Here is a 72089-nt window from a genome sequence, read left to right as displayed (position 1 = left end):
TCTCTTGCTTTTTCGATGATCCAGTGGATGTTGGCAATTTGATCTCTAGTTCCTCTGCCTTTTCTAAAACCAGCTTGAACATCTGGAAGTTCACAGTTCACATGTTGCTGAAGCCTGGCTTGGAGAATTTTGAGCATTACTTTACTAGCGTGTGAGATGAGTGCGGTAGTTAATTTTTGCTGAATAACAAGGTGAATCAGCTGCATGTACACATACAGCCCTTCCCTCTTGAGCCTCCCTCCCACCACACCCCTTATCCCACCCCTCAAGGTCATCACAGAGCACCGAGCTGAGCTTCCTGTGCTATGCAGCAGCTTCCCACTAGCTGTATTTTTTTTTTTTTTTAACACATGGTAGCGTATATATGATAATGTTACTCAGTTAATCCCACCTTCTCCCTCTGGCCATGTCCACAAGTGTGTTTTCTACATCTGCGTCTCTATTCCTGCCTGGCAAATAGGTTCATTGGCATCATTTTCTATATTCCATATATATGCATTAATATACAATATTTGTTTTTTTCTTTCTGACTTACTTTACTCTGTACTCAGCAGGAAGTTTTAGATCTAGCACTGTATTATCTGTGTTACTGGTGGTCCAGGCAGCCTCAGGATCACACAATAAAGGGACCCCCTGGCTTGCCTACTGTGCCCTGGACTTCCTCCTTCCTCCTGATCTCCTTCCCGGGGATCATAATCAGCCTGGGCTCCAGCAGCTTGCTTCCCCTCCTCTCAGGCTCTGGGGCTCAGAGGCCCCACCAGGTTTTCTGTTTATACTCCTATCTTTCTCTATCCAATCCAACCAGTACCTGTTGGATACCTACTCTATGTAGACCCTGGATGGTGGGGAAGGGGAGACACATTATGAAAGATACAGTCCTGGCTGCAGGTTGTTTTCAGTTCAGTTCAGTTCAGTCGCTCAGTTGTGATCAACTCTTTGCAGCCCCATGGACTGCAGCACGCCAGGCCTCCCTCTCCATCACCAACTCTGGAGTCTACTCAAACTCATGTCCATTGAGTCAGTGATGCCATCCAACCACCTCATCCTCTGTCGTCCCCTTTTCCACCCACCCTCAATCTTTCCCAGCATCACGGTCTTTTCAAATGAGTCAGTTCTTTGCATCAGGTGGCCAAAGTATTGGAGTTTCAGCTTCAACATCAGTCCTTCCAAGGAATATTCAGGACTGATTTCCTTTAGGATGGACTGGTTGGATCTCCTTGCAGTCCAAGGGATTCTCAAGAGTCTTCTCCAACACCACAGTTCAAAAGCATCAATTCTTCGGTGCTCAGCTTTCCTTACAGTCCAACTCTCACATCCATACATGACCACTGGAAAAACTGTAGCCTTGACTAGACGGACATTTGTTGGCAAAGTAATGTCTCTGCTTTTTAATATGCTGTCTAGGTTGGTCATAACTTTTCTTCCAAGGAGCAAGTGTCTTTTAATTTCATGATTGCAGTCACCATCTGCAGTGATTTTGGAACCCCGCCCCCTCCCCACCTCCAAATAGTCTGCCACTGTTTCCCTATCTATTTGCAGGTTGTTTATAAAGTCTTAAAAGGGATCTTTTATCTAATTTTTAATTTAAATCTAATCCGCAATTACTGCTATTATAAATTAGTCCCTGGTACTGTGAATACTCAGGCTGGCACTGCAGGGAAATCTCAGAATGCTGACCGTGACATCAGTATTCAACAAGAATGGATATCTTGATTTAACTCTAATGGAGAGCCTCCAGAAAGGAACACAGTCCTGCCACCATCCCAACTTTTAACATATTTTTGGTAAAATACAGATTACATAAAATTTACCATTTTAACCGGTTTAGTGTACAACTCAGTGGCATAACATATACTTACATTGTGGTGCAACCATCACCTCTATCCATCTCTAGAAATTTTTCATCATCCCAAATTGAAACTCTGGACTTACTAAACAATAACTCCCCATACTCCCCTGCCCCAAGCCCCTGGTAATGTCTATTCTATTTTCTGTCCATAAGAATTTGACTCTTTTGGGTACCTTGTATAAAAAAATGGAATTGTACATTATTTGTTCTTTCATATCTGGCTTTTTTCATTGTATACTGTTTCAGGTTCATTCATGTTGTAACATGTACTGAAATTTTTCTCTTTTGTGTTTTTAAAGTTAAAAATTCCTTCATTTTTTAATTCCTGGTACCACTACCACAGTTTACAGGGCAATATACCTGATATAATGAAAAGAAAAAGAAAAAGACAAAGCTACAACAAATAAAAGACCTCAGGAATGTACGTCTAGTGGACACTACATTGCATTAATCAATAGCTGCACTTTTTGCAAACTGTTGCCATGGCAGTCCCGAACAAGAAGTGTTTCCTGTTTAAGCTGCAGTAACTTTTCTGACTATGGTTCCTTCTGTGGCAGATTTTTAAAGTTCCTCTAACACATTTGGGATGACTGTCTCAAACTAACCTGCAGTTTTCCTGACAACTCCTTGCTCTCTCTCCAGCTAAGAACTGTAGCCCTTTTCTTCTGAGTATTTAGAACCTTCTGCTACCATATCCACCACTTCCACCACCAGATCCGTAACCACCACCATAGGGACTGGATGAGCTTCTTCCACCAAAACTTCCCCCTTTCATGGGTCCATACTTTCATTGCTGTTGTCCATGATAATTTTCAAAATCATTATAGTTTCCACCACCACATAATTACCTTCAAACTTTCCTCGTTCATTGTAATCAGCATATCCTCCACCACCGCCACCATACCCCCCACCTTGGTTACCATATTCTGGCCCAATACCACCACAGCCTTCTCCACTACTTTAACCAGGACCACTGCCATTGTTGCCACCATCACCTCCGAGTTCTTTTAAAGAGCGAATAAGGATTTCATTTTATATATCTAAACCTTTTTGTTTGTTTGTTCATCCACCAATGATATTTTGTGTCATTCTCACTTTTGGTTGTGACTAATGCTGCTATGAACATTGGTGAACATATGTCTTCTGTTCAAGTCCCTGCTTTCCAGTGTGTGTGTGTGTGTGTGTGTATACCTAGATGTGGAATTACTGGGTCATACAGGACTTCTCTGGTGGCTCAGAAGGTAAAGTGTCTGTCTACAATGTGAGAGGCCTGGGTTTGATCCCTGCGTTGGGAAGATTCCTTGGAGAAGGAAATGGCAACCCACTCCAGTAGTCTTGCCTTGAAAATCCCATGGATGGAGGAGCTTGGTGCAGGCTACTGTCCATGGGGTTGCAAAGAGTCAGGCATGACTGAGCGACTTCACTTCACTTCTCAGTAATTCTATACTTAATTGAGAAAACCCAAGACTCTTTTCCACGGTAGCTGCACCATTTAATATTCCCAGAAACAATGTGCAAAGATTCCAATTTCTCCCCAATACTCATTTTCTGTTTTTTTTTTTAAGTTGTAGAACTTCATTATAAATTCTTGACATTAATCACTTATTAGATATATGATTGGTGAAAATATCATTCTCCCATTCTGTGGGTTTCCTTTTCATTCTTTTCCTTTTCTCTTTTTAAAGATTTATTTACTTAATGGCTGCACTGTTTTTTTTCTTAATTTATTTTTCAATTGGGGAAAAATTACAATATTGTGTTGGTTTCTGCCATACAACAACGCATATCAGCCATATTTATACATATATCACCTTTCTCTTGAATGTCCCTTTGTTGCGGTCCTTTAATGGACCGGATTTCTCAAGAGGCAGGGCAGGTGGTCTTGTATTCCCATCTCTTGAAGAATTTTCCACAGTTCATTGTGATTCACACAGTCAAAGGCTTTGGCATAGTCAATAAAGCAGAAATAGATGTTTTTCTGGAACTCTCTTGCTTTTTCGATGATCCAGCGGATGTTGGCAATTTGATCTCTGGTTCCTCTGACTTTTCTAAAACCAGCTTGAACATCAGGAAGTTCACGGTTCACGTATTGCTGAAGCCTGGCTTGGAGAATTTTGAGCATTACTTTACTAGCATGTGAGATGAGTGCAATTGTGCGGTAGTTTGAGCATTCTTTGGCATTGCCTTTCTTTGGGATTGGAATGAAAACTGACCTTTTCCAGTCCTGTGGCCACTGCTGAGTTTTCCAAATTTGCTGGCATATTGAGTGCAGCACTTTCACAGCATCATCTTTCAGGATTTGGAATAGCTCAACTGGAATTACCATCACCTCCACTAGCTTTGTTTGTAGTGATGCTTTCTAAGGCCCACTTGAATACCAGACCACCTGACCTGCCTCTTAAGAAATCTGTATGCAGATCAGGAAGCAACAGTTAGAACTGGACATGGAACAACAGACTGGTTCCAAATAGGAAAAGGAGTACATCAAGGCTGTATATTGTCACCCTGCTTATTTAACTTATATGCAGAGTACATCATGAGAAATGCTGGACTGGAAGAAACACAAGCTGGAATCAAGATTGCCGGGAGAAATATCAATAACCTCAGATATGCAGATGACACCACCCTTATGGCAGAAAGTGAAGAGGAACTAAAGAGCCTCTTGATGAAAGTGAAAGAGGAGAGTGAAGAAGTTGGCTTCAAGCTCAACATTCAGAAAATGAAGATCATGGCATCTGGTCCCATCACTTCATGGGAAATAGATGGGGAAACAGTGGAAACAGTGTCAGACTTTATTTTTTTGGGCTCCAAAATCACTGCAGATGGTGATTGCATCCATGAAATTAAAAGACGCTTACTCCTTGGAAGGAAAGTTATGACCAACCTAAATAGCGTATTCAAAAGCAGAGACATTACTTTGCCAACAAAAGTCCGTCTAGTCAAGGCTATGGTTTTTCCTGTGGTCATGTATGGATGTGAGAGTTGGACTGTGAAGAAGGCTGAGTGCCGAAGAATTGATGCTTTTGAACTGTGGTGTTGGAGAAGACTCTTGAGAGTCCCTTGGACTGCAAGGAGATCCAACCAGTCCATTCTGAAGGAGATCAGCCCTGGGCTTTCTTTGGAAGGAATGATGCTAAAGCTGAAACTCCAGTACTTTGGCCACCTCATGGGAAGAGTTGTCTCATTGGAAAAGACTCTGATGCTAGGAGGGATTGGGGGCAGGAGGAGAAGGGGACAACAGAGGATGAGATGGCTGGATGGCGTCACAGACTCAATGGACGTGAGTCTGAGTGAACTCCGGGAGTTGGTGATGGACAGGGAGGCCTGGCGTGCTGTGATTCACGGGGTCACAAAGAGTCGGACACAACTGAGCGACTGAACTGAACTGAATAGACCAGAATCTGGTGGTTCGGAGTCAGTGATAGGAAAGTAATAGAGAGAGCCAGAGGGAGGGAGGGAGGGAGGGAGAGAGAGACAGAAAGAAAGAAAGACATGGGGACCCAAGCTCTTATGGATCAAAGGTGCTTTAATGATCTTTCTGTGAGTATATATAGGCTGGTATACAAGAAATTTCTTTTGACAATGATAAAGATCAGAAAACCAAACATACAGCAACCGTTACCAAGGGAACAAGGGATTAATAATGGTCACAAGGTCAGGAGACAATCCATATCTCAAAAAAGAGGATCGAGACTAAGCCGTTTTGTCGTAAGGAGAATGTTTACTGAAGGAGATTCGAGCCTCTTTCATCCTATGACCTCAGTCCTGGGAGCGGCATGCCATTCCACAGGTTTCTGGTAACAGAAACTGATAAGGAACAGAGGATTTATGAGAAACAGCACGTAGGAATCCTCCTGTTAAACATTCCCTGACATCCCTCCCCTCCTCCGACCCTACCCCTCTAGGTCATCACAGAGTGCCAAGCTGGGCTTCCTGTGTTATATAGCAACTTCTCACCAGCTATCTATTTAATACAAAGTAATGTATGTATGTCAGTGCTACTTTCTTCCTTCTTCCCACTCTTTCTTTCTCCTACTGTGTCCACAAGTCTATTTTCTATATCTGTACTTCCATTCTTTTCTGCAACTGCTGCTGCTAAGTCGCTTCAGTCGTGTCCGACTCTGTGCGACCCCATAGACGGCAGCCCACCAGGCTCCCCCGTCCCTGGGATTCTCCAGGCAAGAACACCGGAGTGGGTTGCCATTTCCTTTTCCAATGCATGAAAGTGAAAAGTGAAAGTGAAGTCGCTCAGTCGTGTCCGACTCTTAGCGACCCCATGGACTGCAGCCCACCAGGCTCCTCTATCCATGGGGTTTTCCAGGCAAAAGTACTAGAGTGGGGTGCCATTGCCTTCTCCTCTTTTCTGAAAATAGGTTCATTAATACCATTTTTTCTAGATTTCATAAATATGTGTTAATATATGATAATTATTTTTCTCTTGTTGACTTACTTTGCTCTATAAAACAGGTTCTAGGTTCATCCACTTCACTAGAACTGACTCAGATTCGTTCTGTTTTATGGCTGATTGCTCTGGGTCTTTGTTGCTGCACATGAGCTTTCTCTACTTTTGGTGAGTGGGGGCTCCTCTCTAGGTTTGGAGCAAGGGCTTCTCATTGCAGTGGCTTCAGTACTTGCTGAGCACAGGCTCTAGAGCATGGGCTCAGTAGTTGCGGTGCATGGACTTAGTTACTCTGAGGCATGAGGAATCTTCCGTTGTAGTTCAGTCACTAAGTCATGTCCAACTCTTTGCAATCTCATGAACTGCAGCACACTAGGCTTCCCTACCCTTCACTATTTCCTGGAGTTTGCTCAAACTCATGTCCATCGAGTCAGTGATGTATCAGGATCAAATCCATGTTCCCTGCATTGGCAGGCAGATTCTTAACCACTGGGTCAGCAAGGAAATCTCTCTTTATTTTTAATTTTTGTAAAGTTCATTTTACCTACTTTTTCTTTTGCTATTTGTGCTTTTCGTGTCATCGCCGAGAAATCATTGCCAAATCCAATGTCATGAAGGTTTTCTCTTTATGTTTTCTTCTAAGAGTTTTATTGATTTAGTTCTTATGTTTAGGTCTATGATCCATTTTGCAAAAGACATCACTGGAATTTTGATACAGAGTGCATTGAATCTGTGGGTTACTTTGGGCAATAATATCTTTGTAACAAGATTAAATCTTCCAATCCGTAAATGTGGAATGTCTTTCCTGTTACATTGTTGTTGCTGTTCAGTTGCTAAGCCATGTCTGACTCTTTGTGACCCCATGGACTGAGCACCCCAGGCCTCCCTGTCCTTCATTATCTCCTGGAGTTTGCTCAGACTCACGTCCATTGAGTTGGTGATGCCATCCAACCATCTTATCCTCTGTTGTCCCCTTCTCCTCAATCTTTCCCAGAATTAGGGTCTTTTCCAAAGAATCGGCTCTTCTCATCAGGTGGCAAAATAATGGAGCTTCAGTTTCTGCATCAGTCCTTACCACGAATATTCAGGATTGATTCCCTTTGGGATTGACTGGTTTGATCTCCGTGCTGTCCAGGGTACTCTCAAGAGTCTTCTTCAGCACCACAATTTGAAAGCGTCAACTGTTCATCATTCAGTCTTCTTTACCATTTAACTCTCACATCCAAATGACTATAAATGATTTTATAGTCATTTTTCATGACTACTGGAAAAACCATAACTTTGACTATAGGGACCTTTGTCAGCAAAGTGATGTCTCTGCTTTTTTTTTTTCTTCATTAAAAAAATAAATTAATTTATTTTAATTGGAGGCTAATTACTTTACAATATTGTGGTGGTTTTTGCAATACATTGACATGAATCAGTCATGGGTGTACATGTGTCTCACCATCCTGAACCCCCCTCTTACCTCCCTCCCCAACCCATCCCTCTGGGTTGTCCCAGAGCACTAGCTTTGGGTGCCCTGCTTCATGCATCAAATTTGCACTGGTCATCTATTTTACTTATGTTTACATATGTAAACATGTAAAATTTACATATATTACATTACATAATATACATGTTTCAATGCTATTCTCTCATATCGTCCCATCCTCACCTTCTCCCACATACTCTAAAAGTCTGTTCTTTACATCTGTGTCTCTTTTGCTGTCTTGCATATAGGGTCATCATTACTGTCTTTCTAAATTCCATATATATGTGTTAATATACTGTATTGGTATTTCTTTTTCTGGCTTACTTCACTCAGTATAATAGGCTCCAGTTTCATCCACCTCATTAGAACTGACTCAAATGTATTCTTTTTTTTTTTTATAGCTGAGTAATATTCCATTGTGTATATGTACCACAACTTCCTTACCTATTTGACTGCTGATGGACATCTAGGTTGCTTCCATGTCATAGTTATTGTAAACAGTGCTGCAATGAACATTGGGGTACACTTGTCTCTTTCAATTCTGGTTTCCTTGGTGTGTGTGCCCAGCAGTGGGATTGCTGGGTCATATGGCAGTTCTATCTCCAGTTTTTAAAGGAATCTCCACACTGTTCTCCATAGTGGCTGTACTAGTTTGCATTCCCACCAACAATGTAAGAGGGTTCCCTTTACTTCACACCCTCTTCAGCATTTATTACTTGTAGACTTTTTGATGGCAGCCATTCTGACTGGCGTGAGATGGTACCTCATTGTGGTTTTGATTTGCATTTCTCTGATAATGAGTGATGTTGAGCATCTTTCATGCATTTGTTAGCCATCTGTATGTCTTCTTTAGAAATGTCTGTTTAGTTCTTTGGCCCATTTTTTGATTGGGTCATTTATTTTTCTGGCATTGAGCTGCGTGAGTTGCTTGTATATTTTGGAGGTTAATTCTTTGTCAGTTGCTTCATTTGCTATTATTTTCTCTCATTCTGAAGGCTGACTTTTCATCTTGCTTATAGTTTCCTTCATTGTGCAAAAGGATGTCTCTGCTTATTAATACACTGTCTAGGTTTGTCATAGCTTTTCTTCCAAGGACCTAGCATCTTTTAACTTCATGGCTGCAGTCACCATCCATAATGATTTTGGAGCCCAAGAAAATAAGATCTGCCACTGTTTCCACTTTTCCCCCAGAAGTGATGGGACTTGATGCCATGATCTTAATTTTTTGAATGTTGAGTTTTAAGCCAGCTTTTTCACTTTCCTCTTTCATCCTCATCAAGAGGCTCTTTAGTTCCTCTTTGCTTTCTGCTATTAGAGTGGTGTCATCTGTATATCTGAAGTTAGACATTTCTGCCAGTAATCTTGATTCCAGTTTTTGATTAATCCAGTCTGGCATTTTCCATGATATACTATGCATATAAATTAAATAAGCAGGGTGACAATATGTGGCTTTGACATACTCCTTTCCCAATTTTAAACCAGTTCATTGTCCCACGTCTGGTTCTAACTGTTGCTTCTTGGAAAGTCTTCTTTCATTTCTTTTGGCAATGTTTTGCAGTTTTCAGTGTATAAGTCTTTTGCCTCCTTGGTTATGCTTATTCCTAAGTATTTTATTCCTTTTGATGCTATTGGAAATATAATTTTCTCCCTAATTTCTTTTTCAAATTGCTTATTGCTAGCATTTAGAAATGAAACTCCATACCTTGATTTTAGACCCATGTCAGAATTCTGATTTATAGAACTTTACAATAACACATTGTATTGTTTTAAGTCACTAGATTTGAGGTCATTTGTGACAGCAGGTATACGAAAAAAATATAGCTTGCATCTATTGAATATCAACTACAAGTTAGGTAAAATACTAGGAACTTAATTAATCTTTATAAGTGCTGCAAATTAAATTCATTGTACAGATGAGGAAACTGAGCCTTAGAAATACGCTCCAAATCACAGTTAGTCATTAGCAATTATGGGATTTGAACCAAGTTCTGTCTATAGATATCCATAAGATACTATGGATACTATAAGGATACTTATAGTATATACTTATATCCATAAGATACTATGGAGAATAATTTAAAAATTGGAGCAGATTGACACATCCAGGTCAGTGTGTGCTCAGTCATGTGTGACTCTTTCTGACCCCATGAACTGTAGCCTGTCAGTCTCCTCTGTCCATGGAATTTTCCAGGCAAGAATACTGGAGTGGGTTGCCACTTCCTACTCCAGGGGATCTTCCTGACCCAAGGATTGAACCAGCATCTCTTGCATCCCCTGTATTGGCAGGAGGGTTCTTTACCACTGCACCATCCAAGTCACTGACATGTTTCAAAGTTGTCTTCTACACACAAATTCCAACTTTAGAATTCTCAACTTGATTGTGCTTTGGAATAACCTAGAACACTTAAAAATAAGCTGAGGCTTGAGTCTGCCCTCAGAGAATCTGATTTAATTGGTCTGGGATGTAGCCTGGTCACTGGGAATTTTTGAAGCTATGTATATAGTTCTAATGAGTCAGTTTGCCAGGTTACCAGAATCCGGGTTTTAGTTCTAATTTTTGGCAAATCTATTTAGGAAATGGCATTCCAGTCAATTATGAGCCTCAGTCATATAGAAAAAAATTTTTATTATCTAATTTCATTGTCTATCTGATTCACAAGATTTCTTTTCGAATGAATTTCAAAAAATCAAACCCATTAATAAATTACAAAGGTTTGCATAAAAAAAAAACAACTGGGTATTAGAAGGATATGTGAAAGTGAAAATGTTAGTTGCTCAGTTGTCTCTTTATGACCACATGGGGTGTAGCTCGCCAAGCTCCTCTGTCCATGGAGTTCTCCAGGCAGGAATACTGGAGTGGGTAGCCATTCCCTTCTCCAGGGGATCTTCCTGACCCAGAAATCAAACCTGTGTCTCCTGCATTGCAGGCAGATTGTCTGAGGCACCAGGGAAGCCCCTTAGAAGGACATAGACATTGTCAAAACAGAAAGGTCTAAACATGCTCTGAGCAGAGAGTATCAACAGAATAAAGGATAAATTCTGGCCAGAGACAAAGCTTTTTGGATCTGTAAACTCTGCCTTTTTTTTTTTTTTTTTAAATCTCTGTCTTTGTAGCTACTCCTTAATTTTATAAATAAATGTCCTACAGTCGCTTAAATACTCCCACGTGGCTTTTAAATTGCTTATAGGTGCTCATCACTAAACACACACACCAGGATGTGGTTCTCAACTTGATTGTGCTTTGGAATAACCTAGAACACTTAAAAATAAGCTGAGGCTTGAGTCTGCCCTCAGAGAATCTGATTCAATTGGTCTGGGATGTAGCCTGGCCACTGGGAATTTTTGAAGCTATGTATATAGTTCTAATGAGTCAGTTTGCCAGGTTACCAGAATCCGGGTTTTAGTTCTAATTTATCTTGTCATCAGCTCTGTGTCCTTGGACAAATATGTAGTCTCTCTGAGCCTCAGTTTTTCCAAAGGTAGAGTGGAGGTAACACTCTCCTCTCTATCGGCTTTGTATATCTACCAAGATGATCATGGAAGACCATGTTTATGGAAAGACTTTGCAAACCAGATATTTTTATTATGATTATTAATCATTTTGATTATTGCTGACTTAACACATAGCTAAGATTCTTAAGAATAAAAAACAATGGTCTTCTTTTTTCTTTCATGCCCAACGTTAGAACTTTTATATCATCCTGTTCTTTTATGCCACTGTTTCTTTCTTCAAATCCCCCACCCAGCTCTGCAGCAGGAGTATATGCTCTACTAAGCATTAACCTGATACTCTGACTCCAGATCCACCTTCTGCTGGGGCCCAGTTCCTTCTCAGTTGTACATCAGTGCTCTTGATGACCTGTTTTACTGGCTCCTGGTTGTCCTGGTCTGAACTCCTAGCCAAATGGACATACCATTCTCGCACTTTGATTTTTCCCCAGGCTTACATTCTGGATATCTTTGCTGATTCTTTTTATTTCTGTTTCCCTCTTATTTTATATTTGCTTTGGGATAGAGGTAAGGCACTTTCCCCCATCTTCATATCTGATGTTAAAGCCATGGTTTCAGTTCTCTTTGGGGTCGGAGGCTGCTGTCAGGAAGATCAGGGCTGTCTAGGAGTGCTCAGCAGTTTCCTGTATACAAGCCCATCACATCACTTCCAGGATTCGTGCCTCATCGCAAGCTTGTAGGACTGTCACTTTTTGACCCCTAGTTTACTGAGGAGCAAAGCAGCGTGCAGTAAGTCTAGGTATGTCTTCCTGTCTGTACTCAGAACTGGCCTCAGAATTCATGATCTTGTTTCTGTGTTTTCTCCTAGTTCTTGTGCTTTGACACATTTTGATCTCTAAACAGTGTCTCATCTCTAATTTACAATGAGGTACATTGGGCTGGGCAAACTTGAGTCTACACACTTGTGTCATTTGCACAAGTTAAATCTATCCCTAATATCTTAGAATCTTCATCTCTGTTAATCAATGACAGTAACAGAATCCAAACACCCAGTGTTTTGGGTGAGGACGGAATACTACGTGTGAAGTGTCCTAGAAGACCATCGGACTAGAAAGATATCCATTGCTATTCATTTCCAGCCTACATCACTATCTGGTCCTCAGTTTTCTCCTTCATAAGTTCAGGTCTTTCTGGCTTCAGATTCTTTGATTCTAGAAAACAGAACTTACTTCTGAGGTGAACATTTACAGGGTAAGGCAGGTAGACTTTCTCCCAGATTCTAAATTGCCTAGGTCATGCCATTGTGCAGTTTCATTTGCTTAGATGTTAAGAAAAGGCAATCTGATTTTCAATCTGGACAGATCAATCAATTGTGCAAAAGGATAGTAATTTCTCTTGGGAAAAAGTAAATGAGTGTAACTTGGTAATTTACCAAGTTCAGGAAGGTACTATGGTGCGTAGCGGGGTATAAGGACTGCTTGAGCAGAGAGGCCTTTGGAGGACTGACGAGGTAAGGGGAGTGGGGAAGAAGGCCCCAGCGGGGACCAGAAACAAAAACTATAAAGAGAGGGACGATAAGCGGAAATGAATCTAAGGTTTCTTTCCTCTCACAAAACCAGAGAAGCTTCTGTGCCAAATGTTCACACTGTGTTTAGGTATCCAGGCTCAGGAGTTAGACATCTGAATAGTTCAAATCCCTGCTCTGCTACTTATAGGCTTTGAAAATTCTGAGCCTTTCTCGTTCTGTTCCCTTATCTGTAAAATAGGAATAATTTTATAGGTCAATCTTACTGGGTTGTTGGGATGATGAAATGAGAAATGTGCCATAGCACTTAGCACCAGTTTGGCACATAATAAGTAAATTCGTGTGTGTGTGTGTGTGTGTGCTCAGTTGTGTCTGACTCTTTGCAACTCCATGGACTGTAGCCCGCCAGGCTCCTCTGTCTATGGAATTTTCCAGGCACGAATGCTGGAGTGGGTTGCCATTTCCTACTCCAGGGGATCTTCTGACCTGGGGATTGAACCTGCAACTCCTGCATTGGCAAGTGGATTCTTTACTACTGCATCACCTGGGAAGCTCTAAGTATTCATGAAATGGTGGCATCATCGTCGCCATCGTCATCATCAGGGGCAGCAGTAACACTATCATTATTTTATGAATGTTCACAGACAGCTGTAAGGCTGGAGGATTCCCAGAGGATGAGAAGAGCCTGTTTCAATGCAAGCACCAGAAAGGAGGCTTGTTGGCAATATCACCCCATGCGGAGAACTCTTCCTCCTCAAGAATCACCCCAAGTGAGGTAAACAAACCTAGAAGATGAGGAAGTTAGCAGAGAAAGTAGGGACAATAGACCATCTGTCAACTTCCTAATCTAGCCACTAAATTAATGTTCATATTTGCATTTTTGTTGATTAACTCATGAATATAGTCCGGTGCCTCTACTATTCATGAGATGAGTAAGGTTTGATCACCACTGGGTTGGCTTGGACAACCTGCCCAGGTGTCTGCTCAACAAAATTGAATGTTCACAAAATTCTTCACCTGAGTCATTTGAGCCAACAGTAGGAAGGAGGAAGGTTACAGAAGTAACTATCATCACCCCCACTCATATTCACATACAATGTCTTAGTTACCTTTCACAATGAACCCATGAGGTGGGCAGCATTATCATTACTTCAAATTAAGAGATCAAGAAAACAAGAGTCAAAAAAGGGATCCACTTCTCTGAGCTCATACTGTCAGGAAGGATGTGCACCCAGGTCATTTAGATTCAAATGTGGTCCTTTCTGCTCTTCAACACTGCTTTTAAAATCTGGACACATTCTTGTAAAGTGACTTATATTGTGTTCCCTGGTGGCTCAGAGGTTAAAGCGTCTGCCTCCAATGCGGGAGACCTGGGTTCAATCCCTGGGTCGGGAAGATCCCCTGGAGAAGGAAATGGTAACCCACTCCAGTATTCTTGCCTGGAGAATCCCATGGACGGAGAAGCCTGGTAGGCTACAGTCCGCGGGGTCACAAAGAGATGGACATGACTGAGCGACTTCACTTTCACTTTTCATATTGTGTTCCACGAATAATCTTTTGGGACTTCTTTCTGAACCATGATTTTGTTCCTTTATGGAACAAAGGACAGCTGGAGAGGGACAGGGAATAGAAGGTGATCTGGGGAAGGCTAATTTATTAATATTTGTTACTTGGCAATAAGGGAGACTCCCTAGGGCTGGGAAGGGGTCAAAGGGTATCTGAACCCAGAGCTGATGGAGAGCTGTGTACTTATCAGGGTGGTGCCCTCTTCTTAGGGATGAGAATCAACTGCATTCTCATGGGCTCTGACTGTCTGAGAGCATCTCAGGCTGGAAAAGTCATATCTCTAGGGGTATTCAGTGCTCTCAAAGGAGTAAGTCTAATAGCAAGGAAGAGAAATTTCTAGAGGCTTTGAGATAAGGTTGCTATGGATACAAAGATCCCTCTGAGTGCCTGATTCTGGTTTTACTTTCTTGTTGAGTCTGAAGTAGTCTGCTTTGTATTTAGGCTTCGACACTGACCCTTGAACTCTCACTCTGTGGAATATTTCCGTCATAATTTTTCTTCTAGGTATTTCTTCCCATTCTCACTTTTAGGGAGATTATGGCTTCAGTGCAGGTTGGTTGACGTTTTTTTGTAAAGAGCCAGATAGTAAATATTTTAGGTTTTGCAGTCTAAATGGTATTTGTTGCAACTACTCAACTTTCATGTAGCACAAAGGCAGCCATAGACAACACCTAAATGAAAAGGCCTGGCTGTGTCCCAACAAAACTTGATTTACAAAAAAGAGGCTGCCGGCTGACCTGTGGGCTGTAGTCTGCAGCTTCAGTGCCATTCCCATCTGTCCAGAGGTTTCATTTTCTAACCATGAACACTCAGTTATTTTCTTTATTTAAAATAATTTTATTTATTTATTTTTGGCTGTGCTGGGTGTTTGTTGCTGCGCGTGAGCTTTCTCTACTTGTGGCGGAGCACAGGCTGCAGGCGCACGGGCTTTGGTAGTTGTTGCGGTACACAGACTCAGTAGTTGTGGTACACGGGTTTAGTTGCTGCAGGACATGTGGGATCTTCCCTGACCAGGAATGAAATCCATGCCTCCTGCATTGGCAGGAGGATTCTTAACAACTGGACCACCAGGGAAGTCCCCTATTTCTTTCTTTTTAAAAAAATTTTATTGAAGTACAGTTGATGTACAATATTGTGTTAGTTTCAGGTGTATAGCCGAGTGATTCAGTTACGCATATACATATATGTATTCTTTCTCAGTAGCTCAAACGGTAAAGAATCCCGGTAATGCAGGAGACCTGGGTTTGATCCCTGGGTCAGGAAGATCCCCTGGTGAGGGGAATGGCATCCTACTCCAGTGTTCTTCCCTGGAGAACTCCATGGACAGAGGAGCCTGGGGGGCTGCAGTCCGTGGGGTCACAAAGAGTTGGACGTGATTGAGCGACTTAGCACAATACACAGCACATTCTGTTTCTGTTTCTTTTCCTGTATAGGTTATTATGGAGTACTGAGTAGAGTCCTCTGTGCTTTACAGGAGGTCCTTCTTGGTTATCTATGTTACATATAATGCTCAATTATTTTCAGTCTCTTCGGGTATTGACAAATTCCCTAAGCCCCAATAAATACTCTCCCTGAGTAAGGCTCAGAATCCTCATAGTTAATACAGAAAAAGCTTCTGCTCTAAGGATGGGTTGAACTGAACAGTGAAGCATGGGAAGACTTGAGAGAAGCTGGCTGGCCATTGAAAAGACTATTCACTCCACACTCTCTTTCCAAGGAGTCCAATGGCAGAAATTCATGGGCGAGGAGTTCCTGATTCTTAAGCAACTCCACCCCATGTCCCTGGCTGTCCTCCCCTCTGAGTAATGGGGAGAGCCACTTGGGGCCATGATGATTCTACCTCCTTTGAAGCCATCTGATGAAACTCTGATATCACCAGCCATGAGCACCCTGGAGGAGCCTGTTATGACATAAGCTGAATGGAATAATTTTATGAGTTGAGGGGGGACTCTTGGGAGGCACCTAAGTAGCGTATTTTGGAGAGAAAAATTAGCCAAAGCATTAGGAAAGGAAACTATGTGGAGTGCCAAGACCCCACCCACCATTATGGGTATAAAAGGACCATGGAGAAAGGAGAGACTCAAACCTCATCCACTTCCACCTCCATCAGTTCACCTGCCCTTCCATCACCTCTCCCAGCACCATGCCTTACAGCTGCTGCCTGCCCACCTTGAGCTACCGTTCCAGCTGCTCCTCCCGGCCCTGTGTGCCCCACAGCTGCCGTGGTACCACCCTGCCCGGGGCCTGCAACATCCCTGCCAATGTGGGCAGCTGTAACTGGTTCTGCGAGGGCTCCTTCAATGGCAACGAGAAGGAGACCATGCAGTTTCTGAACGATCGCCTGGCTAGCTACCTGGAGAAGGTGCGGCAGCTGGAGCGGGACAATGCAGAGCTGGAGAGCCGCATCCTGGAGCGGAGCCAGCAGCAGGAGCCCCTCTTGTGCCCCAACTACCAGTCTTACTTCCGGACCATCGAGGAGCTCCAGCAGAAGGTGAGGGGCTGGGCTGCGAGGGTGCACAGCAGCAGCTTCCTGTCTTTGAGCAATAAAATGTTCTCAAGTTCAAATGGTCCTCACCATGGAATCTTGTTTTCAGATCCTATGTGCCAAGTCTGAGAACTCCAGGCTGGTGATACAGATCGACAATGCCAAGCTGGCTGCTGATGACTTCAGGACCAAGTACGTTGAGATTTTGGGGCCAGGTGACCTCCAAGGCCCCTGTGTGGGCCTAACATTGCCTGGAAGAGAAGAGAAAGCCATTTCTCCCTTTTTATTTCTCCTGGCATTTTTTTTTTTTTTTAAGGCTGGCTAGGTAAAACCATTGGCAAACAGAGATCTGGACTCATGCGCTATTTGAGCTTCAGTTTATATCACTCTTTCTGAAAGGCCTTCAACCCCACAAATTCAGAGACTGTAGTGAATTGTTCTTGGTGGAGTTGATTGATTGGGTGATATATCAACCAAAATTGACAGGAGAGAGAGTCCACCTCATGAGTCCCCTGAGTGCTTTCTGGTGTTAGGGTAAGTCCAAGGCTTCTCCATCCTGTTTATGTAGATCTTGAAGAAAGCATGGATGCAAAGAGGCAGAAAACTGTCAGTGCAAAGAGAGCTAGGCCAATCCCATGAACACAAGACATGGGGCAGGGAGCAGGGCTTCTGCCTGGCTCATTCTCCCACTCTGGTCTGTGCGTGCAGGTATGAGACAGGAGCGTTCCTTGCGGCAGCTGGTGGAATCAGACATAAACAGCCTGCGTAGGATCCTGGACGAGCTGACCCTGTGCAAGGCCGACCTGGAGGCTCAGGTGGAGTCCCTGAAGGAGGAGCTGCTTTGCCTCAAGAAGAACCATGAGGAGGTGAGAGGAAAAGAAACCATAGGCTTCAGGGATAAGCCTTTAGCATTGGGAGTCAGGAGGCAACTGCTGTCAGACCTCCTGGCCTGGGACTCTTCCCTAAGGAACTCAAGGTCAGCTCCAGGAACGGCGATGCTATCTCCATAGAGAGCAGGGGTGAGGTGAGCTCTGAGTAGTGGATGGTGTTGGAGATGCTGGGAAAGGACTTATATTCATTGAGGTCTCCTCTCTGCTGGTCCTGAATTTGGTGGTAGAGATAGAGGGGGAGAGAAAAAGGAAAAACACGCTCTCTAGTCTTAAGGCTGTGGAAGTGATCATGTCAAAACAGTGCATCATACAGGTAGAAGGAAATAAGTATTATATGAAGTATAAATATACAATAGCTGCTATCATGACATCATTATTTCCTTGCTATTACTCGCCCTACTAGAAAACAAAATCACTTAATTCCACAATTGTGTGTTCCTAGCTAGGTACTCCAAATGGAGAAAATAACACATTTCCTTTTCCTGGTGTGCCTCTGTGTTTGCAGTAGAAAGCTCTGTCACATTTCATCCTTAGTGGATGTCACCGTTGTTCCTTGTGGGTTCAATGTCTTACAAAGCGCTTGTCACATGACTTTGACATTTTGCTGTTGCACTGATATTCTCTCCTATCACTGCTCCATGGGAACACATGTTGGTCAGGTGAAATTCTGGGAAGGAATTGGAAATACCCATTTGGGGGGAGTGTGTCCCACCTGCAATGAGGTTGACTGTGATCCTGGGTGGGCATCTTGGATGGTCAGGGAGATAGTTGGACCTCAAGGAAGTTTTAAATTCTGATTCTGATCTTATTCTACCATTTTAAGCGGAAGCCCTTAGTGATGACTCACTGCTTTTAAACAGTAAAAACACATTTTTGCTACATGTCTTCCATGGCATGTAGGCATGTAGAATGGGAAGTTTAGATTTATCTTTTGCTTGTCAAACTTGCCCAATGGGTATTTTATTATAGAAGCTTTTGTTATATAGAGACAATCTTTATATGTACATGTTGTATGAGCCTCAGGCTCTGGGAACAATTTGATCTGCCTGAAGGGAGATTGGGAAGTCTTCTCAGAGGCAAATCAGAGGAAAGAGGAGGATTTCAGCACTTTGGTCTAAGGGAAGAGACTGAGCAAAGACACAGATGTGGCAGAGCGTGGCATACTTGGGGAGTATGGCTGGGAAAGCAGTATCTACGGGGATGTAATGGGAAAGAGGTAGGAAGGACCTGCATGTGTGAACGAGTTTGGACTTAGGCTTATGGGAAAGGTGAGCTTGTTTCAGTGTTGGGGGAAGGGAATGGATGTGATGCCTGTTTGGGTTTATTCCTACACCTTATCTGTGTCAGTTTGGGGGAATGATCAGAATATTCCTTTCAGTGCATTTTGGGCAGCGTTGTGCTCACTTCCCTGCAGCAGGAAGATTGCAGATCCATTTCTGTGGGTTCACTTCTTCTCCTCCCTCCCTCAGGAAGCCAATTCACTGCGGAGCCAGCTGGGAGACCGCCTCAACGTGGAGGTGGACGCCGCCCCCACTGTGGACCTCAACCGTGTGCTCAACGAGACCAGGGCTCAGTACGAGGCCCTGGTGGAGACCAACCGCAGGGACGTGGAGGAATGGTACATCAGGCAGGTGAGCATCTCGGCACGTGGTCTCTCAGGACCCTCAGCCCCTTGGGGCCCTTCAGGTGGGGTCTGATTGTCTCTTCTGCCCTTTGGTGTTTCAGACTGAGGAGCTGAACAAGCAGGTGGTGTCCAGCTCAGAGCAGCTGCAGTCCTACCAGGCAGAGATCATCGAGCTGAGACGCACGGTCAACGCCCTGGAGGTGGAGCTTCAGGCCCAGCACAACCTGGTGGGTATTGATGAGACTCCTGGTGAGGAGGTGAGGTTGGGGAGTCAGGGGCACTGGGATGCCCTCCGGACCACCCTCTCCTGAACTCTTGGAGCTGGTGACTTGTTTGGAAGCGATGGAGAAGCCCCTGAAGGAGCAGCTCTGTGACTTTCCTCCCCTTCCCTCTGACAGAGAGACTCCCTGGAGAACACCCTGACGGAGACGGAGGCCCGCTACAGCTGCCAGCTGGCCCAGGTGCAGGGCCTGATCGGCAACGTGGAGTCACAGCTGGCGGAGATCAGGAGTGACCTGGAGCGGCAGAACCAGGAGTACCAGGTGCTGCTGGATGTGCGGGCCCGGCTGGAGTGTGAGATCAACACGTACCGTGGGCTGCTGGACAGCGAGGACTCCAAGTGAGTAGGGAGAGAAGGGATCCTGGGAAAATGTGTGGTGGGTCTACAAGACACTGGGCATGCCCATGTTGGCCATGTTTTCAGTTCATCAAAGAGCACACATTCATGGAGTGTCTCCTTTGTGATGGTTAGGCAAATGTGAAAGCTCAAAGGTGAAAGGCAGTCATTCCCTGCCTCGGGGAGCTAACAGTGGAGGGGTGGTGGTAGAAACTGTTACAGTAGCAGCTGTTGGGTAAGGGAGACTGTTGAGTTCTGTGAGATCTCAAGAGCATTAGATAACAATTGTCCCCCTCTGCACATGGCAGAGAGGGAGAGAGGTTTGGTAACAATCAAAGTTGATTGCAACGAACTTCAACCACTGAGAAATCAGATGTATCTCGTAAAGTACCTCAGCACTCTTGCCAGTCTTCTCCCCAACCCATTCTAAACCTCTGTGTTCTTCCAGGCTCCCCTGCAACCCATGTGCCACCACCAATGCTAGTAGCATCTCCTGTAGGTCCTCCGCTCAAAATCGTTGCTGTTAATTCAAAAACCTGCCTTCTCTTTGAAGACGACAATGAAGCCTAGAACAAGCACAGGAAAGATCCCCAGGTCCTGCCTTGGCTGCAGCTCAGTTACCATTTAGATACCTTGTCAAGCCAGCTCTGAAATTTCTACCCATGGAAATGCTCTCCACGAGCCAAGACACACCTCATCTGCTTCCGATGTTTGGAAAACTCCCTCCTGCTGAAGGTCAAGTCTCTGTCTCTGAAGACAGTCCAGCAATCTGAGCTCCAGGTTTTACTTTAGGGTGTTTCCTCTAGGTATTGTGTTTCCTGCTTCCTGCTTTCCTAGCTTCTTTGATATTCTCTGGAATGCAAGGAGGCTACTTCATTTACTTCCCAATAAACTTTATTTCTCTGGCATAGTAAATGTGTTTCTCATACATATGCATGCATTGTAAAGTACTTGTTATGGCTGTTTCATAAGAATAACCCTTCATTAGGAGGATGAAATGAGTTCAGTAACTGTCCTAGTCATATGCTCCACTGGTAAATACAGAGGGAGAGAGAAGGTTGTCCTCCTGGGAGGCTCCCACCCAGGAAGACTATGCAGAAAAACTGGCTTTTAAAACTCATGCTTTTTTTTTTTTTTTTCTGGCCATGGCTGCAATTATGAGCATCCTCCCCAAACCTTACACCTCTCTCCCACTCTCATCCCCATCGCTCTGGAATTCTCTGTTTACATTTCTCTCTAACTGTGAAGACTAGCTCCTGTGGAGACTGTTCAAGAGGAGCTCTCCTCTCGTCTCAGCCTCTTGGCTGCACACGTGTCACCAGTGGAGATGCCTACTCTTTCTAGAATGTACCTACAATGATTTCCATCACCCCGCACATTCTGGGTCCTCTTGTTAGATCTCTGTTTGTTCTCTGTCTTCTGATTAGCCTGCCTTCCTCTTTCTGTCTCAAGTGGAGGAAATGCCTGGATTTGTGAGTCTGTGTTTCTCCTTCTACATCTCTGCTCATGGAGAACTCACACCTCTATGCTGACAACTCCAAAATCTTGCACCTCAGCTTGAGTTCCAAGTCTTCACACATAGGACAGTTTCACTTGGTATCAAGTCATCACATCGCATTTAATTGGACGACAACTTGTCTTTGCCAAACTGGTGCATCTTGTTACCCACTTGTTATACTCAACACTTTGTAATCTAAGGACCCTTTAATGCAGACGGGTGTATCTCTTTACCTCCCTCTCTTCAAAGTTATTCTTTCCACTAGCTCTTTGCTCATATCTGGAATGTTCTTCCATAACCTTTTTATCATTTCATTGCCTATCATTTCAAGAAAGGCCAGTGTTCATTAAGTCTCCCTACAACAAACATGAATCCTACCCCACCCTCACTTGCCTCCTCTCTGAATATTCAACACTTTCAATTCTATTGGCCACTGTCTCAATGATTCATTCATTTTGATGCTGACTGACACAGCCCCCAACAACCATCTGTTGTGTAGTACTATGTGTGGTACTGCAGACACACAAATAAGTGAACCCCAATCCTAGACCCCAGTGTGTTAATAGTCTAGAGTGGGGAAGACAAAGAGACAAACATCATACAGACAAATGTAAGTGTGGCTCCATAGTTCAAAAAGATACCTGCACTCCAACGGATACTGCAGCACTATTTTTCAATAGCAAACTAAATGTCCATCAACAGAGGAATGGATAAAAAGATGTGTTACATATGTACAATGGAATATTACTCAGTCACAAAAATGATAGAAACTGTGTCATTTGCAGAGACATGGATGGACCAAGAGAATGTCATTCAGAGTGAAATAAGTCAGGAAGTGAAAAACAAATATCATATATTAACACTTATATGTGGAATATAGAAAAATGGTATAGATTAACTTGTTTGCAAAGTAGAAATAAAGACAGAGACATAGAGAACAAATGTATGGATACCAAAGGGGGAAGGGGGTGGGTGAGATGAATTGGGATCAACATATATACACTGCTGCTGCTGCTGCTAAGTCACTTCAGTTGTGTCTGACTCTGTGTGACCCCATAGACGGCAGCCTACCAGGCTCCCCCGTCCCTGGGATTCTCCAGGCAAGAACACTAGAGTGGGTTGCCATTGCCTTCTCCAATGCATGAAAGTGAAAAGTGAAAGTGAAGTTGCTCAGTTGTGTCTGACTCTTAGTGACCCCATGGACTGCAGCCTACCAGGCTCCTCCATCCATGGGATTTTCCAGGCAAGAGTACTGGAGTGGGGAGCCATCACCTTCTCCGCATATATACACTACTATATATAAAACAGATAACTAGTGAGAACCTACTATATAGCACAGGGAACTCTACTCAGTGCTCAGTGGTGACCTAAATAAGAAGGGAATCCAAGGAAGAGGGGCTATACACATACATGTGGCTGATTCATTTTGCCTTACAGCAGAAGCTGACACAATAAAATTTCTCATAAAATGTTGCTCAAGAAAGGTGTAAATAAAAATGATGAATTTCCATGATGTGAGAGTGTCAAGAGACTCTAAGAAGAAAGTAGCACTCAATCAAAGCTTTGAAAACCCAAACATTGTTCCTATAAATTTCACCTGCCTGCATCATTGATTATAGGTCCTTCAAGAGAGAGTATCTTCACCTAACAGAAGCCTAGTGTAAACCACGGAGCACTGTAAGCGGAATAAATAAGGAACAGTAACACTAATGAGGGTTCATGAGAAGGTTATTAAAACTTTATATAATGCCCACAGTTGCAACTTCAATCAACTATTACTGTATGATATTAGCATAATTCTGAAATAGAGTTTGATGGGATTTGGTTAGACAGATGAATGTGTGCAAGTCTAAGAAGAGGGAAAGTTTTTTAAGCATTAACTTTGCCTAATAGGGAGATGAGAGAGCCTGAGGTGTGTTTAGAGCCTGACATACCAATTTCTATCTTGGAGCAGAGGATTAATGTGGTTTAGCAGAAGATGATACTGCAAATTAGTTAGGGAGGGCCATATCTAACAGTTCTTTGAATGGTTACCTGTAAGATTTGCTATTAAGGTAGGTTGACATAGGATCTATAGGGCAGCTATGTATATGATGGATTGTAATGGGTCCTAGAAGTTTGTGAAATAGAAGGAAGATCAATTGGGAGGCTGGTGAGAGAAAATGAGAACTGAGATGGTTGGTGGTGGTGGGAAGTAATGGGGCAAATGGTGGGGTGGATTTCAGAGGCACATGGAAGCCAACTGCAGGTAGAGAAACAATGGAGAGAAAAGGAAAGAAACAGTACTGATTGACTATCTGGCAGTACTGATTGACTATCTGGTATGGTCAACATGAATAAAGTTTTTGAGGCTTAGAAAGTGAAGTAACAGTGGTTCTCCAGGAGAGAGAGCTGGAAAAGGATGACTAGACTTGGGAGAGATGTCAGAAAGTTACCTAAATAAAGATGATAATAGAGCTGTGGGAGTTGTTTAGACTGTCAAGGAGAAGATCTTGGAGTAGGAAAGAACCTTGGGGATCATTGTAGAGGATGACAGAACAGGCCTGGAGTTCTCCAAAGTCCTTGACCTGAGGTTTGCCTTGGTTTAGCTTGCTAACATCTGCTGGATCATGGAAAAAGCAAGAGAGTTCCAGAAAAACATCTATTTCTGCTTTATTGACTATGCCAAAGCCTTTGACTGTGTGGATCACAATAAACTGTGGAAAATTCTGAAAGAGATGGGAATACCAGACCACCTGATCTGCCTCTTGAGAAATTTGTATGCAGGTCAAGAAGCAACAGTTAGAACTGGACATGGGACAACAGACTGGTTCCAAATAGGAAAAGGAGTTTGTCAAGGCTATATATTGTCACCCTGTTTATTTAACTTATATGCAGAGTACATCATGAGAGATGCTGGACTGGAAGAAACACAAGCTGGAATCAAGATTGCTGGGAGAAATATCAATAACCTCAGATATGCAGATGATACTACCTTTATGGCAGAAAGTGAAGAGGAACTAAAAAGCCTCTTGATGAAAGTGAAAGTGGAGAGTGAGAAAGTTGGCTTAAAGCTCAACATTCAGAAAACAAAGATCATGGCATCCAGTCCCACCACTTCATGAGAAATTGATGGGGAAACTGTCAGACTTTATTTTTCTGGGCTCCAAAATCACTGCAGATGGTGACTGCAGCCATGAAATTAAAAGACACTTACTCCTTGGAAGGAAAGTTATGACCAACCTAGATAGCATATTCAAAAGCAGAGACATTACTTTGCCAACAAAAGTCCGTCTAGTCAAGGTTATGGTTTTTCCTGTGGTCATGTATGGATGTGAGAGTTGGACTGTGAAGAAGGCTGAGCGCCAAAGAATTGATGCTTTTGAACTGTGGTGTTGGAGAAGACTCTTGAGAGTCCCTTGGACTGCAAGGAGATCCAACCAGTCCATTCTGAAGGAGATCAGCCCTGGGATTTCTTTGGAAGGAATGATGCTAAAGCTGAAACTCGAGTACTTTGGCCACCTCATGCGAAGAGTTGACTCATTGGAAAAGACTCTGACACTGGGAGGGATCGGGGGCAAGAGGAGAAGGGGACGACAGAGGATGAGATGGCTGGATGGCATCACTGACTCGACGGACATGAGTCTGAGTGAACTCCGGGAGTTGGTGATGGACAGGGAGGCCTGGTGCGCTGCAATTCATGGGGTCACAAAGAGTTGGACACGACTGAGCGACTGATCTGATCTGAGCTGAGTCTCTGAGGAGAGGGAGGCTACAGGTCATGGGGTCGCAAGAGTCGGACACGACTTAGTGACTAAGCCACCACTGAGGAAATAGATGAGGTCTCGTTATAAGCAGTTGGAGAGGGAGGTGGGGATGCAACTGAAGAAGCACAGAAGTCTAAAGGAGTCAGTTTCGACAAGGGCATGATCAATAGCATCTGGGGCAAGGAATACGGATATTCAGACAAATCCACTGGGTACAGTAACAGGGAGATCACTGGTGGCTATATGGAGAGATGGTTGGACTCTGGGTGAAGGAGTCATATTTCAAGGCACTTTCACATCTGTCTTAGATCACCAACTCCATAGTGAACTTAATGCAAGAATTCAACTCAGTGCATTGATAGTAAACACGAATTTTACCTTGCTTTTTTCTCTGTGTTCTTTGATAAATGTTTTAGCATCTGCTCTTCCCTTTGAGGGCTTCCCTGGTGGCTCAGCCGGTAAAGAATCTGCCTGCAATGTGAAAGCCCTGGGTTCAATCCCTGGGTTGTAAAGATCCCCTGAAGAAGGGAATGGCTATCCACTTCAGTATTCTGACCTGGAGAATTCCATGGGGTCACATGGAATAGTCCATGGGGTCACAAACAGTCAGACACGACTGAGCAACTTTGATTTCTTTTTGAGGGGCAGAGCAGTCACATAATCAGGCTTTCATTTCTTTTCTGAGTGGGCCCTGAATCCAGCTCACCCAGAAGATTAAAACCATTGAGATTACATTGTCCTGGATTGTTTCACATTTTTTTAACTTTTTTATTTTAGACTGGTAGAGTTAAAAACATAGGGAATAATTTTGCATTTTTCTAACTTGGCTTGTCTCTTAGAACTTCCCTGGACTCCATTCCTATTGAGAATCCAGGACTAAGTGTAAGAGAAAAAATGTGTGCTCTGGAGAGGCTTTGTGGAGTGGTCCCTGAATCCTCTCTGAAGTGTCTATATCTCTCTTTGCTCAGCTCATTTTGCTCCTGAGGTGATTCATTCTCCAGGTCCTCTGCTACTTGTCCCTCAATAGAAATCCTGTGTGAGTATCTTCTCAGAGCCAAATCTGCTGGCTTAGTTCCTATATCACCATCACAATTTCTCTCCTCAATGCAGTGAGGCTGGATAATTAGTAAATTGGTAACATGGCACCCCACTCCAGTACTCTTGCCTGGAAAATCCCATGGATGGGGGAGCCTAGTAGGCTGCAGTCCATGGGGTCTCTAAGAGTCGGACACGACTGAACGACTTCACTTTCACTTTTCACTTTCATGCATTGGAGAAGAAATGGCAACCCACTCTGGTGTTCTTGCCTGGAGAAACCCAGGGACGGGGGAGCCTGGCGGGCTGCCTTCTATGGGGTCACACAGAGTCGGACACGTAGCAGCAGTAGCAGCAGCCTTTATGGAACAGTCTGTGGAAGCCTTATATCCTGTTCTTATAAGCACATCTAATTTGGGCTGATTTGGGTGGCCTGGTGTTGTTATTGGACACTGTTTCTGATTTTCTTGTCACTCAGTGAGCGATACTTCATCACTCTTTGGCATTAGTCGATCCCCCTGATCTGTGTGCACCTAGTGACTCCACTCCTGGCCTCTCCTTGCTGTGTGTAAACATTAAAACTAGGTAATTTATTTTAACTGGAGAATAATTACCTTAAAATGTTTGTGGGTTAGTCACTCAGTCGAGTCCAACTCTTTGTGGCCACATGGTCTGTAGTGCACCAGGCTCCTCTGTCCATGGGATTCTCCAGGACAGAATACTGGAGTGGGCTGCCATTTCTGTCTCCAGGGGATCTTTCTGGCCCAGGAATTTAAGCCAGGTCTCCCTCATTGCAGGCAGATTCTTTACTGGCTGAGTCACTAGGGAAGCCCTTTACTTTAAAATGTTGTGATGGTTTTTGCCATACTTCAGCATGAATTGGCTGTAGGAATACATGCGTCCCCTCCCTCCTGAACCCCCCTCCTACCTCCCTTCCCACCCTATCCCGCTTGGTCAGATGTTACTTCACATCTCCCACAGAATACATTTTACATTTCTGGTGGTGAGAACTTCAGGTGCAGTGCCTGGCCATCAGGGGAGAAGGTTTTGGGAAGGAGGAGAGAGGCTTCTGATGCCTTTAAATTCCTGCCAAAGGGAGGATGCCTCAGCACATCTGCCCTGACTCTACTCCATGGTTAAGAGTTTGCGTGTGATCTCTCCCACAGAAATAGCCTTGGCTTCCATAATAAATAGTATCCTTCAACCTCAACTGCAATTTGCTCACATCTGGAGACCAGAAGCCTTACCATGGCGTCTGCCACAATTACATGAGCAGGTGTAAAACCTTTCTGTTTGTTAGCGGTTGATTTGCTCATCATTTTTATTGAAGGATCATTGACTAGGGACAAGGTCATTACTAACACAAAGGTAAGAATTCACAGAACACAGTAAGTAGAAAAAATAAAAGGCAATTGCCTTCCAGAATTTCTGGGAAGTGAATTAAAACTTGGCTGTTTTCTTAATAGATACAGGTCCTCTCAACCATCATCTAATGACCACTATGCAGTGATCATAGTTACTTCTATGCAAGATGTGAGATGGTTGCCTTTTCTAAACATTGCCCTCCACTTTTGAAGATACAGGATACTTACTTCTGGATTATTCCTAACTGAGGTGAAAGCTACAGTAATGGTTATAGGGATCCCCATGGACATATTTACCAGTCTACAATACATTATTCCTTTCCTATTCCTTAAAAAGTGCTGTTGTCTAGATTTTTATCTTTTGAAGCTTGGGGTATTGAAGAAGGGGAGAAAGAGAAAAGCTAATGAATTCAGCTATTCCCTGATGGCTCAGAGATAAAGAATTTGCCTGCAATGCAGAAGACTTGGGCTTGATTCCTGAGTCAGGAAGATCCCCTGGAGAAGGAAATGGCAGCCCACTCCAGTATCCTTGCCTGGGAAATCCCATGGATGGAGGAGCCTGGAGGGCTATAGTTCATAGGATTTCAAAAGAACTGGACAAGACTGAGTGACTAAATAACAACAAAACAACAAATTGGCTTTACGTTATCAGATCTTGTCCAGGAATGCTTCAGTCAATTTGGTAGTGATTTTGAACTAACACACCTGTTCCACATCTCCCTAAAGGTAGAGATTCAGGCAGGAGGAGCAGATTGTGGATTGTGAATGTGGGCGAGGATATAATTACCTTCAAAATGAAACCACTAGGTGGCATTTCAGGGGGCTCCTAAGAGCTCTGATCCTTGATGTCTTAGCCCAGAAAGAATTCACCAAGAAGCAAACTGATAGATAAGAAGTGATTTATTAGAATAGGATACTTGTGAGGCTTATGAGTGGGTGGACAAGAGGGTGCTGCCCCAAGAACTTAGAGGGCTACCATTTTACAATCAGAGGAAAAAGTGAAGAGGGGGAAAAGACTACTTTCTTCCTCATTCTTGAGTAGACGTTGTGCTTCCAACATCAGCTCCTCCTCCAAGTTGGGTTGGGGGGTTTTCTTGTCTCTACATGGTCAAGCCAGAACTGTCATGGCACAATGGAAAATTATTTCAGGTTTCAGTATAATGAGGATCTTTACTTTGAAATGTCACTTTTCCATAATTTTTCATCTATGTAGAGAGCATATCCGAGGAGTCATTAATTTACTGAGCTCACTGGGCAGAATGTGGGTCTCATGACACCATTGTTTTGTTGTTTTGGGTCATGTCTCATGCTTCTGCTGCATGATTTTTTTTTCGCTAAGCATGCCTGCTGTTTTATGGTTAAGCAAACATGCTTTCTTGAGTAATCATCAACTAACAGGGTTTACTACACTTTTTCTTTACTTAAAATTCTGTAGTGGGATGAACTATATAATTACCTACTTTGTGCCTATCAAAAACATACTTTCTGGAAGAATACAAGTTTATTCCAATGCTGCTGTCTTTTATGAATACATAGTTGAAGTTCCACACTGGAAATGACTTTCAGAATCACCCAAGAAAACATACATTATAATTTTATAGTCACAATGTGTATCTGACCCACTGAAGATGCTATTCAGTTTGGTTTTTATTCAACTCACTGGATTGGGTCCCAAAATAACCACACTCTCTTGGAGATAAAGACTTGTTTTCAGTGAGGATAACCAAAAGAAAGAGCCTAGTGAGAGCAAGTTAGAAGAAGGGGTGATCTGAGTAAGGCTATATGGGAAGAATTAGCACGTAGCTACTAAAAGGAACTTTAGCTACTAAAGGTAGCTACTTTAAGGCATATTTTTCATATCTTGAGCACTGATAGATTGAACATAAAATCCTCATGTTTCATATCTCCATCTGGAATAGCAAAAGGGTAGAATATGTTTGCCAAAATGTACAGATGGTCTTGAAATACCAATAAAGCATGTAATTTAAATCTAAGTGGGGCACATTGTTTACTTAAGAAAAACCAGTCCTATGTAGGGGCTTCCCAGGTGGCACCAGGGGTAAAGAACCTACCTGCAATGCAAGAGTGCTGGTTCAGTCCCTGGGTTGGGAAGATCCCCTGGAGAAGGAAATGGCAACGCACTCCAGCATTCTTGCCTGGGAAATCCCATGGACAGAGAAGCATGGCAGACAGCAGTCTATGGGTGACAAAGAGTCAAACATGACTCAACACGCATGTATTAGTCCTATTTAAGTCATTCTCTAGTGCCTCCTTTGAGCAGGCCTTTATCTTAAAAGACTCTTGTGTGTTAATTGATCAGGTACTTTGGTTCAGAGGATGAAGAATGTCACATACCTTATATTGCAGTCAACAAGACATCAGACATTCCAGCCACCCCCTGAGGGGATTCAGGATAGAGAAAAAACAAGATACCATCCCAAAATGTTGTTCAGTTACTCTCAGTTGTGTCTGACTCTTTGCGACCCCATGGACTGTAGCATGCCAGGCTTGCCTGTCCTTCACTATCTCCCAGAGTTTGATCAAACTCATGTCCATTGAGTTGATGATGCCATCCAACCATCTCATTCTCTGTCGCCCCCTTCTCCTCCTTCCCTCAGTCTTTCCTAGCATCAGTCTTTTCCAGTGAATTGGCTCTTTGGATCAGGTGGCCAAAGTATTGGAACTTCAGCTTCAGCATCAGTCCTTCTAATGAGTATTCAGGGTTGATTTCCTTTAGGATTGACTGGTTTGATCTCTTTGCTGTCCAAGGAGCTCTCAAGAGTCGTCTCCAGCAGCACAGTTCGAAAGCATCAATTCTTCAGATAGCTGAGGTGCATATCAAAGGAATGATTTCACTGTGCCCAGACTCTTACATCTTCCCATATGTTGAAAAGTGCTAAATTCATTCACTTGAGATATTTGGTTTTCTTTAATTAACAATTATCCTTTGATAGTCTGCCTACCTGGTTTTTATTGCAAAACTCCCATGCATCCTGGATCCTCCCTTACCTCTTTGAAGCAGTCTCTCAGAGCTCTCTGAGAGGCTGTCTTCTGGGCTTAAGCCCTCAGGAAGTCCACTGGATAAAACATAATTATCAACTGAAAAAAAAGAAAGCATGTAACTTAATGTGATGACTTTTTAAGAGTCACGTCCTTTGGAAAGGGCTTCCCAAGTGGCCCTAGTGGTAAAGAACCCACCTACCAATGCAGATATAAGAGATTTGAGTTTGACCCCAGGTTGGGAAGATCCCCTGGAGGAGGGCATGACAACACACTCCAGTATTCTTGCTTGAAGAATCCTATGGACAGAGGAGCCTGGTGGGCTATAGTCCATAGGGTCGAAAAGAGTAGGACACAACTGAAGTGACTTGGCACACGTAGCTCGCATATCATTTGGAAAACTGGGATCAGGCATTTTGACATCGAACCCAGTAAATCTCCCTTTCCCCCCAAGCCTTAGTGGGTATTACATTTTCTTTTAGTAGACTTCCTTCCACTAGAGTAGAAGTGACCTTTGGTTCTTTGATAGAGAACAGACTTTTAATTCTTGGTCAATTATAATTTAGGAGGTGATATTGCCTAGTAGTGCATTCAATTGCACTCAATCCTTTTGTGCATCATTGCATCTCGCAGTGAGAAGATTGGATGAGGGAGACAGTGTGAAGGAGAGAGCAAGGCCATTGGAATCAGAGAAGTGGGGGTTGTAATGCTGGCTCCACACGCAAGAGCTCTGTGACCTTGAACAACCTCTCAAAGGTTTGGCATCCTCATTTGCAAACCCTGCAGTGTTATGTGTGGACTTAAAGAGACAGTATAAATAAGGTGCTCAGCACAGTGGGTTCTCAGTAAGCAGAAGCCATTCTAACAACATGAGAAATGGATATTTCCTGCCATATCAGTAAACAAAGGGTGTCATAATCTTCAATGATTGCAGCCACCACCGTTGGTGAGCTATTGAACCCTGAAGGAAGTCAGGAAAGAAAGAATACCTGCCATCTAGCCATCAGACTGCAGCCATTCCCCTCGATGAGCCCTGAGGAAACTCAGGATGTGAAATCACAGGATACTGGCCCCAGAGAGCTGGGATGCATATCAAAGGAATGATTTCTGTGAGCCCAGACTCTTGCATCTTCTCATACACAGGAAACTACTAAATTCCTTAACTTGGGATATCTGGTTTTCCTTTAACAATTATCTTTTGATGTTCAGACTACCTGTCCGTTGTTGCAAAATTTATGTATAACCTGGCTACCTGCCTTGCCTCCTCAAAGCAGTTCTCTCAGAGTTACTTGAGATGGTGTATCCCAGGCCTGAAGTCCTAAAAATTCCTGCTGAATAAAACATAACCCTCAACTTTTAGGTTCTGAGTATTTTTTAAGTCAACAAATGTCATACTATGTACAAGTACAGAGTAAAATCTTCCTGAAGAGTAGGTGCTCCCAAGATGTTAGTTTTCTTAATGTTCTGTGAACATTAAGTAATAACAGAAATGGAGCCTGGGGGCTTCCTGAAGCCCCCTAGGAAGAGGGTAGAATTGCCTCCACCTGGCAAAGGGGCCTTGGACAAGATGGCCTCATAATCCTTTCCGATCTCAGCTTCCAGGATTCCCTACTGAATAGTCTGCTTTTTCTCACAGAGTCTCTACTGAGCATGACGTAGATGAGCCACTGACCTTTCCTTGTGTAGGAGAAGAAGTGCCCCCAACTCTGGAGGACAGGACATAGCTATCACTAACTCTATAGCCCATGAGTGAGTGCTGCTGTTGGAAAGATATGGGTGGGTCACTTTGAAGCTTTTCCTTAACCAACCAGCATGATTGTTGATGAGTCCTGACTTAGCAAGAAGCCCAAGTAAAACATTTTATGAGGTAAAGGACTCGCGTGAGGTGGCTAAATAACATGGAAAAATTGGTAGAGAGGGTAAAAGAGGGTAACGCTAAGCGTGGCTACCACACCCACCGCTGGCAGAATATAAAGAGCTGGAGAAGACCAGGGCTTACACCACAGAAAGGAACCAGGCTTAGAAACAGACCTTCAGAGCTCTGCTCCCTCCAACACCATGTCTTACAGCTGCTGCCTGCCCAACCTGAGCTTCCGCTCCAGCTGCTCCTCCAGGCCCTGCGTGCCCTCCAGCTGCTGTGGCACCACCCTGCCCGGGGCCTGCAACATCCCCGCCAATGTGGGCAGCTGCAACTGGTTCTGTGAGGGCTCCTTCAATGGCAGCGAGAAGGAGACCATGCAGTTCCTGAACGACCGTCTGGCCAGCTACCTGGAGAAGGTGCGGCAGCTGGAGAGGGACAATGCAGAGCTGGAGAGCCGCATCCTGGAGCGGAGCCAGCAGCAGGAGCCCCTCGTGTGCCCCAACTACCAGTCCTACTTCCGGACCATCGAGGAGCTCCAGCAGAAGGTGAGGGGGTGGGCACTGCCAACTGATGAGCTGCCAGTTGAAGAACTACTTATCTAAATTTGACAGACCTACTTCCAAGTGGATTTAAGTTTGGTCAAACCTAATGTTGAAAATGATAAGGACAGAGACATAGAAGTCACTGGCTTACATAAGACACATCACGTCATCCTAGAGAATCGATGTGGGATGCCCCAAGAAGGAGAGGTACAGACAGGGGACAGGGTAAGGCATTAGACCAAAGTCATAGCAACCTAACACTACTTCTTGTTTAAAACCAGACTGACTGATGCTTTAGTCCTATTATGGTATTCTGGTCTTGTTTTCCGAGCCTATAGCATTAAAAGGGGCTTCCCAGGTAACTCTAGTGGTAGAGAACCGGCCGGCCAATGCAGGAGATGTAAGAGACGTGGGCTGGATCCCTGGGTTGGGACGATCCCTTGGAGAAGGAAATGGCAACCCATTCCAGTATTCTTGCCTGGAAAATTCCATGGACAGAGGAGCCTGGCAGGCTATAGTCCATAGGGTTGCAAAGAGTTGGACACAACTGAAATGACTTTAGCATACAAGCATGGAGCATGCATAGCATTAAAACATAATAATATGCACCCGAATTATTTCTTGGAGCTAGGAATTTCCTGCGTGAATCCTTAGATATTTCCAGATATAACAAGACAGTGTGTCTATAACAAAGTAAAAGAGCCACCAGCTCCAAATCCTCCCTAGTATACACAGAGCGGGCTTGCATACACATGAGAATTCAGGGCCACAAATATGGGAGTAGAAGTGGGACAAGTACAGAGTGAGCGTAGAAGTGGGGCTTAATGCATCGTGTAGGTCAGGGAGGGCTTCTCAGAAGAGGCACTATCTGAGCATGGTTTGAAGGATGAAGAGGAGTTTATATTCAGTTGCACAAGCCCTTGATTCTCTGACAGAATTAACTGTCCACCATTCAGTAGTTCTGGCAAAGCGAGTGTCAGAAAGGCGGTGTGGGATTTGAAGATCGTGCACTGATTTCTGCACATTTAGTGAGAATGAGGCACAGTGCTGGAACAAGGGATAAAGTACTGAGTGAGACAGTCTCTTTCCTTCAGGAGCTCACAGTGTAATAGGGGAGATAGGAAACAAATAACCACAGTGAAGGTGATTAGATGTGTAACTGGCTAGGTGCAGTTACTGTGGGAGCAACAGGAAGAAGTGACTCCTGCAGGAACTGGGGAAGGAAGGGGAATGTGGCTTACGTAGAGGGTCTTGCTAGGTGGGTGAAGGCATCCAGGCATTCCAGGTAGAGGCAGAAGCTTTGTGCAAAAGCTTTGTCCAGGGCAATGTGAGGGGAGAGTGGAGAGTGGTCAGCAGGGCTGGAATGGTGGTGTGTGAGCATAGGATAACCAACTTGTCTTTGTTTGCTTGGGTTTTTTTGGGGTTTAGCACCCCACCTCCCACTAAGCAAACAGGAACACTATGAGAGATTTGGTTCCCAGTATGTTCAGTTACTGCAGGAAACAAGAGGCAGACCAAGAAGAGAAGAATTTATGACAAAAGGCACATTTTCTCTTGACTGTTTTAGTTTTGAAATGATCAGTTCTATTAATGAATCCTCCCCTTATCCTCAAACTGAGAATGTGAGAAGACTTGAAGCTTTTTGGAAGGAATATCTGTTTGAAAGAAAATAGTTTTTAATTTTAAGTTATGAGACATTCATTCTTACTACAACTGATTTCACAATTAATCCTGTGCCCAGATCCTGGCCAACAAGGCAGAGAATGCTAGGCTGGTGGTGCAGATCGACAACGCCAAGCTGGCTGCAGATGACTTCAGGACCAAGTAAGATTTCTCTAATGATCAGACCAATTTAGTAATGGACAGGCTGAGTTGCAAAGTGATGAACTCTGTCCTGGAAGCATGCAAGCAGAAGCTGTCTGCGATCATAGTGGGAGGTTTCTTGCATTCAGTGAGTTAGGTTAACTGTCAGTCTCCTCACTGGAAGCAAGCATTCTGTGTTTTAAATTTAGTTTGAAGGAGCTCAAGCAGTCATCTATTCACTCTCTTTTTCAACTTAACATCTGGATCAACTTTAAAAGTATATTCCACACAAGTCTCTTAATACAGTTGAATTATGATCAGCCCATTGGAAAAAGTTAAATGACACAATGAGAGCCAAAATTCATTTCAGAGAATCCATCAGTTTTTCTAGGTATGACCATTATAATCGTCAAGAATCCATTGCATTTTTATGAGACTTTATAGTTTGCAATGTGATTCTACCTATATCATTTTTTCATCTTTGGGCCAACCTGACGCATGTTTTTTTTTGGGGGGGGGGGTGGAGCAAGATGAAGTAGGAAAAAATAGCCTTATTGCTTTGCCTAGGGGGCCACAGAGGGCTAATGTCCTTAAAACTGTGTGTCCCTGACATGTCAGTTTGGTTCCCATTTTACAGATGAGGAAATTGAGGTTGAGAGAGATTAAAGAGCTTACCACTGTCCTCACGGCAGGGCTGAATCTCACTGCCTTCTAATCCAGTGCTGCTCTCATGATACCAGGTTGCTTCTCAGGGTGGTTGGTAAGGATGGTGAGGAGGTCCATAGCGGGCTAGTGAAGTCACCAACTCACTTGAGAATGGAGGATGACAGGGCTTAGTTGTTAGCAGCCTGTGATGGGGAATCAGAACAAATGAAGTTAAAGGTAGATTTAAACTATACAGTGGCTTCCCTGGTGGGTCAATGGTAAAGAATCTGCCTGCAAAGCAGGAGATGTGGGTTTGATAATCCCTGGGTCAGGGAGATCCCCTGGAGAAGGAAATGGCACCCGCACTCCAGAATTCTGGCCTAGGAGCCAGGCCTGGTTTGCAAAAGAGTCAGACATGACTTAGTGACTAAGCAACAACAAAAACTATACAGGGGTGCCCCACCGATACCTTCTCTGTGGGTCTCAGGGAGGAAATAGCCTTTTCACTCTGAGCAGTGGTCTTTTTCCCTTTCAAAAGACTGCAAAAATTCCAAATATTTCACAATGTAATGAATTAGACCAGGTGAGCCAAGTAAAGCCTAGGAAAAAGTCTTCCTCTTTGACCTCCTTTGACTGCTGTTTGTGTGTGCAAGGTACCAGACAGAGCTGGGCTTGCGGCAGCTGGTGGAGTCAGACATCAATGGCCTGCGTAGGATCCTGGATGAACTGACCCTGTGCAAGTCTGACCTGGAGGCCCAGGTGGAGTCCCTGAAGGAGGAGCTGATCTGCCTCAAGCAGAACCATGAGCAGGTAAGAGAGTCCCAGCCCCTGACATTCCTATACTGAGAGTCCTGTAACTGCCCTGAGCAGGGTAATATAGGTCTTTAGGTCTTTGCTAGACATCCTAGAGCTGAGAACATTTTGCTGGATGCTCAAAACACCCTTGGTGGGTTGTTGGGGAAGCTTACTTCTTTTACCTAAAAGGGTGTGGTCATCTAATCTATTTCCATTTGGGGCTAGAGCTTTAAAATACTTTCTACTGCTTGATGAGATTGGTTGTCTTCTGAATAGATTGTCTTCCCATTAATGACTTAGACTGAAAGGAGATAGCAAACTTCTTTATGTGTCACCTAGACAGTAGAACCCAAGCTAGAATAAATGGATGGAAGGATGGATGGATAGATAGGAAAATAGAAGAAATGAAGGCACTGAAATAGTGGTTGATTCAGACCTCATGGTTGAATGTAACACTAGGATATCAAAAACATGTCTCAAACATTAGATGTTTAGATGAAGAGGAAAAAACCCCTCATGGACAGGGTGTGATGATAAGAAGACATGAAGTAAATGGGACCAGTTAAGCCTAGTTTCTCTCTATTTAAGTAGCATTTAAGTGGCAACAATTATAAACCGGTTATCATGCCAGGTTTATCACTGAGCAAAGGAAAAGTAAAAAAGAAATGGTAGAATCTTGGAGTGGCAAGAAACATTAGCAATCAAGCAGCCTCATGATACAGATGTGGAGACTCTCAGACAGGAGGCCTGACTCACAGGAAGTAACTTCATCGAGTTTTATATCAATATGTGTCCTAAATTCTAATGCAACCTTTCCACCACAAGGGAATTCATATATAGATTTCTTTCTATGAGTTCATTCTTTCCCCTTCCTCCACCAGGAAGTCAACACCCTGCGGAGCCAGCTGGGAGACCGCCTCAACGTGGAGGTGGACGCCGCCCCCACTGTGGACCTCAACCGTGTGCTCAACGAGACCAGGGCTCAGTACGAGGCCCTGGTGGAGACCAACCGCAGGGACGTGGAGGAATGGTACATCAGGCAGGTGAGCATCTCGGCACGTGGTCTCTCAGGACCCTCAGCCCCTTGGGGCCCTTCAGGTGGGGTCTGATTGTCTCTTCTGCCCTTTGGTGTTTCAGACTGAGGAGCTGAACAAGCAGGTGGTGTCCAGCTCAGAGCAGCTGCAGTCCTACCAGGCAGAGATCATCGAGCTGAGACGCACGGTCAACGCCCTGGAGGTGGAGCTTCAGGCCCAGCACAACCTGGTGGGTATTGATGAGACTCCTGGTGAGGAGGTGAGGTTGGGGAGTCAGGGGCACTGGGATGCCCCCCGGACCACCCTCTCCTGAACTCTTGGAGCTGGTGACTTGTTTGGAAGCGATGGAGAAGCCCCTGAAGGAGCAGCTCTGTGACCTTCCTCCCCTTCCCTCTGACAGAGAGACTCCCTGGAGAACACCCTGACGGAGACGGAGGCCCGCTACAGCTGCCAGCTGGCCCAGGTGCAGGGCCTGATCGGCAACGTGGAGTCACAGCTGGCGGAGATCAGGAGTGACCTGGAGCGGCAGAACCAGGAGTACCAGGTGCTGCTGGACGTGCGGGCCCGGCTGGAGTGTGAGATCAACACCTACCGTGGGCTGCTGGACAGCGAGGACTGCAAGTGAGTACTGAGCAGGTGGTACCCCTGGCATGGTACATGCACGGTCCTACCAAAAGACAAAACGGGGGCTTCCTGGGTCAAGTTTCTGATGCCAATATATCTGCAAAGACTAGAGTTTAATACTACAGCAGTGGGAAGTGAAGGGTGTTTGCTGCTGTCACGACCAGGCCTAAAGGTATTGTCTGCTCCAAAAGATACTCCTGAGCCTGACTGTTTCCTCTACTGGTGAGCTTTTGGAGGCTGATGGGTAAATAAAGCTTTGTACCTTCAGCAAAAGGGAAAACAAACCTGTAACCACCATCACATGTACTTGAATAATGCTTTTGGATTTAATCCCCAGTTTCACACCTATTGTTTCATGGACCCTGGCTGGGATCCCCCTGAGACAGGCAGAGTGGGGATCTGAGGATCTGGGGATCAGGGCAACCACGTTATGGATGAGCATTTGAGTATCAAAAAGGGGAGGTTACTCAAACACTTCTAGGGTCCAGCACTTTTTGCCTGAGTATTTTCATGAACATGATCTGTGGGGTAGATAATATCAATCTATCTCACAGGTGAGGAGGGATGAAGGGTTTTCCCCACAACTTCAGGCTTATCGATCTGGTTCCATCTCAAGGCTTATTTAGGAGTGATCCGAATAAGACTTGGCTTCCTAAGAAGTCAGAAAATGGCTTCTATTTGTCCCCTGTCTCCTTGGGTTGAACTCCCTCCTTTATTTTTGTTATTATCCATCTTATGCTGATGAGCTAATTGTTCTGTGTCCCAGGCTGCCCTGCAACCCCTGCGCCACGACCAACGCATCATCAGTCGGGTCCTGTGTCACCAATCCCTGCACCCCCTGCGGCCCACGCTCCCGCTTTGGGCCCTGCAACACCTTTGGGTGCTAGACAGCCAGGGCCAGCAGGAGGACTGTGAAGACAGAGGACCATTGATGGACCAGCCCTGCTCTCTGACAGCCATCAGCCATTGGATAGTACCCCAGTCACCACCATAATTCACAGTTTGGAAAGAGAATGTCCAGGCCCACCTGATCCTCTTAATTCAAGGCCAGTTTCTTGTGACCTGATGGTCTGACAGGTTTGGGCTGGGGAGTTGTCACATGAGGAGTTTTGTGGTTCTCTCTGCTGCTTTGATTTGTCTTGCAGTCCCCCAAATCCCCTTGTTAACCTTCTAATAAACTTTCCTCTTGCAAAGCAGTGATGATTCTCATTTGTATTCATTCCTTTTAAAGTGTTCACTCTATGTGTTCATGCTTCATATAAAAGCCACTTGAAAGTGAAGGAGGACTTGTCGTTTAATCCTCTCCTTAAAGGTCTTTATTACCATTTGTTAACATTCACTAAACACAATGTGTCCCAGTAGAGACTCAGGCCAGCAGGGAACCAGTGGGACCACTAAGGCAAGAAGTCTCATCTGAATATGATAAACATGTTAGTTATGGGATCTTACTAAGTAAAGTCCAATGGCTAACATTTCTCAAACATTCCACCTTTCCTTTTCCAAAGGCCTACAAAAGGACAGGCACTAACATTTATTAAATGCCAACCAAGCCCTAGAAACTGCATGACTAATTTTTTTCTCTTATGGTTATAGTAAGTAGCAATGTTAGGATTGAACTCAGAGCTTATTCTCTGAATGTCAGTTACATGTGAGGTGTGACTATGAAAGGGTAAAACTGATTTTGAATAAACATCCTTCATGATTTTTACCTGGGGAGGGAGGTTGCTATTAGTACCCCAAACACATCTGCAGAAGCTCTCCTTCAGCAAATACTGAAGAACTCATAACAGTAAAAAAGGGTGATCTCTGTTTCTCTTCTCTCTTGAAATTTTTTATCCACTGGATGGATGAATGGATAAAGATAAATATACATAATGGAAGGAAAACAAAGAAGAAAATCCTGACATTGAGACAACATGGATGAACTTGGAGGGCATTATGTCAGGTGAAATAAGCCAGACATAGAAAGACAAATACTGCATGATCCTGCATATATGTGAAATCTGAGTCACATTCATAAAAGCGGAGTAGAATGGTGATTTCCAGGGGCTGAAGGATGGGAGAAATGGGAAGATATTGGCTAAAGGGTACAAAATTTAAGTTATGTAGGAGGAATAAGTTCTGGTGATCTAATGTACAACATTATGATGATAGTTAATAATACTGTGTTTTGTAGCTGAAATTGACTTCTGTTTGTTTCCAAGACAAGCCATTCAAATTCACAGTAATCCAAGTCTATGCCCCAACCACTAATGTCAAAGAAGCTGAAGTTGAACGGTTCTATGATGACCTATAAGACCTTTTAGAACTAACACCAAAAAAAAAAAAAAAAAAAAAAGATGTCCTTTCATCATAGGGGGCTGGAATGCAAAAGTACAAATTCAAGAGATACCTGAAGTAACAGGCAAGTTTGGCTTTGGAGTACAAAATGAAGCAGGGCAAAGGCTAACAAAGTTTCACCAAGAGAATACACTGGTCAGAGCAAACACACTCTTCCAACAACACAAGAGAAGATTCCACATGTGGACATCACCAGATGGTCAATAACAAAGTCAGATTGACTACATTCTTTGCAGCCAAAGATAGAGCAGCTCTGTACAGTCAGCAAAAAAATGACCAGGAGCTGACTGTGGTTCAAATTATGAACTCCTTATTGCTAAATTCACACTTAAATTGAGGAAAGTAGGGAAAACCACTAGACCATTCAGGTATGACCTAAATCAAATCCCTTATGATTATACAATTGAAGTGACAAATAGATTCAAGGGATAGATCTGATAGACAGAGTGCTTGAAGAACTATGCACAGAGGTTCATGACATTGTACAGGAAGCAGAGATCAAGACTATCCCCAAGAAAAAGAAATGCAAAAGGCAAAATGGTTGTCTGGGGAGGCCTTACAAATAGCTGAGAAAAGAAGAGAAACTAAAGGCAAAAGAGAAAAGGAAAAATATATCCATCTCTACCTAAATGCAGAGTTCCAAAGGATAGCAAGGAGAGATAAGAAAGCCTTCCTCAGTGATCAATGCAAAGAAATAGAGGAAAACAACAGAGTGGGAAAGACTAGAGATCTCTTCAAGAAAATTAGAGATATCAAGGGAACATTTCATGCAAAGATGGGCACAATAAAGGACAGAAATGGTATGGACCTAACAGAAGCAGAAGATATTAAAAAGGGGTGGCAAGAATACACAGAAGAACTATACAAAAAAGATAGGAATGACCTAGATGTGTGTGATCACTCACCTAGAGTCAGACATTCTGGAATGCCAAGCCAAGTGGGCCTTATGAAGCATCACTATGAACAAAGCTAGTGGAGGTGATGGAATTCCAGTTGAGCTATTTCAAATCCTAAAAGATGATTCTGTAAGGTGCTGCACTCAGTATGCCAGCAAATTTGGAAAACTCAGCAGTGGCCACAGAACTGGACAAGGTCAGTTTTCATACCAATCCCAAAGAAAGGCCATGCCAAAAGAATGCTCAAATTACCACACAATTGCACTCATCTCACATGCTAGCAAAGTAATGCTCAAAATACTTCAAGCCAGGCTTCAATAGTACATAATCCAAGAACTTCTAGACATTCAAGCTGGCTTTAGAAAAGGCAAAGGAACCAGAGATCAAATTGCCAACATCTGTTGGATCATAGAAAAAGCAAGAGAATTCCAGAAAAACATCTACTTCTGCTATATTGACTATGCTAAAGCCTTTGACTGCGTGGATCACAACAAACTGGAAAATTATTTAAGAGATGGGAATACGAGACCACCTGACCTGCCTCTTGAGAAACCTTTATTCAGGTCAAGAAGCAACATTTAGGACTGGACATGGAACAACAGACTGGTTCCAAATTGGGAAAGGAGTACGTCAAAGTTGGATATTGTCAACATGCTTATTTAACTTATATGCAGAGTATATCATGTGAAATGCTGGGCTGGATGAAGCACAAGCTGGAATCAAGATTGCTGGGAGAAATATCAATAGCTTCAGGTATGCAGATGACACCACCCTTATGGCAGACAGAGAGGAAGGAACTAAAGAGCCTCCTGATGAAAGTGAAAGAGGAGAGTAAAAAAGCTGTCTTAAAACTCAGCATTCAAAAAACAAAGATCATGGCATCTGCTCCCATCACTTCATGTCAAATAGATGGCGAAACAATGGAAACAGTGACAGACTTTGTTTTTGGGGGCTCCAAAATCACTGCAGATGGTGACTGCAGCCATGAAATTGAAAGACATTTGCTCCTTGGAAGAAAAGCTGTGAGAAACCTAGACAGTGTATTAAAAAGCAGAAACATTGCTTTGTGACAAAAGTCTGTCTAGTCAAAGTTATGGTTTTTCCAGTAGTCATGTATGCATGTGAGAGTTGGACCATAAAGAAGGCTGAGCACTGAAGAGCTGATGTTTTTGAACTGTGGTGTTGGAGAAGACTCTTGAGAGTCCCTTGGACAGCAAGAAGATGAAACCACTCAATCCTAAAGGAAATCAGTTCTGAATACTCATTGGAAGGACTGACACTGAAGCTGAAGCTCCAATACTTTGGCCACCTGATGCAAGGAGCCAACTCACTGGAAAAGACCCTGATGCTGGGAAAGATTGAAGGCAGGAGGAGAAGAGGACAACAGAGGATGAGATGGTTGGATGGCATCACCGACTCAATGAAGATGAGTTTGAACAAACTCCTGGAGTTAGTGAAGGACGGGGAAGGCTGGCATGCTGCAGTCCATGGGGTCGCAGAGTCAGATCCAACTGAGCAACTGAACTGAACTTATACTTGAAGTTCTCTAAGAGGATATATCTTAAATATTCTTAAAACAGACACAGTCACATATAAAAGGGAACCATGTAGAGGTTGACAGATAAGTTATTTAGCCTGATCGTAATATTCTTTTCACAATATATGCGCAAAAGTAACAGCATTTAGTTATATATCCAGCAATACCTTAACAGCCCTCTGGGTGATTCTATTACATTCAAATTTCAAGAATGTTAACAGATTTAGCAAATATTGGCAATACATACGAGTATCATGGTATCCTGTTATTTTAAAATCCTGTTTTCTTATTCATAGAGAAAATAAGCATTTGAAATATTTTGTATTAGTCATTTGAGTTTCTTATCTGTAGGTTCAATTTAATTCCACTTGAAGTAATAGCACTTAAAATGTACCTACAACAGTGCCTGGAACTGTCTGAGGTGTCAGGACAAAAGTGAATGAAACTAAAACCAGATCTCAAGGTGGGGAGAGTTCCTTTCAACTGAGGGGAGATGGGCAGTAAAGAATCAAATAAACCTCATCAAGAAAAAAAGGGGTAAGAATCAAATCAACAAAATTAGAAATGAAAATGGAGAAATCACAACAGACAACACAGAAATACAAAAGATCATAAGAGACTACTATCAGCAACTATATGCCAATAAAATGGGCAACTTGGAAGAAATGGACAAATTCTTAGAAAAATATAACTTTCCAAAACTGAACCAGGAAATAGAAAATCTGAACAGACCCATAACAAGCACGGAAATAGAAAATGTAATAGGAAATCTTCCAGCAAACAAAAGCCCAGGACCAGACAGCTTCACAGATGAATTCTACCAAAAATTTAGAGAAGAACTAACACATATCCTACTCAAACTCATCCAGAAAATTGCATAGGACGGTAAACTTCCAAACTCATTCTATGAGGTCACCATCACTCTAATATCAGAACCAGACAAAGATGCCACAAAAAAAGAAAACCACAGGCCAATATCACTGATGAACATAGATGCAAAAATCCTTAACAAAATTCTAGCAAACAGAATACAACAACATATTAAAAAGATCATACATCATGACCAAGTGGGCTTTATCCCAGGGATGCAAGGATTCTTTAATATCTGCAAATCAATCAATGTGATACACCACATTAACAAATTGAAAGATAAAAACCATATGATTATCTCAATAGATGCAGAGAAAGCCTTTGACAAAATTCAACATCCATTTATGATAAAACCCTCCAGAAAGCAGGCATAGAAGGAACATATACCAACATAATAAAAGCCATATATGATAAACCCACAGCAAACATTATCCTCAGTGGTGAAAAATTGAAAGCATTTCCCCTAAAGTCAGGAACAAGACAAGGGTGCCCATTCTCATCACTACTATTCAACATAGTTTTGGAAGTTTTAGCCACAGCAACCAGAGAAGAAAAAGAAATAAAAGTAATCCAGATTGGAAAAGAAGAAGTATTTTTTCAAACAGTCATCTCACCGTTTGCAGATGACATGATCCTCTACATAGAAAACCCTAAAGACTCCACCAGAAAATTACTAGAGCTAATCAATGAATATAGTAAAGTTGCAGGATATAAAATTAACACACAGAAATCCCCTGCATTCCTATACACTAACAATGTGAAAACAGAAAGTAGGGAAACAATTCCATTCACCATTGCAATGAAAAGAATAAAATACTTAGGAATAAATCTACCTAAAGAAACAAAAGACCTATATATAGAAAACTATAAAACCCTGATGAAAGAAATCAAAGATGACACAAATAGATGGAGAAATATACCATGTTCATAGATCAGAAGAATCAATATAGTGAAAATGAGTATACTACCCAAAGCAATCTATAGATTCAATGCAATCCCTATCAAGCTACCAACAGTATTTTTCAGAGACCTAGAACAAATAATTTCACAATTTGTGTGGAAATACAAAAAACCTCGAATAGCCAAAGCAATCTTGAGAAAGAAGAATGGAACTGGAGGAATCAACCTGCCTGACTTCAGACTATACTACAAAGCTACAGTCATCAAGACAGTATTGTACTGGCACAAAGACAGAAATATAGATCAATGGAACAAAATAGAAAGCCCAGAGATAAATCCATGCACCTACAGACACCTTATCTTTGACAAAGGAGGCAAGAATATACAATAGAGAAAAGACAATCTCTTTAACAAGTGGTGCCAGGAAAACTGGTCAACCACTTGTAAAAGAATAAAACTAGAACACTTTCTAACACCATACACAAAAATAAACTCAAAATGGATTAAAGATCTAAATGTAAGATCAGAAACTACAAAACTCCCAGAGGAAAACATAGGCAAAACACTCTCTGACATAAATCACAGCAGGATCCTCTGTAAATAAAAGCAAAAATAAACAAATGGGACCTAATTAAACTTAAAAGCTTTTGCACAATGAAGGAAGCAAGGTGAAAAGACAGCCTTCAGAATGGGAGAAAATAATAGCAAATGAAGCAACTGACAAAGAATTGACCTCAAAAATATACAAGCAACTCCTGCAGCTCAATTCCAGAAAAATAAACGAAAAAAAATTTAAAAATGGGCCAAAGAACTAAATGACATTTCTCCAAAGAAGACACACTGATGGCTAAAAAACACATGAAAAGATGCTCAACGTCACTCATTATCAGAGAAATGCAAATCAAAACCACAATGAGGTACCATCTCATGCTGGTCAGAATGGCTGCTATCAAAAAGTCTACAAACAATAAATGCTGGAGAGGGTGTGAAAAAAAGGGAACCGTCTTACACTGTTGGTGGGAATGCAAACTAGTACAGCCACTATGGAGAACAGTGTGGAGATTCCTTAAAAAACTGGAAATAGAACTGCCATACGACCCAGCAATCCCACTGCTGGGCATACACACTGAGGAAACCAGAATTGAAAGAGACACGTGTACCCCAACATTCATTGCATCACTGTTTACAATAGCCAGGACATCGAAGCAACCTAGGTGTCCAACAGCAGATGAATGGATAAGGAAGTTATGGTATATATACACAATGGAATATTACTCAGCCATTAAAAAGAATACATTTGAATCAGTTCTAATGAGGTGGATGAAACTGGAGTCTATTATACAGAGTGAAGTAAGTCAGAAAGAAAAACACCAATACAGTATACTAACACATATATATGGAATTTAGAAAGATGGTAACGATGACCTTATATGCGAGACAGCAAAAGAAACACAAATGTAAATAACAGTTTTTTGGACTCTGTGGGAGAAGGTGAGGGTGGGATGATTTGAGAGAATAGCATTGAAACATGTATATTATCATATGTGAAACAGATCGCCAGTCCAGGTTCAATGCATGATACAGGGTGCTCAGGGCTGGTGCACTGGGATGACCCTGAGGGATGGGATGGGGAGGGAGGTGGGAGAGGGATTCTGGATGGGGAACACATGTACATCCATGGCTGATTTATGTCAGTGTATGGCAAAAACCACTACAATATTGTAAAGTAATTAGCCTCCAATTAAAATAAATTAATTAAAAAAGAGAATCAAATAAGCATAACTGTTTCAAGTGGTAAGTGCTATGAAGAACAATAAAACTAGTGCTATGGACCAAATGTTTTTGTGCCCCAAACTCATATGTTGAGATCCTAATCTCCAATGTGACAGTATCAGGAGGTGGAGCCTTAGGCAGCTGATCAGATACAGGGGTGACGCCTCATGAAAGTTAACCAGGAAGGCTTAATGTTGAATTCACATTTGATCTGCTCTGTGACTTTAACCCTTATCTTGTCACTTTTGTTATTATGTGCTCAGTCTCTTCAGTTGTGTCAGACCCTTTGTGACCCCATGGACTATAGCCCTCCAGGCTCCTCTGTCCATGGGATTTCCCAGGCAAGAATACTGGAGTGGGTTGCCATTTCCTCCTTCAAAGGATCTTCTTAACCCAGGGATCAAACCTGTGTCTCCTGTACTGTAGGTGGATTCTTTACCGCTGAGCCACCAGGGAGGCCCACTGCAGCATTTACTGTTGAATAAAATTCACATGTAAGTGGATCCATGAAGTTCAAAGCCCTGTTTTTCAAGGGTCCACTGTATATATATAATTATTATACTATAAAGTTCACCTATATAAAGTATCTAATTCAATAATTTTTATATTTTATAACATTTCATCACCCATTAGTAGCTCTTCCCCATTTTCCCTACCCCCAGGCCTAGGCAATCGTCATTGTTTCTATGGATTTGCCTATTCTAGATATTTGTTGTGAGTGGAATCACACAGTACGTGGTGTTTTGTGACTGACTGCCTTTATATAGCATCACGTTTAAATTTAGAGCCCAGGAAGAGATAGCCCAGTTTTTTCTTTTTCTTTCTTTTTTTAAAAAAGTCTTCCTGTGGTAATGAACATCTTTTAAAGATTTCTAGGTCACCTTCTCACTAAGGGTGCAGTCTTTTGAGAGATGTTTCTTCATTGGTCTGAGTTCTGACTCTCTCATAAAGACCAAAGGACTTGACCCTGGTCTCTCATGTCTCAAATTTGATTTACTCTTTTTCAATCTAGGCTCTTTCACAGATTCTCTGTGTAAGCTTGAGCAAGTCATTTCCCTCTTTGGGTCAATGTTTTCCCATTTGTAAAACAATGAGTTGAATGAGATGACCACTTGGGCTGTTGGTAGCTCCAACATTCTAAGATTCTAGGCTTCCTCTGACTTAGACATTGTTTCCATAAAAGAAATTCCATCACCATCTATATGTGTGGGGGAAATCTGTTCTAAGAAAGTGGTTCATTTTCTTAGAATGGGCTTGCAGTACTTGGCAGTACATTTCCCTAAGGGTGATGCCTCTTTGCATTCTCTTGACATGAAGCTCAGATCTTGACATGACTTCCCTTGATGAAGCTCACATCAGTCAGTTCATGAGCTACAGGTTGTATGATCCCATAGCAAGCTTGTTTGCCCTTCATCACTTTTTAATAACTCACCTTTGGAATTGGCAAAGTCAGCAGTAATCACAAAGGTGTGAATGCCAATCATGACAGAGACTTTATTTCCAGAATAACAAGCTTGAGTGCGATTTACTGATCGTTTTGGACTAGGATCTTTACTTGTGTCCTTTAAGAACTTTTTATTTCTTTAGAGGACTTGTAAGAATTTCCTTCTGGGGTTTTTAATGTAAATTTTATTTCTTTTTCTTGTGAGGAAGTAATTAATATATACATTTTCAGAAAAATTTGGAGAGGACAAAAGTATAGAGAAGGAAAAGAAAAGCATTCATAATCTTACCATTTAAAAGCATCCAGTGTCATCACTGTAGTGTGGTTCTATTTATCTCTCAATTATCATTGTTAAAGTCATATTTTAAAGTTTGTTATGATGATATTTATTTGTGGTAAGTGTAAAGCTCTTGAGTAGGGTCACCATCATTTGAACAGTTGTGATTCTGAGTTCTTCCAAGTGACAGGATATACTTGTAGCTGAATTGCTCCAAACTGTTAGGATATAATAGTGTCATTGATGTAGAAATAATAGTTGGAATCAGGGAGACAACAAGGAACTTCAGTATTGCTGAATTCTACTTACTTCCACACTCATCCTTCATTCTTCTTCAACAGAGTCTATCTATGGATAACAAGATTTTGTTTGTTTTTATTTTTTCTCACTGACTTTGATTTCTGCCCTGAGGTAATGGCAGATCAGATTGTTGTGAAATTATTCAACATTTCTGCAGCATGGTTATTGGGGCTGGAAATACAGTGAGGATCAGCAGATTTGAGTTCTAACTATATTACCCTAAACAAGCCATTTCTCCATTCTGAACCTCAGTTTCTCCGTTTGTAAAATGAGAGGATTGGGTGAAATGAGCATTAAGATCCCTGACATTACTTGCTCCAAGTTTCCCCCTCTTTTCACTATTTTGGCATTTGGGATCTACCTTAGGAAGTGGAAGGGAAGAAGGGAAGAGCCAAGTGCAAAGCAGTCTTTGATCAGTAGCTGTAGCAGAGATGCTTGGACTCTGCTGCAAGCATCCTTCTCCAAGTTCTGTTCTGTCCCTGGCTTGGATGACAATAAGGAGCCTCTTCTTCACTCTGTATAATAGGTTCCAGTTTCATCCATCTCATTAGAACTGATTCAAATGTATTCTTTTTAATGGCTGAAGTAAGCCAGAAAGAAAAACACCAATACAGTATACTAACGCATATATATGGAATTTAGAAAGATGGTAACAATAACCCTGTGTACGAGACAGCAAAAGAGACACTGATGTATAGATCAGTCTTATGGATTCTGTGGGAGAGGGAGAGGGTGGGGAGATTTGGGAGAATAACATTGAAACATGTATAATATCATGTATGAAACAAGTTGTCAGTCCAGGTTCGATGCACGATACTGGATGCTTGGGGCTGGTGCACTGGGACGACCCAGAGGGAGGGTATGGGGAGGGAGGAGGGAGGAGGGAGAAGGGTTCAGGATGGGGAACACAGGTATACCTGTGGCGGATTCATTTCGATGGGTGGCAAAACTAATACAATATTGTAAAGTTTAAAAATAAAATAAAATTAAAAAAGAAAAAAAAGGAGCCTCTTCTCTTCCTGGGCAATGTATATAGGCACACAACTGAATTCTTTCCTCATTGCCTCCCTTTAGGATATCAAATAAGTCTCATCTTATGCTTAGTGGCAAAATAGAAGTAGATGAAATAGAAGTAAAATTATACACATGGGCAGTTCCAAGTGCTTATGCTTCCTGGGTAATTAGTCCCAAATCACTATTATGAATCATCAAATCCAAACAAGCTTGACATCTTTAAACTGCTTAACACACATTCTAATTATTGTAAAAACTCTATATTGGTAAGACTAAAGCTTTATAATCAGTTATACAAAGTGATTGTGACAGCACTTTTCTAAATAATGAACATCTCAACTCTGGGTATTTAAGGGTCAGTTTACCAAGGCTCATTTTGGGTGTTAAACAACTTGGGTGCCATATTAGAGATGTCCTGGGGACATAATCAGGTCTCTGTCCATGGTTTCATCTTAGGAGGTCTCTTTACTGCCCTTGACAATTTTGACCTTCACCTTCATGTTGAAGCTCTCTCCTCCCTGACCTTCTGTGAGCAGGTCTGCTCTCCCAGCCTGATCTCTGGTTGGGAAATTCCCCCAAATTTGGTCCTCAGCCCCTTGTTGCTTTTTTCTTCATATACTCTCCTTTGGTTCTCTCTCCAACTCTCACATCTGTACTAGGTTCGTATCTGCCCTTTTCATCCCCAACTCATCTCATGAATTCTAGTCTAGCAACTCCAAGGACTTGTTGAAGATTTCCTGTATGAAAATATACAATGCTAATCAAAATTGCATACAATGCTTATCAGAAATAAACTACATCATCCCTCTCCTTAGAACCTTCAATGGCTCCCCATTTCCTTCCTTTGTCCTTTCCCCTTCATTTCTTCCTCCTTCCCTTCTTCCTTCCCTCCCTCCCCTTCCTTCTTTCTGTCATTGAAGTTAGTTTACCCAAAATATTGTGTTAGTTTCAGGTGTACAATATAGTGATCTGACAATCAAATACATTTCAAAATGATCTCCACAGGTCCGGTGACCATCATACAAAATCACTGCAGTATTCTTGACTCTATTCCACCATTACATCCTGTAACTTATTCAGTTTATAACTGGAAATATGTATCTCTTAATTACCTTCACCCATTTTACCCAACCTCCAAACCCCTCCCCTCTAGCAACCACCAGTTTGCTCTTTGTATCTGTGACTCTGTTTCTGTTGTTGGTTCATTATTTTGTTTGTTTGCTTGTTTTTTTAGATTCCGATTATAAGTGGGATGGTAAAGTATTTGTCGTATTCTTTCTGACTTATTTCACTGAGCATGATAGCCTCTAGGTCTACCCAGTTGTTGCAAATGGAACATTTTCCTTTTTTTTTTTTTATGGGTGAATAGTATCTTTCACACCTTCTTATCCACTCATCTATTGATGGGACATTTAAGTTTCTTCTGTATCTTGGATATTGTAATCAATGCTGCAGTGAACATAGGGGTGCATCTATCTTTTTGAATTAGTGTTTTTGTTTTCTTTGGGTAAATACCTAGCAGTGGAATTTCTGGATATTTTGGTAGTTCTATTTTAAATTTTGAGTGATTGCTATTCTGTTTTCAACAGTGGCTGTACCAATTTACATTCCCAACAGCAGCATATGAGTATTCCCTTTTATCCACATTCTCACTGATACTTATTTGTTGTCTTTCTGATGGTAGTCATCCTGAGAGTGGTGAGGTGATATCTCATGGTAGTTTCTAAAAAAATTAATTTATTTGTTTATTTTAGTTTTGGCTCTGCTGGGTCTTTATTGCTGCACAGGCTTTTCTCTAGTTGCAGCGAGAGAGGGCTACTCTCTAGATGTGGTGTTTGGGCTTCTCATTGAGGTGGGTTCTCTTGTTTCAGAATACAGGTTCTAGGGCTTTACACTGTGGTGCACCGGCTTAGTTGCTCCAAGGCATGTGGGATCTTCCCAGATCAGGGATCAAACCCGTGTCTCCTGCATTGGCAGGCAGATTCTTTACCACTGAGGCACCAGGGAAGCCCTCTCGTTATAGTTTTGATTTACATTTCTCTAATAATTATCAATGGAAAGCATTTTTTCATATGCCTGTTGGCCATCTGTATGTCTTTGGAGAAACTTGTATTTAGGTCTTATGCCCATTTTTTGATTGGGTTGTTTGTTTTCTCATATTGGGTTGTATGAGCAGTTTATATATTTTAGAAATTAAGCCCTCATCAGTTGCATCATTTGAAAATACTTTCTTCCTGTCCATAGGTTGTCTTTTCATTTTGTTTATGGTTTCTTTTTCTGTGTAGATATTACATTTAATTATTGATTACATTTTGAGTTTATTTTTGGATATGGTGTAATAAAATGTTCCAGTTTCATTCTTTTGCATGTAGCTCCCTAGTTTTTCCAGCACCATGTATTAAAGAGGCTCTCTTTTCCTCACTGAAAATTTTTGCCTCATTTGTCAAAGATTGATGATATAAGTGTGAGCTTATTTCTGGGATTTCTCTTCTGTCCCATTGATCTATATTTCTGTTTGTGTGTGAGTACAATACTGTTTTAATTTCTCTAACTATGTAGTAAATTTTGAAGTCAAAAGGCATGATACTTTAGACTTTTTCTTTCTCAAGACGTCTTTGATTCTCAGGGTCTTTTGTAGCTCTATACAAATGTTAAGGTTATTTGTTCTAGTTCTGTGAAAAATTCTGTTGGTATTTTGATAGGGATTGCATTGAATCTGCATATCTTTGGGTAATACGAACATCTTTATAAAATTAATTCTCCTGGTCCATGAACACAGTATATCTTTCTCTTTATTTGTATATCTTCAATTTCTTTAATCAAAGTCTTACACAGGTCTTTCACCTCTCTGATAGATTTATTCCTAGATATTTTATTATTTTTGATACAATTATAAATGGAGTTGTTTTCTTAATTTCTCTTTCTGATAGATCATTTTTCATGTATAGAAACACTACAGATTTATATGTGTTAATTTGTATTTTGCAACTTCACTGTATTCGTTTATTCTATTTTTTGGTGGCATCTATAGGGTTTTCTGTGTGCTGTGTACTAAGTCGCTTCAGTTGTGTACAACTCTTTGCGACCCCATGGACTGTAGCCCACCAGGCTCCTCTGTCCATGGGATTCTCCAGGCAAGAATATTGGAGTGGGTTGCCATTTCTTCCTCCAGGGGAATCCTCCCAATCCAGGGATTGAACTCCCTTTCTTATGTCTCCTGTATTGGCAGGCAGGTTCATTACCACAACACCACCCGGGAAGCCCGTACAGTTTTCTATATATAGTATAAAGTCATATACAAGTTATGAAAGCTTTCTTTGTTCCTTTCCCATTTAGATTTCTTTTCTTTTTGTCTTATCTAATTGCTATGACTAAGACTTCCAATAATATGCTGAATGAAAGTGGCACAAAAGGCATCCTTGTCTTATTTCTGATCTTAGAAGAAATGTTCTTAGCTTTTCACCACTGAGTATGAGGTTAACAGTGGGTTTATCATATATGGGCTTTATTAAGTAGAAGTATGTTCCCCTCTATGCCCACTTTGTTGAGATTTTGTATCATGAATAGATGTTGAATTTTGTCAAAAGCCATTTCTGCATCTATTGAGATGATACATGCTTTTTATTTTTCCTTTAGTTAATGTGGTATAACATATTGATTGATCTGGAGATACTGAACCATCTCTGAATCCCTGGGATAAACCCCACTTAATAATGGTGTGGATCCTTTTAATATATTGTTAAATTTAGTCTGCTAATATTTTGTTAAGAATTTTTACATCTGTGATCATCAACGATATTTACCTGTAACTTAATTTTTTGTAGTGCCTTTGTCTGATTTTGGGATCAGGGTAATTCTGGCCTAGTAGAAAGAATTGAGAAGCATTCCTTCCTCTTCAATATTTCATAATATTTTGAGAAGCAAGTACCAAATTTCTTTAAATGTTTGGTAGGATTGACCTATGAAGCCAACTGGCCCTGGACTTTTGTTTGTTGGGAGGGGTTTTTTTTTTTTTTTTTTTTTGCTTTTTTCTGATTCAACTTTGTTACTTGTAATTGGTCTGTTCAGATTTTCCATTTCTTCAATCTGAGAAGTTTTATGTTTCTAGAAATTTATCCATTTCTTCTTGGCCATTTAATTTGTTGGTGTTTAATTTTAGTAAACTCATGATAATTTGTATTTCTGTGGTGTTAGTTGTAACTTCTCTTTCATTTCTGGGTTTTTGGGGCCTTCTCCTTTTCCTTGATGTGTTTAGTTAAAGTTTTATAGATTTTTAAAAAATATTAAAAAAACCTGCTTTTAATTTCATTAATCTTTTCAATTTTTTTTTTTTAGTTTCTATACCACTTATTTTCATTCTGATCTTTATTATTTTCTTCCTTCTAGTAACTCTGGACTTTATTCTTTTTCTAGTCCCTTTATGTAGAAGGTTATGTTGTTTATTTGAGATTTTTCCTATTTCCTGAGGTAGGGCTATATTGCAATACACTTCCCTCTTGGAACTGTTTGCTGTGTCCCATAAATTTTGGATTGTTGTGTTTCATTTTCACTTGTCATAGAGTACTTTTGGATTTCCTCTTTTACTTCTTCAGTAATACTTTGATTGTTGAGTAGCATGTTGTTTAGACTCCACATATCTATTTTTTTCAGTGTTCTTATAACTGATTTGTAGTCTCATATCATTATGGTCAGAAAAGATGCTTGACGTGATTTCCATTTTCTTTAATTTATTGAGACTGGTTTTGTGGCCTAACATATAATCTATTTTGGAAAATGCTCCATGTTGATGTGAAAAGAATATGAATCTGATGTTTTGGGGTGGCCTGTATACATCTATCAAGTCTATATAATCTAATATATCATTCAATGCCAATATTTCCTTATTAATATTTTGTTTAGGTGATCTATCTATTATATAAGTGGGGTAGTGAAGTGTCCTACTATTATTGTATTGTCGTCTATTTCTCTGTTTATGTCTGTTAGTATTTGCTTTATGTATTTAGGTGTTGCTAAGTTGGGAGCAGGTATTATATCTTCTTGCTGGATTCATCTCATTATTATTATATAATGTCCTTTGTCTCTTGTTACAGTCTTCATTTTAAAGTCTATTTTGTCTGATGTAAGTATTGCTACCCCAGCTTTCTTTTTATTTCCATTTGTGCAGAATACCTTTTCCCATCCCCTCTGTGTGTGTCTTTATATCAGAAGTGGATCTCTTGTAGACAGCAAGATTGTTTTTTTAAAAAAACCCATTCAGCTACATGTAAAATAATTGCTTGATTATTGGTTGTCCTGGATCTTTGTTGCTGCAGGCAGGCTTTCTTTAGATGCAGTGAACTGGTACTACTCTCTAGTCGTGGTGCTCAGGTGCTCAGGCTTCTCATTGCAGTGGATTCTCTTGCGGAGCATAGGCTCTAGAGTACAGGCTCGTTAGTTGTTGTGCATGGGCTTAATTGCTGTGTGGCATGTAGGGTCTTTCCAGATCAGGGATTGAACACTTGTCCCTTGCATTGGCAGGCAGATTTTTAACCACTGGACCATTAGAGAAGTCCCCCATTGAGCCAAGGAGTGATCAGTTCCTTTAGCATTGATCAGCTAGTCAACCCTAAAGGAAATCAGTCCTGAATTTTCATTGGAAGGACTGATGCTGAAGTTGAAGCTCAAATACTTTGGCCACCTGATGTGAAGAGCTAACTCATTGGAAAAGACTCTGATGCCAGGGAAGATTGAAGTCAACAGGAGAAGGGGGTGGCAGAGGATGAGATGGTTGAATAGCATCATCAACTCAATGGACATTAATTTGAGCAAAATTTGGGAGATAGTAGAGGATAGAAGAGCCTGGCATGCTGCATTCCATGAGATTGCAGAGTTGGCTACAACTTCACAACTGAATGACAACTGCTTTTGTGGACTGAAATACATGGAGAGATAAGCATATAAGTCATGCAGTGTTATGCTCAAAGTGAAATGAAAGCTAAGAGAAGAGGCAGAGATAACTTAGGGAAAGAGGTAGTTCATTTATTTAAGCAGCATGGTATGATGGAAAGAATAGAGATTTGTGTTGGAATCCTGGCTTCACAATATATTAATCCCTGTCCTGTATGTCTCCATTTGCCCATCTGTACAATGGGGATATAATCAGGTACCTTGAAGGGTCATGGTGAGATGTGAATAACAGCATGATTGTGAAGAGTGTCTAGTACCACTTTGGGCTAGTACAGGTATTCAACAAGTATGAGCTCCTTCTGACCACAGCCCTGGTCCTGTCTTCTGTTTCTCATAGTGCCCTGTATGAACTTTGACCCTGGTGACCATCTGCTATTTTATTGATTGACATGATTATGGATATGGTTCCTGATACGCCTATCATATCAGGAAACAAAACCACTAGGAACTATTTTAATGGTCTGAGAGGATCTTCCTTGGTGGCTCAGATGGTAAAGAATCCAACTGCAATGCAGGAGACCTGGATTCGATCCCTAGGTTGGGAAGATCCCCTGGAGGAGGGCATGGCAACCCACTCCAGTATTCTTGCTTGGAGAATCCCCATGGCCAGGGGAGCCTGGTGGGCTACAGTCCATGGGGTCACAAAGTCGGACACAACTGAGTGACTAAGCAAAGCACAGCACAGCACAGAAAGAATCTATTCCTCTTTCTAAAACCATGAATTTGGAATTTGACTTAGCGAATGATAAATGGGTAAGGGTTGTTTGTCCATCTCAGCAAGAAGAGCCAGAGACTTGCCACAGAGTCAGGGCTGTCAAGCCAGAAAGAGCAGAAGCAATAGTGTCCCTGGACAGACCACACCCCAGTAATGAAGGTCAGGGCTTTCATGAGTCCAGCCCTTTGAAGCCACACCATGAAGCTCTTATTTCACTGATGCCCAGCATGGAAGAGGAGTTCTGACTTAGCAAGAAGCCCAAGTAAAGTCTTTTATGAGTTGAGGGACTCTTCTGAGGAAACATAGCAAACCAAGGGGAGGGGCTTTTGACAACCAAATGAGTAAGAAAAGAAGGGTTGTCTTCCACATCCACACCCTCTGCAGAGGGGGTATAAATGCTCCCAAGAGGAAGGAGACTCACAACTCTGGCTTGGTGAACTTGGACTCTTGTGTTCAGTCGGGCACCTCGCTCCCTCCAGCACCATGTCTTACAGCTGCTGCCTGCCCAACCTGAGCTTCCGCTCCAGCTGCTCCTCCAGGCCCTGCGTGCCCTCCAGCTGCTGTGGCACCACCCTGCCCGGGGCCTGCAACATCCCCGCCAATGTGGGCAGCTGCAACTGGTTCTGCGAGGGCTCCTTCAATGGCAGCGAGAAGGAGACCATGCAGTTCCTGAACGACCGTCTGGCCAGCTACCTGGAGAAGGTGCGGCAGCTGGAGAGGGACAATGCAGAGCTGGAGAGCCGCATCCTGGAGCGGAGCCAGCAGCAGGAGCCCCTCGTGTGCCCCAACTACCAGTCCTACTTCCGGACCATCGAGGAGCTCCAGCAGAAGGTGAGGGGCTGGGCACTCCATTGCCTCCAGCAGGAAGTTGTAGGGAGGGAATCCGAGATGTGGTTAAGGAACAATATAAGCTATTCGATTGCCATTTTGCTTTTTCATTTTGTTTTCCTGAGGGTCCATTTTAGGACCAGGACTGTTAGATCTGAGTATTTGCATAGTGTTAGCCTTTGTGGAGGTAGCAGCACTTTGCATAAATAAGCTGTAATTAAAAGCTGCCTCTGAATGCTTCCATGTATTTGCCGACTCTGGAATTATTACCCTGAGGTGTGAGAAAAGACAGCCCAAGAAGGAAGCTGAGAAAGCGAGACTTTTTGTAAGAACTGGGCCAATTTCTTTCTCCCTTATCTGGGCTTTTGGCTGCTCTAACCACTTGTTGATGTCCTCTTCTGGGTACTTAATTATCCTGACTCCATCATCTTGATCTAGAAGCCTCTGGGCTTCTCCTGGTGCCCAGTGCCCAGTGAGGGCATAGAATAGTTGATTAGAACTTGAAAAAGTGTAAGCTCCCTAGGAGGACCCAGCTATCCAGGATGGCTGGGCGCACATGGCTCTGTCTCTGACTCAAGCCCCTCCAATTGCTAGCCGACATATTTATCTTCTCCATTGAATTGAAAGTTTCTGAGGGCAGGATTTAGTGCTTACTCACTTTTGTATCTTTAGCTCCTGCAACCATGCCAGACATAGAGTAGGTTTTTAAAGAGAAACAATGTTAGTTATTATTATTATCAGCTTCTCAATATTTCTTATTAGGAAAGAAAAGGAAAAACTGTGTATGTACTGATACTTTCCTGGCATATGTCTGCATTCTTCCTCCCTCAAGTTTGAGCTCTCTAATATTGAGCAAGTATTGCACATGGGCAGTAATCTTAATATAAGATCCACTGTGATTTCTCATTCTATTTCTTCCATGTAAGTGAATTAGTAGGGATGCTGTTAACTAAAGATAACCAAGCTCATTCTAGAATGTTTTGGGTCTTCTAGATCCTGTGCAGCAAGTCTGAGAATGCCAGGTTGGTGGTACAGATTGACAATGCCAAGCTGGCCTCAGATGACTTCAGGACCAAGTGAGTGGGAAAGGGGGCTGTTGTCTTGCCTCTTTGCTCTCCTTCCTCTTAACCTGTCTTCTATAACAACAAACATTGACAAAGTTTTGCTAACCAGAACTCGGAAACCCTTCTCCAGAGTCAGACTCCTTGCCTGCTTTTCTTTTCAGAGGACATCTTTGAATCCCATCCAGTGTAGAAGTCATGGTCCCCTGATGCTCCACTAAACACAGAATCCAATTAGGAGACTGGAGGAAGTATATTAATTTTGGAAATCTCATGGTTTATGGGTTTTTATCACATTAAATCCACTGTCTCTTCATTTATTAGAAAATACTTGTTGGTGTTCAGTCACTCAGTCATGTCCAGCTTTTTGTGACCCCAGGGACTGTAGCACGCCAGGCCTCCCTGTCCATCACCATCTCCTGGAGTTTGCCCAAGTTCATGTCCATTGCATTGGTGATGCCATCCAGCCATCAGTCCTTCCAATGAATCAGGTGATCAGAATACTGGAGCTTCAGCTTCAGCATCAGTCCTTTCAATGAGTCAGTTCAGTTGCTCAGTTATGTCTGACTCTTTGTGATCTCATGGACTGCAGCACACCATGCTTCCCTTTCTATCACTAACTCCCAGAGCTTGTTCAAACTCATGTCTGTTGAGGTGGTGATGCCATCCAGTCATCTCATCCTCTGACACCCTCTTCTCCTTCTGCCCTCAATCTTTCCTAGCATTAGGGACTTTTCCAATGAGTTGGCTGTTTGCATCAGGTGACCTAAATACTGGAGCTTCAGCTTCAGCATCAGTTCTTCCAATGAGTATTCAGGGTTGATTTCCTTTGGGATTGACTGGTTTGATCTCCTTGCTGTCCAAGGGACTCTCAAGAGTCTTCTCCAGCACCACAGTTCAAAGGCATCGATTCTTACCAGTGCCTTTTCCTCCAGGCACTTTGGCTCCATGTTGAAAACTTGAGTCAACGAGATGGCTGTAAAAACCACAAGCCCCAACTCCCAGATGTCTGACAAATCAAACCAAACTAGAGTCAAGGCCAGGCCTGACCCTGATTCTCTGCATCACAGGTACGAGACAGAGGTGTCCTTGAGGCAGCTGGTGGAGGCAGACCTGAATGGCCTGCGTAGGATCCTGGATGAGCTGACCCTGTGCAAGTCTGACCTGGAGGCCCGGGTGGAGTCCCTGAAGGAGGAGCTGATCTGCCTCAAGCAGAACCATGAGCAGGTGAAGCTCCCTAACAGGACCAAACTTGCTGAGGCCTGTTTCCAACCACAGTGGGGTGCGGGAGAGGCTCAACTAGCTGAGGAATCTGTTTTCCAAACAAAAAGGGATTTGTAGAGAATGAGTCATCTGATAGGAAGCAAGGGTTTTTCTGCTGGTGGCGAGAATGAGGGTGAAGGAAGTTGGCAAGCTCAGTAATAAGGAAAGGTCAACAGCCAGGCAGCACCCACAGCCTCTTCCATTCCCACGGTGGAGCACATGGGGCCACAGAAATCTTTTACCCCAATTCTTCAATTAGTCACTGGGGACACCAGCAAGACCACCCTGTAGAGAGGGCTGAGCTGGAAAAACAACCCCACTCTACTCATTCAGAGCTCCTTCTGTTATTCGAGGAAAAGCACTCACATCATTGCTTCATTAGTTGCATGATAAAGAAGACAGATATTTTGTGCAAATTTTAAAATCCAGAACAATGTAAATGGTGATAGTTAATATTAATTGAGTGCTTGTTGTGTGCCAAACACTGTGCTAAGTGCTTTAGAACTCCAGAGATAGTTCTCATCTTACAGATGAAGCACTTGAGGTTTCTAAAAGCTTCTAGTCTAGAAAGTGGTAGGCATGAGATCCAATTCATTAGCCTTGAAATGAGCAGATAACTATTTCCTTTATCAAAAGCTAAACTGGTGAAATCAAGAAATGACCAGTTAGGTCTATTCTCTGCCAGGATGGCAGATTATGAAGTACGCATTCTTTGCTTCCTCTTTAGCTGGGTTGTATCCTTTATTTTTTTTTAACTCACAGCTAAGATTCAAACCATAGGCTATATGGTATACTGGCAAGAACACTAGACTGGGTGTTTGGGCTTTTAAAATTATGGTCTAGTGCATCTCAACTCAGTCCAAACCACTGCACCTCCAAGTAAGAAGTGGTATACTGAGTACAAGGGTGGAAAGAGGCCATGGACTTGAAAGCACTCTGTAAAGTAGAAGACACAGGTTACTCACTGAATATAGAACCCAGTTAATGAGAGGATCAGAGGGAATGGGGCTTCTGAAAGCTTAAGAATAATCACCAATGGAATTGCACTCTCCCAGAAGAGAGCATCAGGATCTTCTGAGATACTTTGAATTGTCCCCTTCCTCCACCAGGAAGTCAACACCCTGCGGAGCCAGCTGGGAGACCGCCTCAACGTGGAGGTGGACGCCGCCCCCACTGTGGACCTCAACCGTGTGCTCAACGAGACCAGGGCTCAGTACGAGGCCTTGGTGGAGACCAACCGCAGGGACGTGGAGGAATGGTACATCAGGCAGGTGAGCATCTCGGCACGTGGTCTCTCAGGACCCTCAGCCCCTTGGGGCCCTTCAGGTGGGGTCTGATTGTCTCTCCTGCCCTTTGGTGTTTCAGACTGAGGAGCTGAACAAGCAGGTGGTGTCCAGCTCAGAGCAGCTGCAGTCCTACCAGGCAGAGATCATCGAGCTGAGACGCACGGTCAACGCCCTGGAGGTGGAGCTTCAGGCCCAGCACAACCTGGTGGGTATTGATGAGACTCCTGGTGAGGAGGTGAGGTTGGGGAGTCAGGGGCACTGGGATGCCCTCCGGACCACCCTCTCCTGAACTCTTGGAGCTGGTGACTTGTTTGGAAGCGATGGAGAAGCCCCTGAAGGAGCAGCTCTGTGACTTTCCTCCCCTTCCCTCTGACAGAGAGACTCCCTGGAGAACACCCTGACGGAGACGGAGGCCCGCTACAGCTGCCAGCTGGCCCAGGTGCAGGGCCTGATCGGCAACGTGGAGTCACAGCTGGCGGAGATCAGGAGTGACCTGGAGCGGCAGAACCAGGAGTACCAGGTGCTGCTGGACGTGCGGGCCCGGCTGGAGTGTGAGATCAACACGTACCGGGGGCTGCTGGACAGTGAGGACTGCAAGTGAGTAGGAGGCTAGTAATGGTCTCCTTGGGGGCTCGTGAGGTGGCTATGAGGATGAAAGATCTTCTTGATGGAAATTAACTTATAGTTTCAAGCTTTTGACTGGAGGCACTCAGGACGTAGCAATACAATACTCTTATACAAAGTGTGTTTCGTATCTTTCTAACTCTTCATTTCACTTTCCTGTAACATGCTGTAATGGTGTTCTGCCTTCAGGCTCCCCTGCAACCCATGTGCCACAACCAACGCTTGTGAAAGGCCCTGCATCTCCAATCCTTGTGTCTCACGTGCTCGGTGTGGACCTTGCAACACCTTTGTGCACTAGAGGCCTCAGTGCCAGCAGGAGGTCAAGGGCTCCAAAGTCACATCTCAGTTCCACTTCTGGGAGCAGCCTTCAACCAGCATCAGCTTCCACTGAATTCCCAGCTAGATCCTTTAACACAAGAGGCTGCAAAGTCCACCAATGGCTCAGTCTGTCTTCTGAGTCCCACGAAGAAATCTACAGCTGAATCAAGTAATGTCTATGCTTACAATGATATATTTGCTTAATGTGTTATGCTCTAGCAAATACTTATCTGTGATTTTAAATAATTACATTAAGTATGATTGAGCTGGTAGGCAAGCTGTGAAACTGAACATAATTGGAATAAATCTTCCTTGTCACTCTTTTGGTCTTTGGAGAAGTGATAAATATCCCTTGTTAATCTCTTAATAAATTCTTATTCTGGCACAAAAATAGTAATTGTCCTTTTCATTCATTCATTTCAAAATTGGGTGTCTTCTGTAGATAAAACAGAATCAGTGTTCTTCCCATCAGATGAAGGAGTCATCACCCCAATAGATGGTCTGTTGTTCAGTCACTAAGTTGTGTCTGACTCTTTGTGACCCCATGGACTGCAGAATGCCAGGCTTCCCTGTCCTTCACTATCTCTTGGAGTTTGTTCAAACTCATGCCCATTGAGTCCGTGATGCCATCCAACCATCCCATCCTTTGTCATCCCCTTCTCCTGCCTTCAATTTTTCCCAGCATCAAGGTCTTTTCCAATGAGTCAGCTCTTCACATCAGGTGACCAAAGTACTGGGGCTTCAGCTTCAGCATAAGTCCTTCCAATGAATATTCAGGGTTAGTTTCCTTTAGGATTGACTGGTTTAATCTCCTTACTGTCCAAACTACCCTCAAAGATATCTCCCTCTGCCATGGATTTTGTGTTTTGGAGGAAGATGATAGGAAAGGGATGACAAATCCACCAGAGAGTATCTGCAAGCATTTTCTGTCAAGTTCTTTAAAGGGAATCTGAGAGAACCACAGGAAGGGAACATCAGCATCAGGTACCACTCTGCCCTCAAGGAGCAGAGTCCTGTAGGACGGAGAACAGATGTTTCTAATCTACTCCAAGATTTGAGAATCAGCTCTTTTCAGCAGAGAGGATCACTGTCTGAAATATCGGCAGAGGACCACATGCACAAAACAATTCTTTAGAGTTTGGTAGAGAAGAATCAGTAGAAAATATTTAAAAAAATCAACTTCCAAAATGATTAACATGGATACAAGATAGGTCTCAAATCCACATAGAAAGTCACATCATCATTATTAATAAATGTTGCTTGTTTAGAATAAGAAGAGAAATAAATGGGTCTGAAACTCTCTAGTTCTAGTTAAAAAACTCTCTAGTTTTTTAAATTGTCTTTCAGCAGCAACAAAGAGGCAGGAAGAGAAAAAGAGAGCTCTCTCACAGGTAAGGTCCTTCCATTCAACTCTGGGCACTCCAGGCTTAAGATCAATTTCTTTCTTCCATGGGGGCCTCAGCCCACCATCACCAAGGTCGTCAGTTCCTAGACACAGTGCTGTCATAGCCCAGAAGCAAGAGTACTAGAACCTGGGAACTGCCTCCCAACCCCTCTCTTCCCTCCACGTGAAACATGCAACACAAGGCTGGGACGAGTCTTACTCACCAGATGACAGCGTCAGATGTTGTTTACTTCCTTAAATTTCAGCCTGTTCCTTTGAGAGAGCACCTGGGGCTGGTGTCTCATGCTATGATGATCCCTGTACTTGGAGGCGTGGCATACATACACATAATAAAAGAAAAAAAAGTCACCAGAGAAGCCCCGTACATGTAACAAGCCTTAGTATTATTGCCATTGACCCTTTTAACCTTGAATACTAATTCTTGGGCTCTGAGTCTAATTTTAAGATTGTATATTCCCAGCTTCCTCTTAGGTCCTCTTTCCCTCCCTTTAACTGGTGTAACCTGGACTCCTGTTTTTCAATGTGGAGCTGGGGGTCATACAAGACTAACCTCCCCTTCTGTAGAGATGACAAATCTCTCCCGTTATTCCTGGTGTCCCTCTTCCCTGCTTGCTCATGGAATTCTAGGACCCAGAGTAGCATGAGTTTGACATGAGAGGAGGAATCATAGAGACTGTAATGTGATGGGGAGCCTTGTGGTGAGCAATGAAAAGAATATTGTCTGTGGGGAAATGTGGGAAGATGTGGGGTGAGGAATGTGGGATGGTCTGCCACATCTCTCCTGGATGCCTGTTTTAACCTCTTGTCCCTTACAGGCACCTGCATTAGTTCCCTTTTGAGGGTAGCTATATATGGGTGGCTCTGAGAAGGAGTCACTCACAGGATGGATTATTAAGAGGCTCAAGGGAGGACCTTGAGCAGAAGCAACCTGGAAACACCTAGGACCTCCATTTGGCCAAGAAGATGTGGAATATCCACCTGTGGGGATTGCCCTTTGCTCTGGAAAATCCTATAGCTGCTAAGGTCCAGAAGTCTTGTTCCATTGTTCTGTTGAAGAAATTAACAGAATTGTTCTCAGTCAGTTCAGTCACTCAGTCATGTTCAACTTTTTGTGACCCCATGGACAGCAGCACACCAGGCTTCCCTGTCCATCACCAACTCCTGGAACCTGCTCAAACTCATGTCCATTGAGTCGGTGATGCCATCCAACCATCCCATCCTCTGTCATCCCCTTCTCTTGCCTTCAATCTTTCCCAATATCAGGGTCTTTCCCAACGAGTTAGGTCTTCGCACCAGGTGGCAAAAGTATTGGAGCTTCAGCTTCAGCATCAGTCCTTCCAAGGAATATTCAGGACTGATTTCCTTTAGGATGGACTGGTTGAATCTCCTTGCAGTCCAAGGGACTCTCCAGAGTCTTCTTCAACACCACAGTTCAAAAGCATCAATTCTTCGGTGCTCAGCTTTCTTTATGATCCAACTCTCACATCCATACATGACTACTGGAAAATCCATAGCTTTAACTAGACAGACTTTTGTTGTCAAAGTAATGTCTCTGCTTTTTAATATGCTGTCTAGGTTTGTCATAGCTTTTCTTCCAAGGAGCAAGTGTCTTTTAATTTCATGGCTACAGTTACCATCTGCAGTGATTTTGAAGCCCAGAAAATAAAGTCTGTCAGGAGCCTTCATTTCCTCTCAGGAGCCTTCATTTTTCATCCAAGTCCTTGACTTTTTCTAGAATAGTCAAATCATTTTCAAGAAGCCAATTTTGCATGGTTTTGGGTGCACCTTGGTGATGGACAGGGAGGCCTGGCGTGCTGCGATTCATGGGGTCACAAAGAGTCGGACACGACTGAGCGGCTGATCTGATCTGAAGGTGGGATCTACTCCATGAAGTCCTAGAATACAAAATACTGTTGATGTTGAAAAAGACTCAATCCCAACCCCTGCCTCAGGCCACTGTTTGTTACTCATCTGCCCATTTTGAGGATTTACCCCATGTCCATGCCTGGTGGGTGGGACAACCTTGATTATCCAACTTGCAGAAGAGGAACTTGCTCACGGGTGGGGTGGTCTGGTTCCAGAACACCTGCTCCCAGCTGCACTCCCAGCCTGTGGGTCTTGTGCTGGTGAGGGCCCAGAATAGCAGAACTGCTGTGGGTATTGGTACTTCCTTCTCAAATGTCCTCTTATCCACAGCCACATCTGGGCTTGTTCTATGTGCCAGCCCGGGATACATAGGCATCACTATCTCCATTAAAATAAAGCTTCATTGATGGATAACTGACATACAATAAACCTCACATATGTAAAGCATGGAGAAGGCAATGGCACCCCACTCCAGTACTCTTGCCTGGAAAATCCCATGGGTGGAGGAGCCTGGTGGACTGCAGTCCATGGGGTCGCTGAGAGTCGGACACGACTGAGTGACTTCACTTTCACTCTTCACTTTCATGCATTGGAGAAGGAAATGGCAACCCACTCCAGTGTTCTTGCCTGGAGAATCCCAGGGATGCGGGAGCCTGGTGGGCTGCTGTCTATGGGGTCGCACAGAGTCAGACAGGACTGAAGCGACTTAGCAGCAGCAGCAGTAGCATGTAAAGCATGCAGTTTGGTAAGTTTTGACAACTGTACACACCAGAGAAGCATCGCCACACATATCCACCATCCCCCAAAGTTTCCTTGTGCTGCTTTACAATCCTCCCACTCCCACTCCTTCACCAGCCCCTTCTCCATTCTACAAATAGGCAAATTGAGTTTTCTGAACATCTGGAGCAAGAACACAGACCGCCTGGCTCTTCCCTTCTTCCTGCATATGTGGCTCATAAGGTCAGCAAGGTGGCCAGTAGCAGCAGTATAGGGCTTCCAATGCTTGATAAGAGAGGAGCTTATATCTATTTACTGCCTACTTTTTGCTTTAAACCAGGGAGAACAGGGAATTATGGTCACTCCGTAGATGGAAAGCTGAGAGTAGATTAAGGAAACTTGGCCAAAACCTGCAGGTCAGCGGTGGAACCAGGTTCTCATCTTCCTATCCGTGAATCTGGCTTTTTCTCCCCATTCCAGCTTGGATCTGGTATGGTTGCCTTCACTTCCATGCATTCAATGGAGCTGTTTTTAAAAAATTGTTTATTTATTTGACTGTGTTGGGTCTTAGTGGCAGCACACAGGATCTTCACTGCATCATGAGGATATTTTGTTGCAGTCCATGGACTCTCTAGTTGTGGTGCCTGAGCTCCGCAGTTGTAGAGAGTGGGCTTAGTTGCTCCACAGCATGAGGGATCTTAGTTCCCTGACCAGGGATTGAACCCGCATCTCCAGCATTGCAAGGCAGATTCTTAACTACTGGACCACTAGGGAAGTCCCTCCAATGGTGCTTTGATTTCTCCCTCCATTCACAGGGGAGCTGAAATCACGATTTTTCCTAGACTGACACCTGTCCCACTGTGCCAGGCCTCTCAGGTATATGCATTTAAAGTACCCCTGCAACCTGAGTCTTCCTTCCTTTGAAACAGAATGCCAGATGACACTTTGGAGATGGTTGAGAGATTCTGGAACTTAGAGAGGAATGAAATGGGAAATGGACTTCTTCTAGGCCAGGTTCATAGAAGAGACATATCTACATTACTTGGGCTTCCCTGGTGCCTTAACGGTAAGGAATCTGCTTGCTAATGCAGGAGATGTGGGTTTGATCTCTCTATCCACTCCAGTATTCTTGCCTGGGAAATCCCCATGGACAAAGGAGCCTAGTGGGCTACAATCCTGCTGCTGCTGCTGCTGCTAAGTTGCATCAGTCGTGTCCAACTCTGTGAGACCCCACAGATGGCAGCCCACAAGGCTCCCCTGTCCCTGGGATTCTCCAGGAAAGAACACTGGAGTGGGTTGCCATTTCCTTCTCCAATGCATGAAAGTGAAAAGTGAAAGTGAAGTCGCTCAGTCGTGTCCGATTCTTCACGACCCCATGGACTGCAGCCTTCCAGTCTCCTCCGTCCATGGGATTTTCCAGGCAAGAGTACTGGAATGGGGTGCCATTGCCTTCTCCAGGGCTACAGTCCATGGGGTTGCAAAAGGGTCAGACACAACTTAGAGACCAAACAACATCAACAACATTACTTAGAAGTTCAATCAGTGGGAGCACTGAGGAAGTTTGGATTCATTTGTTTGTTCAGTGAATGCTTATTAAGCACTTACCCTGGGCCTGTTGTTGTTCTCAGCACCAGAGTGTCTCAGTGGAGAAGATAGGAAGGATCATGCTCACTGAGAGTTCACAGAACAGTGGAGGACACAGGCAGTAAATAAGATGCACTGAGTAAACCAGTCCAGCAGGAAGAGGATTTTCTTTTCTTTATTTATTTAAGAAGAGGCTTTTAAACAATGGAAAGCACCAAGAAGAAAGGAAACCAAGGTGATGGATGGGGTCTGGGCAATAGTAGTTACCATGGTCAGGGCTGGGCTTTCCAAGAGGTGGTATCTGAGCTAACCCTGGAAAGTGAGAAGCTGGAGACCAGAGGAAAAGGGCATTCCAGACAGAAGGACATCAAGGGAGGAATGAGGCTGGTGCCTTTGAAGGAGGAAGGAGGGCCAGTGATGGAGTGACAAGCCAGGGAGGAGCCATAGGACCTGGGGCTAGCAGTAGCCTCCCCAGCTCTGGGAACATCTGATTGCATTTTTAAGTAAAGAGGAAAGCCTTAGAAAGGCTAAAATGGTGCTCCTAGCACCAGAGACTTGGCAATATAATGCTATTTTAAAATACTCATTTAGGTAAGAAGATTCTGCCTAAATCAAACATAGAGAAGATTCTTGGCTGAATTGAGAACTGTATTACCATTTAGAGATTGATTCCCAGTATTTACCTTCAATTGGCATCTTGGGGGCATTTATCTAGTTTGGACTTTCTTCTCATTTCAGCTCTTTATAAAGTGTTTACCTTCTCTGAAAAGAGTTTGGAGCCCAAATAATAATTTTTCACAGAGATATCCAGGAACTCTTGTAGTGGCTAAAGGAGTATCTGATCAAATGGAAAAGAAATAAAATGGTAAAATTATAACACTGAAAAATGTTTATTTTGGGGTTGTCTCAAGGAGGCTTCTGGGGGCTAATCACTAAGTCATCAGCCAGGGAAATGATCTAAGCTGAAGATACTCACTATTTTAATCCCCTGAGATCCACTGATGCTTAGAAACATTGATAAAAAGAATTACATATCTCTGATTTTTCACACAGAGCACAGGATAGGAATTGACTAAATAATGATCAAATTTTCACCCCCTTCCCTTGTAAAAATAAGACAATAATCTTTCAAATACAGTCCCATGTTTGGCAAGTGATTTCACAAGAAAACTTGGAAATCTGGGGGAAAAACAGGCTAAAATGACGGATTTGATTGACATTGATGTTAAAAGGAGCAATTAGTGGCTGAGTGGGAAATAGATCAGCTGACACTAACATTTAAAACTAGAGGGTAGTGGATGACTTCCCAGGTGGCGCTGGTGGTTAAGAATCCACCTGCCAATGCAGGAGACTCAAGAAACATGGGTTCAATCCCTGGCTCAGGAAGATCTCCTGGAGTAGGAAATGGCAACCCACTCCAGTATTCTTGCCTGGAAAATTTCATGGACAGAGGAGCCTGGCAGGCTACATTTCCTGGGGCTGCAGAGAGTTGGACATGACTGAGCACAGAGCACAGCAGATGATGTGTGTGTGTGTGTGTGTGTGTGTGTGTGTAAGTTGCTTCAGTCATGTCCGACTCTTTGTGACCCTACAGACCGTAGACCACCAGGCTCCTCTATGGGATTCTCCAGGCAAGAATACTGGAGTGGGTTGCCAGGCCCTTCTCCAGGAGATCTTCCTCACCTAGGGATCAAAGCCACGTCTCATGTCTCCTGCCTTGGCAGGTGGATTCTTTACCGCCAGCACAGAGGATGGCAGTTCTAGTCAAATGCTTTGTTCTGTTTTGTTTTGTTTTGTTTCAAAGAGTGTCACTGCGCTTACAACATCTCACAGTCCTCATCCAAAACAGGAAAGTCAGATAAGAAGTGCCCAAAGTTAAAAGAACTGATAAAAAGAAGATGTGATCATGATGAGACCTGTCCCTTGTTACTGTGAAACTCACAGACACCTTGATGAGGGTGTGTCCCAGGTAGAGAGATGGGCTCTTACCGGAGCCCATGGCAGGTGTGCTGGATGGTATTGGTCTCTTACTCTCACTTTTTGATGTGCAGGGACAAGCACGGGTCTGAAATTTAAGGGAAGTCAGGACAGATTTGCTGCTCTCTTGGTCAAAGACAGATTTATAAGACATTAAACCATGTGCTCAGCAGCGGCAAGAAATGTTGGCGTCTACATGAGATGATTTCATGTAGCAGCAGAAATGAAATTTGTGGTGGCCCTGATGAACTAAAGCTTGGAACATGACACGCTGGAGGGTGCATGTATTTAAAGTTTTTAAAATGGTTCAAAGACCAAAAGAGAGAGAATATGAAGCAAGTCCCAGAAAAATCTTGGCTTTGAAAAAGTTTACTTCTGTTTACCATCACACATTGAGGACTGAGATTCAGATAGAGGCTGCTGGATGAATCCCAATCTGGAATCAGGATTGCTGGGAGAAGTATCAACAACCTCAGATATGCAGATGATACTACTCTAATGGCAGAAAGTGAAGAGGAACTAAAGAGCCTCTTGATGAGGGTGAAAGAGGAGAGTGAAAAAGCTCACTTAAAATTCAACATTCAAAAAATTAAGATCATGGCATCCAGTCCTATCACTTCATGGAAAATAGATGGGGAAAAGTGGAAACAGTGACAGATTGTAGTTTCTTGGGCTCCAAAGTCACTGTGGATGATGACTACAGCCATAAAATTTAAAAGATGCTTGGTCCTTGGAAGGAAAGCTATGACAAACTTAGCATATTAAAGAGCAGAGACATCACTTTGCTAACAAAAGTCCATGTAATCAAAGCTCTGATTTTTCCAGTAGTCATATACAGATGAGACACAACTTAGTGACTGAACGACAACAGCAGCAGTTTTCTATCTGAATGGCAGCCTCTATCTGAACCTCAGCCCTCAGTGTGTGGCTTGACCTGTCTGAGCTTCAGACTCTTAATCTTTAAAGTGGGGAGAATAAGACCCACCTCAGAGCTTTTTAAATAAGGATGAGATGATGCTGGTAAAGGTGCTTAACCCAATGCCTGATACACAGTATGTGCTCAGTCGCTTCAGTCATTCCAACTCTTTGCAACCCTTTGGACTGTAGCCCATCAGGCTTCTTTGTCCACAGGATTCTCCAGGCAAGAATACTGGAGTGGATTGCCATGCCCTCCAACAGGGGATCTTCCTGACCCAGGGATAGAAATTCTCTTGTGTCTCCTGCATGGGCAGGCAGGTCTTTTACCACTAGTGCCACTTAGGAAGCCCCTGAAAGGGAGTAAATTCCTAGTAAACATTCATGTCCTTAGGGTCCTATCCCTGTGCTGTGATCCCCAGTTCTATTGACCAGGCCCAAGGCACAGCCTTGAAATTCAAAGGTTTTGCTGACTCAGATCCTTTGATGCCCAGGTTAGGAAGCTTGCTTTAAGTTCGCTCAAGTTCAGGGCTGTAGGAAACTGACAAGATGAGGGTAACAGGCTGAGGAATCTGAGCTGGAGAGCAGAGACTGAGAAATAAGTGAATTCAGGTGTGTGTGTGTGTGTGTGTGTGTGTGTGTGTGTGTGTGTGTAGTGTTGGGAGGGAAGAGGAGGATTAAAATATCAAACTAGTGGAACTTTCACCAATTCCGGCAATCAGGATTTCCAAACTGAAAGATAAAAATAAAGCAGACGTTTGGTGTCAAGGTCATGGTCATTTAAGTCATGCATGGAAATTGGTTTTCACTTATATCTATCTTCTACATACGGAAGCAACGTTTAAGTTTATTGTGAAAGACCTGGATAAAATTTAACATTTTAATAACAATTTCATACTGGCATATGCTACCTTTATCATTGTTTGTGGAGCCTGGCTGGCTGTTGACCATGGAGACAAGTTTGTGCAGAAATATTGATTATCAGCAACCTGGACACTGGGGGATGGAGCCATGTGTGGTCCATCCTGCAAGGGCACACTCGGGCCATGTGCAGTAAGTGCAAGTACACACCACCACGGAGATCGGGTCTGAGGAGGGTGTGCTCTGGGGGCGGGGAGAGAGCATTGGTGGGAGAGTTTCACGTCTGTTCTTGTTAGAGTCTTAATGAGGTCAGTTCTCCAAGGCAGTGTACCTTGTCCTGAGATGCAGAAGCACAGGTAGGCTGGTGGGAGGATGGGTGGGGAAGTCTCCAGAATCACACAACTGAGATATGGTGAGCCCCATGCTGGCAGGACTGGCTCCTGAGGCTTGACATTTGGACCTCAAGGATTTTAGAAAAAAGAATGTCTGTTTTGTTCCTCGTGTTTAACTGAGGGTTCACCTTTCTGCTCTGAGGCTGGTATTGAGAGAGAGAGAGACAGAGAAAGACAGAGAGACAGAGAGAGGAAGACAGAGTTAGAAAAAGAGAGAAGAAGAAGAAGAGGAAAGAGGAGGAGGAGGAGAGGGAGGAGGAAAGGAAGCAAGCAAAGGGCCAGGCAACCCGACTGACTCTACTACAGCATCTTAGCCCCTCTCAGTGAACTTTACCACTTTGGTCTTTGTGACCCTGTTTCTGCTCTATCTTGGCCTAATCTCCCAGTTCTAGTCTCAGGCTTGCCCTTTATTTGTTGTCATGTAGTCACTAAGTCATGTCTATGTCCGTCTCTTTGTGACCGCGTGAACTGCAGCACGCCAGGCTTCCCTGTCCTTCACTATCTCCTGGAGTTTGCTGAAACTCCTGCTGCCTTCGCCTCTTTGCCCTTTATATTTAATGGGAAATCCGGTTTTTCTAATCCTCAACTTTGGTGCCCAGGGACACTGTCTGCCCCCATCCTCCAGCTCACGCTGCTTTTGTCCTCCCCACTCAGGTCTACAATAACCCACGTGTGCCATTGGTGAAGTGGATAAAGGCTCTCTTTCTGGCTGGACACAGTCCACAGGTGTCTGGTTTGGCAAACAGGACATAAACTGGCCTTCAGGTTCTATGCAACCCCACAGCTGGGTGCTCTTGTGCCTGGCATGACTCTTACAACTGTGTGTGGCAACCATGAGATACAACTTGCTCCAAGTCCGACCCCTGGACTCCATACAGGGCTTTGTGTCTAAATAGGCCCTTGAGTCAGATAGCTTAAAAACTTTGAAGAATTTTCACATTTCCTAACTAATCCTCATGGTGCTTTGTATGGCAGACACATAGAAGACACACAACAGGTGCTCAGTAAGTAACAACCTGCCTGCCTGAAATTGCTAACTCATTTAGGGCAGATGAGGCAATGAGCCCAGAGAGGTTGCCTGAGCAATGTCACACAGCAAGAAAATACTTTTTACTCATTAAGAGGAGATGCTCTTGGGTATCTCTGAGAAGAACA

General features: G+C 43.1%; 3 protein-coding genes across 4 annotated transcripts; all 3 read left to right on the top strand.

Annotated features, from left to right (window-relative positions):
* The first annotated feature begins 16357 nt into the window (after positions 1-16357).
* Positions 16358-20793, top strand: KRT34 (keratin 34). Its single transcript, NM_001075951.2, is given in 8 exon segments — positions 16358-16754; positions 16858-16940; positions 17457-17467; positions 17469-17614; positions 19108-19269; positions 19364-19489; positions 19661-19881; positions 20327-20793. Coding segments are annotated over 8 exon segments (1176 nt in total). The 5' UTR covers positions 16358-16406; the 3' UTR covers positions 20406-20793.
* Positions 20794-32462: 11669 nt separating this feature from the next.
* On the top strand, positions 32463-39021 carry KRT33B (keratin 33B). 2 transcript variants are annotated; one of them, XM_005220763.2, is made up of 7 exons: positions 32463-32927; positions 34666-34748; positions 36026-36182; positions 37049-37210; positions 37305-37430; positions 37602-37822; positions 38592-39021. In XM_005220763.2, the coding sequence occupies exons 1-7, from the start codon at positions 32580-32582 to the stop codon at positions 38710-38712; spliced, it is 1218 nt and encodes a 405-aa protein (XP_005220820.1). In that variant the 5' UTR covers positions 32463-32579; the 3' UTR covers positions 38713-39021.
* Positions 39022-56271: 17250 nt separating this feature from the next.
* KRT33A (keratin 33A) lies at positions 56272-61608 on the top strand. The gene is given in 7 exon segments (NM_001099099.1): positions 56272-56668; positions 57659-57741; positions 58797-58953; positions 60099-60260; positions 60355-60480; positions 60652-60872; positions 61089-61608. Coding segments are annotated over 7 exon segments (1206 nt in total). The 5' UTR covers positions 56272-56320; the 3' UTR covers positions 61198-61608.
* Positions 61609-72089: the final 10481 nt, after the last annotated feature.

This window comes from Bos taurus, chromosome 19, assembly GCF_002263795.3.
Source record: "Bos taurus isolate L1 Dominette 01449 registration number 42190680 breed Hereford chromosome 19, ARS-UCD2.0, whole genome shotgun sequence".
Classification (NCBI taxonomy): Eukaryota; Metazoa; Chordata; class Mammalia; order Artiodactyla; family Bovidae; genus Bos; species Bos taurus.
The sequence above is the reverse complement of the archived record's forward strand: the minus strand, read 5'-3'. Positions and strand labels throughout refer to the sequence as shown.

Coding starts and splice junctions, on each gene's coding strand:
- KRT33B (XM_005220763.2), top strand. CDS start 32,580: ATGTCTTACAGCTGCTGCCTGCCCAACCTGAGCTTCCGCTCCAGCTGC. Junction 32,928..34,665: donor TCGAGGAGCTCCAGCAGAAG/GTGAGGGGGTGG, acceptor TCCTGTGCCCAG/ATCCTGGCCAACAAGGCAGA. Junction 34,749..36,025: donor GCAGATGACTTCAGGACCAA/GTAAGATTTCTC, acceptor TGTGTGTGCAAG/GTACCAGACAGAGCTGGGCT.